The sequence below is a fragment of the Conger conger genome, chromosome 9, assembly GCF_963514075.1.
Source record: "Conger conger chromosome 9, fConCon1.1, whole genome shotgun sequence".
Lineage (NCBI taxonomy): Eukaryota > Metazoa > Chordata > Actinopteri > Anguilliformes > Congridae > Conger > Conger conger.
In genome coordinates, this window is record NC_083768.1 from 27243067 (window position 1) to 27315155 (window position 72089).

General features: G+C 39.8%; 1 protein-coding gene across 1 annotated transcript; it reads right to left on the minus strand.

Moving 5' to 3' along the window:
• Positions 1 to 646: 646 nt before the first annotated feature.
• Positions 647 to 42346, minus strand: st18 (ST18 C2H2C-type zinc finger transcription factor). Its single transcript, XM_061255956.1, has 21 exons — positions 42246 to 42346; positions 37794 to 37845; positions 36755 to 36785; positions 33899 to 34134; positions 28947 to 29672; positions 22353 to 22487; positions 20646 to 20736; positions 19400 to 19492; positions 17535 to 17743; positions 16676 to 16872; positions 13455 to 13682; positions 12401 to 12513; positions 11473 to 11535; positions 11086 to 11154; positions 8321 to 8383; positions 6034 to 6114; positions 3902 to 4123; positions 3375 to 3463; positions 3052 to 3155; positions 2521 to 2664; positions 647 to 980 (listed from the first exon to the last, which is right to left on the minus strand). Exons 2-21 carry the CDS (start codon positions 37843 to 37845, stop codon positions 840 to 842), a joined length of 3087 nt encoding a protein of 1028 aa, XP_061111940.1. The 5' UTR covers positions 42246 to 42346; the 3' UTR covers positions 647 to 839.
• Positions 42347 to 72089: the final 29743 nt, after the last annotated feature.

A 72089-nucleotide genomic window follows, 5' to 3' on the forward strand; every position in this document is an offset into this window, starting at 1 on the left:
TTCTGGTCAAGAGTACTAAACTGATGTTCATTGACATCAGTAACTTTGTGTAAAAAAAGAAAGGAAAAAATTAAATTAAGTTTTTTTTTTTTCCTCACTTGTACTCAGTTTGATGTGTCAATGTGCCATACATTTACATACAGTTTTGTTGTTGATATTAACTAAAACAACCATTAAAACAATTGACGATTTTAGATTATTTTGCATGTTCTTGTAGCTACAAGGAGTCTATTTTCATCCATTACTTGACATGTGCATTTGCACATTAATCGCCACAAGATGGCAGCACTGGCCAATGTTTCACGGTGAATTGGCATTACATAATGTTTTCTTTGTATTACAGTAATAAAGAGTTCTATTAAAATAATATTGACATGGAAGGTGCTAAAATGTTATATACAATGTGCAGAAAGCATTTTTTTTGCTGTCCAACATATTAAGCTGGCAATTGGGTTACTTTAGAAACTGTACATTACATCATTTTTACTGTTTAAATATGGTAGGAATAAATAAAAAAACTATAAATAAACAAATAAATTAAGACAATAAATAATTATATTATAGCATACATGAATATAACAAATACAGAATTAAATGACCATAAAACTACATAAAAACTAAGTGCAAAGGGGGAAATCCACAAAAAGAAATATATTATTTGTTTTTTAAATTCCACATCCTATCACGGCTGGTATTGGTATGATATTTTTTTTCTTCAGTGCAATGTGTACGCTGTGAAACGGAAAAGCGGTCTCAAAAGTCTTTTCTGGGACATACAACCGAATCAGACATTCCCATGAGGGTCTATCCCGTTCTCCTACCGCAGAGATAACGCACGCTCACACGTGAATGCCCTTCACTGCTTGTTTGATGCTTTCCAAAAGAGCCTTACATTCAGGAGAATAGTCGTGTTCTGAGTTGTTGTACATGTCCGTCAACGTGTTCACGTAAGCTTCGAAGTTGTGCTCACTTATCGGTCCCTGAAACAACATCAGAAAACAGTCCCTGTTAAAACGCTCCCTTCAAAGGCAGAATATAAATAAATAAATATACACACAGCTAATACACAAATATCTGCACTAATTATGCAGTGCTATTAACCAACAGGATAAATACGGTCCAGAGAAGCTGGCGGTAATTTGGTGTACAGTTCTTTGCTTTTGTGCAGCTAATGCAATGTCCATCTATGGAGCTGAATATGGCAGCTGTAATTGCCGTGACAGGCTTTTGTCAAATATTGAACCAAGAGAGTGTATTTCTGACACCAGTTGATTTGAAAAAAAAGAAATAGCAATCAAATTCAATAGGCTTAGTTGTTCCTCTGCCTTCTACTCCCATCACCTGTTATGGCTGCAGAGACCAAAGCCGTCTGTTACTCTGACAGTGGCCATTTCTCAGGTGATCTGAAAGGAATTTATCAATCCAGTTTGCTACACTTTCTCAATGCCTGTACGCCTCAAGTGTTTCTACTGACTATTACTTGTCTTTTGAATACACCTACTACATACATAAAGTCTGTTTTTTCGTGATGAACCACATATGCTAAATTATAATATTATTACAAGCAATGTACAAAATCTTAAGCTGGCCCAACTATTACCAGATATTTTTTTCAGTTATTTCCATATGAAAAGTGAGTGTGAATTCGCCATCTTCTTGTCAGCCAAGACACTACATGGCAGGTGTAAGCGCCTGGGTGAAGTATAGGGAAGATTATGCTCTTTTTTCCATGTGAAACTAAGTATTTACTCATTTTTATGAAGTTACAGTTATCTGAATCACTATACTGTATATCGTGGAGCAGGTTATTTAACCACACAATTGTGTTTTTTTACAATTAGAGATCACACTGTATTCAATGTCAGAATAAACAAAAGGATGTTTGATTGTATAAACCAATTTATACATCAGTCTTCAAAGGATCTCAGGTAAATTTATCAAATTCTGCTTTTTGATGATTCAAAACCTCATAAAACCTGATGATTTCTATATACTCTGTCTTTTTCATTGTTATATCAATACCTGGACACAAGCTTCGGTAAGCTAATTTTCCTGATATCAATCAAAAACATCACTGCAATTTCCTGTTTAATCCCTCAGGTTTTCAAAGGGACATGTTCAGTATGATTTACAGAGTACATATCACTGCAACAGGCATGGCAAATAAATACACATAAATAATAATAATATTAATATAATAATAATAATAATAATAATAACAATAATAGTACTGACGATAAAGGTAATAATAGTGATCTCTATTCCAGGCTCTGCTTTTTATACAGTGCTCTCAAAAATATCAGCGACAAAATATCGTCGGCAAGACACAGGGCAATTCTTGATTCTTTCGCTGCCCCAGCACTGTAAATGAATACTACTTTAATTGATGTTGTTTCAGGAGGACGGTACTTGTCTTAAAGTCCGTCTAAAGTAATGGCAGTCGGGTCTGAGAGAGGGGTGAGAGAGCTAGCCTTTGGGAAAGAGGTTCAGGCGTGAGTGTGAATTACGGGCTTGTGGTACCATTTGGGGGAGCTGGATGTCAGTGAGGCTGTTGATGAGAGCCTGACTCAAACGAGCCAGCTCCTTCAGAAGGCTGTCGTTGTGCTGCTCGATCATCTTGTTCTCTTCCTCGATCGTCTTCAGGTTGCACTCCATCGACGATATCTGCCGTTAACCACGAAACCAAAAGCCACTTTCGTCAAAAGTCCAAAACGACTACATTACCCACAATTACCCCCTCCTCTCAAATTTGACCACAGGCCTCACAGCCTTGGAGGAAGATGGATGTAGTCATAAAGTTAAAGTGTGGGCTGAGACAAGTCACTGAGACAAGGAATAATTACCGAGGGGTCACGCTCTTCCAAATTCGCTGGCGTATTACAATGAGCCGTGAGACGCTTCTACCTGACTATGCTGACACCTGCTGGTGTTCGTGAGCCTCACTCCCCCCAGACGAACAGGACAATGTGTCAAACTGTGTCAAGCGCATGTAACGTTTCACTGAAGACCTACACTGCGGAGGAACGCGCGTGCGATCCCGGGCCTGCTCACCTGCGTCTGCAGCTGCATCATGTCCGCCTCGATCTTCAGGTTGGACTCGTTCAGTTCCTTTATCTCGTTGTCCAAGTGCTGCATGTCCTCACTGCTTTCTATGCCTGTTCCAACGCACATCCTCTAGTTTAGCCCAAAATTATCAATATCATTAAAAAGAATATGGATATATCTACAGTGTATTATATATCTGAGGTTAATCATCCTGAAGTTGAATGTTTGAAAAATGTTGCAAAACTCCAGATTTTAACAGCTCGAGTGGATTCATGCTGACCTGCCATTTATTTATTTGCCAGTAGAGTAAGAGTTTTTACAGGGCTTACCGCTGCTTGCTTTCAGTTTAATGGTCATCATCTCATCTCCTGATAGCTTCTTCTTTATAGTTTGGGCATTCAGTGGGCACCCAGACAAACTGCTCAAAAGTTCAAAGGGGGATAACAATGAATTCACATTTAATCAGAAATGAATGATATTTACTATCACAAACTAGAAGGTATCAGCTCTTAAGAGACACCCTGTTGATATCCTTAATAATGACTCGACAGAAAACTGCCTGGCCTGAGAGAGCAAAGCAAAAATGAGAGGGCAGCCCTTGTGAAGATAGAGAGAGTGAGAGAGAATGAAGGAGAAATAGAAAATAGAGAGTGAGAGAAGAGAGCCAGAGAGAATGAAGGAGAAATAGAGAGAAGAGAGTGAGAGAGAGAGTGAAGGAGAGATAGAGAGAAGAGAGAGTGAGAGAGAGGGAGAGAGGGAAAGAGAGCCAGAGAGTGAAGGAGAGATAGAGAGGAGAGAGAGAGTGTGAGGGAGAGAGGGAAAGAGAGAGAGAGCCAGAGAGAGAGCGAGGAAGTACCTTCGGTGAGTGACAAACACGTTATTGGCGTGACCCAGTCCATTACAGCCGGGCAGTGGACAGTGGGGCAGCTCCTGTTTGCAGACTTTCCAGGAGAAGGTGGATCCATTAATAGAGCTTTCCTTCTGTCTCTTGGCAGCGATGGGGCAGCTCCCAGCACTGCGGTGCGAGGTGTATTTACCCGAAACGTGCCCCTGGCCGTCGCACCCAATCACCGGACACCTAGCGACAGGGGGGACGGGGGCCCGGGGGCCCGTTCAGCACAACCGTCTACTTTCTCATTCCTTGCACATTCTGAATTATTGATATTGCAGATAATGTACAAAGCGTTTGCGTTACATGTTACTCCGCAGCGTGAGAATAAAAGGGAGAGCGCTCGAAGTGAGCTGGTTCGCTTTGAAAGCACCCATTTGTTATTTATCAAAACATTTTCATAAAAAATGTGTTTTTGGAGGATTTCCCCAGTGGTTGCCCTCGTATAGGAGAATGGGGATACGCTCTCAATATCTGAGGACTACCGTTTGCGTTTTAACCACTGCGTTGTAATTAAACACTACGTGTTATCCGCCGTGAAGGTATACAAAAAATGAAAAATGTACTCTCACAGGACAGAGTGCGCTGCCATATTGTATGAGCTACGATGAGAGATGAATCTAATGGACCTGCAATTTCACATCATCTTCAGTCAGACAAGGCTTGGAGGCTGTATTCACCCTGAGGCATGGCAGTACAGTATTTCCTGAAGTTATGTTTAAATGAAACCCACACACGGTCTATTGGGTCAACCACCTTAATCTACTGTTTTGTATTTTTCTTACAAATGAACTAGAGCTACTGTAGAATTGTGTGAAGACTGAGCGAACTAAATACACTTAATAAATGTACAATCTGATATCAGCCCACTGCCTCCAATATCCCTTCATGTACCGGACTGGAAGAATTTTCAAGCCATTAACCAGATTAATCCAGTGAAATGCTGATTAAAAATGTAGTCAAGTTAAGTACAGACTAAATACGCAAACTGTGTATCTGCCAGCAAAAGAAAAAGTCATATTCAATTCAACATTTTGGGGTGTTTAGGGAAAATCTTGATAGCTGCCAAAAACAGTAGGACAGCTGCACTCCACAGAACAGCAACGTAATAGCAAACTGCATCAAAAGCCTTTCTGTATGTCCTGTAGCAACTCTAAAAGGGGTTAGTAGATTCGGATGACCTATTGGCTCTTAAATGTATCCTGTTCAATTTGGACGACCTATCGGCTCTTGAATGTCTCACGAGGCCTTGTGTTTCCAAAAGCCAACAGGGAGAGCCCTCACAACATACGGGATGGACTGAAAGCGAAAGGCTGTTCTCAACACCAGTTTTTTCTTTGTTTACTTACAATACGACAGCCTATCAGAGCTAAGAGGATTGCGCTCTATCATTAGTGAAGGCCCGCGACTTCGACACAGGTAGCTGCTCCGCATTAGTTGCTGCAGGACGACGCATGAACCATGCCATATGGCCACTGATATATAGTAATCTAGTACAGTGCCGATGTACTGTTGCTCTTCCTTTAATATGCATGAGATCTATTCCAGTCTAAGTCCTAAGCTTTGGACCCTGCATTAGTAATTAAAAAGAAAAAATAAATCTGCTACAGATGCAAAAGTAAGGAGAGATGCTCATATCTGACTTTGGATTTATGCAGCAATCAATTACATTATTTCTATAATAACATTACGTGGCGTGAACTTTTCTGAAACCATTAAACCTTGACTAAAGCTGTAGTGCCCGATTCTGACCTTTACTGAAGCCCTCCCACCTAATGTTTGGTGAACATTAACTATTTCTGAATTATGGAATAAACAGAACACTTATTGAAACAACTATGGGGAACAGAAGAGCTTCAACTATTCACAGCTGAAATGGGACCGAGTGTTAATTTGCTAATGTTTATAAGCAGCCATTACATTTTCCTTTTAATATCAGAATGGATTTCAGCCTGAAAACCATAATCTGCTCCATCTGCAGATTGCTGCATTAATTGGGACTCAAAAAAGTTGAGCAAAACAAATGGTATCACTGTAGCTGCAGCGGAAAGAGGTCTATGGCACAGGTAGTGAGACCACGAGAGAAAGGCCGGGCTTACTTAATGTCCTGCTCATCCTTCTCCTCCTTGTTTGGTGTGAGCTTCAAGCCTCCTTTCCTGGCACGTGGGCAACCTGACAAACTAAAAGCAGTTAAGGAAAGGTCAGCCATCTTGTCTTGGATTCATTCATAGAACAAAATCACTGATCGGACAAAAAATGCTTGTGCGAAATGCAAAATTCCTCCGTTTTGGTGACTAATGGGCAAGGTCCAAAAAACATTAGAGGAAAGATAAGTTGAATTGCTTATAGTGAAATAATGTTCTCATGAAATCTTTAAAATTAGTCAGTAAATAATATTATTTCAATTTATTTTGTTTTTTATTGAAATGTTATTTGGAAGTTACCTGCTATTCATTCACTAAGCCTACTATCTTATTCATTTCCACTTGTGTATGAATTATTTGCTTGCTTTGGCCAACAGACACACTTAAATATCATAAATAGAACTGCAAGCTATATAGTAGAATCGATCATACAGGCTTTGTCCAATTTGCAGCCAACACAGCTAAGTGCTGCCAGAGCAGTGTATGAGAGGGGTTTGTACAGTTGTTTGTTTGTTGTTTGTGTCACTTAACATCCCTACCTGGAGCTAATCTAGGCAAGAAGATATAGAGAATAGCTCTGTAATATTTGATGTATTTGTGACACAAGTTTACAGTTGATGCATTCTTTAGACTTTTCATGCAAATTAAATATTTTATTAGGGAGTTGGATTACTCAAAATAATGCACTTATTTATGCAGCAGTTAACTGTAGTTCTGGCAGAACAACTGTACTGACTGCTCGTGGAGTCACATCCATTCTGGGATTAATGTTTTGGTAAAAATCCAAAATGAGTTCCAGCAATGTACTATAGCATTCACAATATCAAGTTTTTGTCACGACAATCCTCAAATGTAAAAAACCCAAAGACCAACAGACGCCTGCATTCCATTATAAAATGATATACTTGTAATTATTTTATTTTATTTTTTTCCATTGCAACATTCCATCTCCATTTCCTCTTAATTACTCAGTTTGGATTGCCTTGTTGCAACTGTAAGCCTATCCCATTGCTGAAATATTCACCATCTACTTGGAAGGTTTCAGACTAGCCTGAGTGTCTTCCAAATGTGCAGTCAGTGGTTGCTGCCATTTCAGGGGCTAGTGGGATTTCCATTTTGAGTGTAAAGTACTCCCCTCTCTGGTTTTAATAACTCATAATATTGTGATGGTTTCCTCCACCTTATTTTCCCTTCTTGTATGCTCAGTCTCCTGTGATACTAAAATATGAAATAGCATAGTCTCAATTTCTACCTTCAGGTGTCATTAGGGGCAGATGTTCCATTTCAAATTGTTTTCCCTTAACAATACAATCATGCGATTGTTTTTGCCTTTTTAAGCGCTAACTTGTAAGTATGCTGGAAAATGTCCAGTGTTAATTCAACACTAACAGAGTACATGAGTCAAATACGGCCCATTAGAGTTGAGTTAACACTGAACAATTTACTATGTACAGTGATGCCCATTTATTATATTTTCCAAAATTGGAATTGCCAATTTGGTACACCTGTTCCATCACTTTTAGTTTTGGAGAATGCAGGACGGAATGTACATCCATGTCCTGCAGTCCTTACCCTGAGGCCACACTGCAAACTCAACACAGCTGCACAGCCACACTGCAAACTCAACACAGCTGCACAGCCACACTGCAAACTCAACACAGCTGCACAGCCACACTGCAAACTCAACACAGCTGCACAGCCACACTGCAAACTCAACACAGCTGCACAGCCACACTGCAAACTCAACACAGCTGCACAGCCACACTGCAAACTCAACGCAGCCCCTGCAGCTGCTGCAGGCTGACCGCAGGTGTCTAACTAACCAGAGAAGTCGCTATTGCACAATGAGGCAAGAAATCCCTGGCAACTAAAAGTCTCCCGCACTGGTAACGCTCTGACCAATTACGCATCGCCCCTCGGGACTCAGAGCAACAGCTGCCGCTGGCACAGTCAGTATCCCATTCCAGATTGTGGAGCACATCACTGCATCAATAACCAGTGCTTTAGCTGGACACATCACCTGAGAGCCCCAATAAACTAGTTACTTTGTAGGAGCCAACACATCTGGTTCTGGATCATCTCCAATCGTGCAAGGTGTGCATTTTGTACAAAAGGATTACAATAATTACACAAATTATTATTGCAAATGCAATGCCGTCACACGTGACACATCGTTTTTTCAGCAAACGCACATTTCAACCATTGCTGTTCTTTTTTTTTTCTTACTCGGCGTAGACCTTACCTCCTGTGAGAGGCATAGTTTCCAGTCACATGACCGGACCCGTCACAACCAGGTGTTGGGCACCTGTGGAGAAAGAAAAGGAACAGATGTACTGGCAGTTTCATAGCCGCAATCTAAAAGAAAGGATTATTTTGTCAGTTGGCCTTTCTAAATGTGTTTGCTCTATGGCAGTTATGTTTACGGCTACGATTTGCCTGTAACGATCGCAGATAGTGTGAAATAGACGTGCCAGAAACATGAGGAGCCACTGAAATTCCAAGCATATAACATAAGCAACAACAAAACAACGAAGTAAAAGTAAAAAATAAAGTAAATAAAGTAAAATTGCAAGTAAAAAATAAAGAAAATAAAATAATAAAAGTTTGAAGTTAATTGTAAGAGTGGAACTGGCATTTGGAGTCTGTTGCTGTTGTCCCGCAACATGAGGACCAAGTAAGTGTCAATGCCAGTAAAGCAGGACATCACAAAGATGAAATATCTGAATAAACTGATCAAAACATCGAGTGTGTCAAAATTAAGTGTGTGATACTTTGTTAGGAACACACTGGTGAGTTCAGCAATAGTAAACAACCTGGTAGACCATGGAAGACCACTGCAGTGGATGACCAAAGAATACTTTCATTTGTAAAGAACAGATTGAGAACACTCTCCAGGATGTGAACATACATGTGCCAAAAACTACAATAAAGACTACACCAGCATAACCTCAGTTGGTTCACTGCAAGATGCACACCACTGGTTAGCCTCAAGAACAGAATAGCCAGTTTACAGTTTGCTGAAAAGTGCATTAAAAACCTGTGAAGTTTTACGGACAAATGAATTGAGTATTGAGCCGTACCAAAGTGATGGAGAGAAGAAAAACAACAAAATGCCTGAAAACTCATTGGATGATGCAGCAGAACAATGACCCCAAATATACTGATAATGCAACCAAGGAATTTCTCAGGTGCAAAAATGTAATGTTCTTGACAGGCCAAGTCAATTATCTGTCCTGAATCCATCTGGACATGCATTTCACTTGTTGAAGACAAGACTAAAGAAAAATGCCCCAGAAACAAATATTCTTATTTGGCTGCAGTATAGGCAGAATATCAGGGAAGATACCCAGCATCTGGTAATGTCCATGGGTCACAGGCTACAAGCAGCCATCACATGCAAAAGATTTGCAACCATGACTTTATTTCAGATTATGTTAATTTGGTCAAGTACTTTTCCTCCACTAAAATGGGGGGTCTATGTATAAAAAGGGCTGTAACATCGACATGGATCACCTGATACGGATGGAAATACCCTCAAATTAAGGCTGACAGTCTGTACTTTAAGCTTTATTTGTTGTTTAATTTCAAATCCAATGTACTCTAGCTCCGAGCCAAAACAATACAAGTTGTATCACTGTGTAAATAATGTATACTGTAAATATGGAAAGTTAGCTATTTCAGTTAGTAGCTGATTGTGACATTACATGAATAATTAGCATGAACAAGCTAGCTACTAATTAAATGGTAGAGTGATATTAACTGTATTAGCTATAGTCTCTGTGCTAACATAATGTAACACACATTGGCTAATTAACCTTTGTGATTTGTGCCGGTGCTGTCATGCATTTGGTTGCTGGCCTAGGGCTTGGCATGCTTTAGTAATGAAATCCGTATAGTAGCATTATGATTTGCACTGTGACAGACATTTGAAATTCAAGTGTGCCATTATGTCAGCTATGCTACAAGACAGAATAACTAAATATCATGTAGAACAGGTATGTGGAATTAGGTCAATATGTGTGTTCCGGAGTCATTTACAGAGTACACTATGTTACACTGGAATCTTATTTTGTATATTATATGGCCAAACCAACCTAATCACTGGTAAAGCCAATGGAAGATTATGGAAATGTAATCTGTTATAAGCACTTGGCATCATTGTGATTAAAATGACCACTCTGAAATACGCCTTTTTTAATAATACATAAAATATTCAGTCTTGGGTGCAGATTTTACTTCTGCAAAGCACCATTTGTGTTAGAGACATGTTGGAGATGGATTTGGATTCAGCAGATTCATTAAAATGTGCAGTCTCTGTTTTATATATGCAGAACAAGCAGAGACAAACCGAGCCAAAATAAGTAGGCGTAATTTTCAGTACCATGAGGCTAATTTGCACAAACTGACATCTGTCCAAGTATGATCTAAACCAAGATCCTGGGCTCCAAGATAGGCCAACTTAGGTTTTCAGTGTGATTTATATTATTTGATACAGTGTCAAAAGCATCACACAAAAGGAAAAGATGGAATATTGCTCTGGTCAGAGCTCCCTTTATCAATTATTTATAACTTTGACAAGAGCAGTCTGGCTGAATGTCTTTATTGATCTTTTGCTCATTATGTAAAGAGTACAGATGTCAGGCTTACACTTTCATTAATTTATTTAAAATGTCTAGAACATGTCTTGAAATGTTTAAAGATCAGTGGATACAAATGCACTTGGTTTATTTAATCAGAATGTAAGAACAGAGACTTTGGAAAGTAATGTGTGGAATGTGCAGATAACATTCAGCAAAGGTCAACGCAGAAAAATATGCACATGCTTGCTGAAAAGGGATCCAATGAACAGGTCAAGTTTTACAGTGTCATCCATTTCATATGTTCAGAGAATTCTCAAATAATATGTGCTATATTAGCACGAGGAGGTACTCAAACCTATAAAGAACAATATATGATAACTAATAAACTAATAAAAATGAGTAAAAAAATATCTGTGACTATACATACTTGAGTTCCTGAGAATTGGCAGCCATCAATGACTTGAGAGTCTTGTCAGCCAATGGACAACCAGAAACACTGCAAAAATAAAAAAGTAAAAAATAAAATAAAAAAAATAAAGCAAAATAAAAAAAAATAATAATAATAATAAAAAAATAATAATAATAATAATAATTTCATAACCAGGTCCAACAATTGATACACTACTTCATATTATTATTATTATTATTATTTATTTATTTATTTTTAAACAATAAAATACTAATCCATCATAGAATGGTTAAAGTCATATTCATTACATCTAACAATAGATGTTTCACCTGTCATATGTGACAGATGCTGAAATTAGTCTCAGAGTAATTGGTCTATAGAGTTACAGTGCATGTCTCTCATTACCTTCGATGTGAAGCATAATTTCCTGTCACATGACCACTCCCATCGCAGCCTGGAGTCGGACAGCTACAAAGAAGCAAAAATCATTAAGCTTTAAAGCAGATAGATTTGCACAAAAACACAGTACACTATACTTTACTCACTTTTTAGCTGAACCAAGTAATAGCAAGTACACTGAAATATACACTGAAGGAGTAAATATTGTATATCACTGTAAAGTTAGTATAGCAGGAAGTTTAGTAGAAGAAATGAATTTCAAGAGACAGTGTCTGCCTTTTGAAAGTGTCGTTAAAAAGGCAGGTGGTGGTTTTACTTCTTAAGCTACAAGTGTGTGATCCCAGATTGTAAAAAGTGCATGGTTCTACTGAGCTTAACCAATGCAAAACATGCACAGTCTAACTACAAAGTTAAGAGACTTGTAAGCTCAAGTGAAGGTATACATACACATGAACTCACTTTCAAAAAGATACATTTCTCCTCCAAATGAACCTGCAGATACACCAGTCACAGTAATGGATAACGTAGTTGGTATTGTACATTTGTACAGTGTGGATGTTTCTTAATTCCTGTCAATATAACCTTTGCTATGAGTTGGACATCTATAAAAATGACTGTCCATTCATTGAGATAAGATAAACAGACAGGTCCACTCAGATTCAGTTTGAAATCACATTAATAAATGTGTTACAAGTATAAAAGTGTAGTCCCACAATGTTTAAAGAATTATGTGTCTGCATTGAACCCATATTTTGCTGTGTTTTGTCTTTAAATCAGACGAGTACATTTTAAACAAACGTCACATTGTTTTTAAATTTTTTCCAAGAGAAACTTCAGTATCGCTTCAAATTTTTACTGAAAGTTGGGACAAAACAGAGCAGCAGTGCAGGACAGATGTACTGAAATGGTAGACTTTGCAATCTCCGCTCTCTACCTCATCAGTTCTTTCTTCGGGTCTCTGGCAAGCATCTTGTTCTTGGGACTGGACATGGTGACATCTCCTGGGCACTTCCTGTCCTCAGAGACTGAATGCTCCATGTTGTCTTTCTAAGAAACACAAAGCATGTCTTTGTGTAGACATCCGTATAACGTTTGTTTCAGAGTAAGCCTCATAAAAATGACAGACAGTTGCTCAGAAAAAATAACTTTTGAGGACACAAAAAGTACCAGCCTTTTTAATATTCAAGCTAGAAAATAAAAAATAAACAAAATGCGGATGAGTATCAGTGCACTTAAGTATACTTACAGTAAACCATACATCCGTTCAAAGACACCCTTAATCCACCCGTATTTATGATAAACAGTCCTAATGCAAAACCTTTGGATTTACTTTTTTCAGAAGGAATCTGTCAAAAAGCACCAGATGCTGCAGTGAATTAGAAAGAGAACAACTGCCTGGTCTGTTTAGTCGGATTAAAATATGAAAAATAAAATCACCTACAATGTAAAATGGCATCCTAAGATGCAAGCTTATGATCTTTCAATTTGAAAGATCATTTCAGTAAACCAATTGTGGCAACATAGTCGCAGTTCACAAAAGGATACAAAATGTTTCACAGCGACTGAATTTTCTAGTGCCATATATTGGTTTATTGATAATTCTGTGCTATCGCAAATTTTCAAAAATGTCTCAATATAAATCATTGCAATATTAATTGTATTCAATTCATCTTTCATTAAAAAATTTGAACATGAATGATGAATGAGTTTATATTTCATTTGGAATTTAATTTGAAACTTAAACATAACCGTAAGTAGTATACAGCAAATAGTCTCTGAGACAACTTCTGGTTAATTCAATTCTGCTGATGGACAGAAAGGGCTTTAAACGGACTTTAGTTTGGCCATGCGGTGCATCTTTTACAAGTGGATCCATTTCAGACGCTGTCCATTTAAAGCCATAAGCTCATATGTCATATAAGCTCATATGTCTTAGCGCCAGCACTTTCTCGGTCATGTTCCCGGGGCGATGTGAGCGGGCCCTCTACCTCTTTGTCCTGCAGGGTGTGTGCTTTGCTGAAGTTGAGGGGCGTGTCCCAGCCGTCCTGCTCGCACAGAGCCTGGTAGAAGGAGGGCGTGATGCGTAAGCTGGCCGACTGGGAGGGCGGAGTCAGGGCTTCTCCGGAAGGCAGCGTCGGCCCAGCTTTGGCGTTCTCGCGGTTCTTCTTCATGCTCAGGTCCAGCGTGCCGTTCTCATCCACCTCTATCAGCACATCCTGCGTGCCACACCGCGCCTTTCAGTTTCACATGTTACACGCAGACGCGCGCTCACACAGAGAGAGGGAGGGAGGGAGAGAGGAGAGAGGAGAGAGAGAGGGAGAGAGGAGAGAGAGTGAGGAGAGAGAGGGGGAGAAGAGAGAGAGGAGAGAGAGGGAGAGAAGAGAGAGAGAGGTGAGAGGAGAGAGAAAGAGAAAAAGAGAAAGAGAAGTGTGTGAGAGAGAAAAGAGAGTGAGAGATAGTGAGAGTGAGAGAAAAAGAGCAAGAACAAGAGGGTGAGAAAGAGAGAGAGAGTGAGAGAGAGAGAAAGAGAGTGAGAAGAGAGAGAAAGAAAGAGAGAGAGAGATAATAGAATAGAATAGTATAGAATAGCCGGAAATTTCTATATAAATACTGCATAGATACAAACACATGTTTTCATATAAATGCTGGTATAATTGTAATATTTTTTGCAGTTTACTTGGAGGAACATGGAACATGACTGCTAAGTAATTGTATGTCAATATGAATTTCTTGTCGTAATTGGGGGGGTATGGGCTATTCAGAGGTTTAAGATTACCAGACGCATATTACACATACTATCTCCCATCACTAAATGTTATTCCACAGAGGCAATGCATACAATACATTTGAATATTGCCTGAGAACAGCAAATGGCCTGAAGTTAGTGAATGCAGACTTTGATTATAAAAGATAAGCATGTGCATAATTCTGTGGCACAGATTGCTGCTGTATTGTTCTCCGGTGACAGCTGTGTCATCTGTTTTCTAGGACACACTACCAAGATGGCATCTGGGAGTGCTGGTTTTAGGTCATTGCCATCAAATACAAATTAAAAAGCTTAATGTAACATAAGTTTTATCACCAACAGATGTGTATTGAACTAGGTGTTAAAATTGTTCGGGGTGGTTGATGCCGGGGTTGCTATTTACACTGTTAGATGGTTCAAAAATGCGGGGAGAACAAAAGAATGATGCAGATTATTCCGCACAATACGACCTGCTGCACCTCTGATCCAGTATTTGTCATAAAAAGGAGTCTTTCTAATTCAAAATGACATCTTTTATCCGTTCGAATTCCACACTGTGCAAGGTGCTCAGAAGGAATAAACGTTTTTCCCTAGATTTGAAATAGGACATGCTCTTATTCACTATCTCAGACGATGAAGCTACCTCAGAATGCAGCACACCGAGCTAGGGTCAATGGGCATTTAAATCAGAATAATCAGTATATATTCAGTGACATTATTTAAACATCAATACAATCCATATATATTCAGCGATTCTGAGAAATCTTTTGTAGCTGTCACAGTTCTCTCTCATTGTCGCTGTGTATTAATCCCTAAGCACATCCGCAATCTGTTGCAATGGTTCCACAGTGCTGAATGCTTTATGAAAACTCAATTATACATTTGCACTCATGAAAACCGTTTTCAAAATCAGTTTTTGGACCGTTTAAATGTTTACATTTTTTGTTATTTTGTCTTTTTAAAGGACATATTCATTGAACAGACAGGAAAAGGCCAAAGTTAATCAACATTTTTTTTTTTTTTTTTTCATTGAATGGAAATGGAATGCGCTTTCCAGGAAATGCTTGCTTCATCGTTATGCATCAGGGGAGTACACGTCTCCATTGGATTGGACGGATGAGATTTCATTCCTGTTTAACACACGGATAATCCACGCGTCTGTGTTCCAAGTTTTAGCTCCCTTCACCCCATATGCTCCGCCTCCTCGTGTATCACAAATACAGGATATTCCTTAAGCCATTTTGAGTTGGAGCAGCGCACGATAAATACGTAAACACTGTTTAATTAATGCGGCAGGCCCTGGGTAGGGGGCCATATGCCTTACAGTCTGGGCTTTCAACAGGGGGTCCGTGAAGGTACTGTAGGGGGTCCCTGGCCACACTTAATATGCAATAATTATATTTAGAATTGGGAGTAATGTCTAAATATGAGCCTTTAAAACTGGTGATGGGGTTCCCTCGGGGTACCGTTGAGCCTGAGAGGGGGTTCCTGGTAAGGAAAGGGTTAAAACCCTGCCTTACCTACTCACTGTAAGCCTTAAAAGGCAAGTTTAAATGAACCACGTTCAACTTTTTGGGCATCTGTGTTTAGGTTTTTTTTTGCCTTTTTTTTGCCGATACTGTGAGGTTTCACCATTAGACCAATTCAGAACATGAATTGTGACAAGAGGCCATTTTTGTTGGTAAGAACCGTCAGGGCCTGGAAGCGGTGCCAAAGCAGGTGCACAGAGAGAAGGGTCTGCCCAGGCCTGGGATCTATTGAGGGGAGCACACAATCTGTGCTCTTATGAATGGAGGGGGGAGGAAACCAACAACAAAAACAGCAAAGGACTCAGAGCAATCAAAAGGAAATTTAAAAAAGGGTCAACTTCTGAAAGGACGCATATTCGACGGGGCGCAGGGAGATTTTCAATTTGTGTGTGTACCGGGGAGTTTCAGAAAGGGTTAACTTCTAAAGGGGTGCGCATTTGATGGAGAGTGGTGAGATTTTCAATTTGTGTGAATAAAAGATTTCAGTTAATGAATGCTTCTGCTGATTGGTTTAATCCACTGAAATAGTTTTATGGGCCATCTGATGGAGATGTGCAGCAAAGGCCGATCTGAAAAGGCTTATCCAGGATAATATCTTACTGACCAAAATATCTTTACCATCTGCAGCACGCCAGACTTTCATACCAATATTTAAAGTGAGTTTTTTTTACATGTAGCATTAAACCACAAACCATATATAATAAAAACACAACATAAAATTTAATAAAGTGTTAGTAAAGCCCATTGTGTTAGTTCTTCTTTTGATGTAAGTACTAGTGTACATTAAAGCTTTATAGGTAAACCTCTTGTTTTTCTTTCACCAGAGGCATAGTTCTCTTTGCCAAAATCGGTCCTTTTGATCTTCCTGCGCGAATCAGCGATGCTTTAAAATGGCCGCACTCAAATACCTTTCCAAGTGGACTAATTTGATTACCTTTGTGGAGGGGCCCAGGGGCCTGGCAGCCATGGCGTCCGCGTTGCCGCGGTAGCGCGTGGACAGGTTGAGGATGGCTGCCGTGGCGACGGAGGCTTGGAGCTCCTCGTTCGTCGGGTTGTAGTGACCAGGGCTGTGCCCACGGGGCATGGTCAGCTGACCACCCGGGGTCATGAGGCAGGGGTACTGCAGAGTTTCTGAGAATGCACACGTACGCATGCACAAGCACGGACACACGAACGCATGCACACGCACGAGCACACAAACACACATACGTAGCCATGTTGAGCGATTCCAGTGAAACTTACAGAAGTCACTGTACAAATCCATTGTGGGGGAACTGAGAGGAACATGGTGCTACAGACTGTTTAACACCATTTTATTGAGTCTGCTTTGGTTCCTATAAAAGATACAGTAAACTGAACCACCCTCCTAGCTACTTCAGTGTGCTAACTCAGACTCACTCACATGTGTTGGGCTTAGTACAGTTTGTACACCTATTTTCCACGGCCTGTGTTAGATACTACACTGATTCACACTGCTGCAGTGCTGGGTGAATCCACCCTTTGGCATTGGTTTGGGGTCAGGTCCAACTACAACAGATGCACGTAAGGTTTGTACCTGTGAAGACTAACAGATTGCAGTGTTTTACAGTGTTTAATTCAGAGCTGAGGATTCAGTGCAGGAATCGCTAAATGCATCCATTACGTATTTACAGCAGCGTGATCGTGCCATAGAGCATGGCGGACTCGGCACGGCTAATTGAAGGAAACGCGGTTGCACTCGTATGTGAAACACGTTGAACACAAAACATTTAAAAAAAAATGCAAGGTATGTGAAATCCAGGTTGGAAACTCACGGTCAGAGAAGCGGGAGATGTCTTGGTCCTGGCAGGCAGGCACGGAGGGCTGTTTGCCGAAGACCTGTGCGTCGAAGCTGGCGTAGTCGAAGCGGATCTTGCCGTACTTGTCCAGGTCCTTGGCAAGGTTTGCCTGCAGAGCGCTAACAGGGTGGCCAAACCTGTAGTTATACTGGTTGAACTCAAACTTCTTCATCAGGGTTGGCGGTCTGCAAAATGCAAATTTAATCAATTGGTAAATGTATTTGTTTTGGAGTCAACGAAAATTCAACATCAGCTACCTTTTTTTCTCTATTTGTCTGATCATCTGCCTGATTAGAGGGCATGCACTCTTTATTTACAGTAATTGATATTGAATTAGTGTTGGTAGGATTTGATCTCTCCCCAAATCCATATCAGATTTATTTTGCAAACCCAAGGTTATTGGGTTAGAGTATATGAGTAATACTCTGCACAGGGTTAATATCAACAGCATAGATTCTTAATGGGCTCTAACCTTCAGGATGAGGGGATCTCTTTTGTTTGTTGTTTGGTGAGTCATTACGCAAAACTGTGTTTGTCTTCTGCAATCGTACGATGTAGCAACAACCAAGGCCACGCATCTAACAAAGACTACATACTTTTGAATGGAAAACATTGCATTCATTACATCATTTGAATTTGATGAATATTTGACACACACATTTTCACATGGATGGAAATAAAGGCAGAAAAAATATTTTAATCTGGGGGTTCAATTAAAGATAATTGTTGTCTCACAAAGACGACAAAAGGCAGAGGAAGGTCAGAAGTGACCATTTTAAAAATGTTCTCATTTACTAAACAGTAATCGTAATATGCTTGATCCTCTTACACTACATATCATATCAAAGTCACTTTAAAGACCTTTGAAGTATCATCACAAATATGCCTTGAATTAATTAAAAATAAATGACAAAACAGGAAGAAAAACAAAGATTCGGGCTTGCAAGGAAAGCTACACACTTAAGACAGGCCTTGAACGATGTTCAGTGTTCTGCAGTCACTGCACAGTAGCACGAGAACATAGCTGTGTGTTCGTAATCTCTGCTGCGGCCATGGTCAAAATGGCTAATCATTTTCATCACCATTGTTTGCTGCGGCCTGATCATGAAATATTCAAGCCAATGAAATACATCAATGTCTGTCCATAAATTCTAGTGCCTGATACCTAGCGGGGCTCATCGCCGGCATAGTGCCCATCTAATTAATTTAGTAAGGGTGGGCAGTGTGCCCGCACAACCCACTGGGATCATGGTGCCCTAATGTTTTCTCTTTTCTTTTTTTTTTTAACAGAGGAATACCCATAATACTTTAGAACTACTGGGATTTTCAATAGTGCTTTTTGTATCATGCAGAAAACATTTCTGGTTGAAGGGCTTTGATATACAATGCCTCTTATGCTGTTATGAAACCACTGTTTTTCTTTCTTTTTTTTCTTTTTTACTTTATCTCGTTTTCTTCATTAGCAGTGGCCAAAAAACACCAACATTTCACATTCGGGTTATAACAAAACGGCATTTGTAAAATGTAGGCAGTAAAATAAAAATAATAATTTTGACCTTGATGTAAAGCTCAAATCCTTCTTATTGAGTCACATCAAAGGAAAATTCCCCATCTAAAAATACCGCTGTCTTCCAGCAACATTTAACTCCTGTTTCCACGCTGGAAGTCAAACACACAAACGCTTCTTAGCAGCGGATTTGAATTTTAAAGGCAAACACTACGGACCTAACGTTCTTTACTTTGTGTGAGGGGTGGTAATACACTCCACAGGCAATACTTATCACATTACAGGAACATTAAGAGCTGGCGTTATTTCATCCTGTCAGAAAACAGCCACCCACCTGGAGAGGCGGTCAGAAACCTGTCCACACAGTGACACCTCCTCTGGAGGTTTTGTGATCTTCCCCGCAGCAGCGATAGGGCATCCCGACAGGCTAGACAAGCACAGAGGAAACATTATCACACCCGCCGATACAGGAGCCTTTAATTCAGACACAGAAATACTGCAGCGCAAACAGTGAATTAAATGAAAACGGTGATATCAGATCGCTTCTGAAACGTTACGGTGCGGCTCTGACCCCACGCTTTAAGGTCTTTCACCACTGTTTCCTCAGCACTCTGCAAGGAGAAATATCGCTTTGCAAGGATTTGCTCTAAAATATGATAGTGTAGGATTCAAACCTAATGACTTTATGAAGTTGGGTATTCCTGTCATTACAGTGGCTTGGCCCCAGTCCCATTCACACCTTAAACGCCTGTCTCTGAGCTGTGCTGTCCAAGCAGCCATCCTGAAGGGAGATGAGGAGCATCACCAATGTCCTGGCGCTGAATGGGTTTGTCTTAGTGGTGAAACAATTGTCAAATTTCAAACTCCATTGTATGACTGTCCCTGTGTCTATCCATATGTCATGTGCACAGAGAGTGAAACTACACCTACACATAGCTCACATACGTATTAGTTCCATACATCTGCTTGTGAACGAGATTTATATCGAGGTCAGTGGTGTAGGAGAGGGTGGGGTCAGGAGTGTATTAGAGGGTGGGGTCAGGGGTGTAGTAGAGGGTGAGGTCAGGGGTGTAGGATAGGGTGGGGTCAGGGGTGTAGGGGAGGGTGGGGTCAGGGGTGTAGGGGAGCGTGGGGTCAGGGGTGTAGGAGAGGGTGGGGTCAAGGGTGTAGGAGAGGGTGGGGTCAGGAGTGTATTAGAGGGTGGGGTCAGGGGTGTAGGAGAGGGTGGGGTCAGGGGTTTAGGGGAGGGCGGGGTCAGGGGTTTAGGGGAGGGTGGGGTCAGGGGTGTAGGATTGGGTGGGGTCAGGGGTGTAGGTGAGGGTGGGGTCAGGGGTGCAGGGGAGCGTGGGGTCAGGGGTGTAGGAGAGGGTGGGGTCAGGAGTGTATTAGAGGGTGGGGTCAGGAGTGTAGGGGAGGGTGTGGTCAGGGGTGTAGGGGAGGGTGGGGTCAGGGGTGTAGGGGAGGGTGAGGTCAGGGGTGTAGGGGAGGGTGGGGTCAGGGGTGTAGGGGAGGATAGGGTCAGGGCTGCAAGAGAGCGTGCGGTCAGAGTGCGGTCAGTATGAAGAGACCGCGCGCGGTACCTTCTGTGTGTGCTGCGGTTGCTGTTGACATGGCCCCTTCCTGTGCAGCCTGGCGTGGGGCACTTCAGCACGTTCTCATGCATGGCCAGAACTGCGGAGAGGAGAGGGTGCGTCAGAGCCCAGGCCCAGAGCACAATACTCTGCAGTCTCACATGTGGATCACAATCATCATTCAGAATATCCATTAGAAAAATTACACTGGCACCTCAGGAATAAAATGACTCCCCTATTAAAATAACATTAGAATGCAGTCCCCTTCTGTATATCGCACTTCTGACATGTATGTAAGTCTTGTAATAGAAGTTCTGGTCCTTTTTTCTTGCACTCACTCAATGTGAAGGATGTATGTTTGTACAAAAATGTTAAATTGTATGGTATTATATGCATAATAATGGCAAAACTCGAAAATAATTGAAAGCATTGTTAGGAGAAATTTAGAACGGTATCACAGAAATCCATTAATTAGATCCTTTACTGTATCCCTGAAACCTGCACAATTAATGTCTTTTTTTTTACAAAATTTTTAAATATATATATTTTTAAAAAAGGAGAGTAGACAGTCCACCTTCTTTGTGTATTATACACTTTATTTAGATGGAGAAAGCAGAGAGGGTAACAGATAGAGATGGGCACACAGTACAGAACGTGCAATTGTGGGGAATCCACAATGACCGGGGGGGGGGTTGAATATGGGTTGGACCGTACCAACTCGGTTTCCCCTCGTTTCTGGTTCATTAACGTTGATACTACAAACTTATTTTATCTTTGATACTCATTTTACTAACAAATGGCACTCGCTGTATGTAACAAAATCAATTACAAACATATGAGCTACTCATATGTAGTTTTACTCTGTATATTTTTAAAAGGGAAAAGCTTTGCAGAGGTCTCACTTAGTATCCTCAGTAACTTTTTATTTCTATAGAGTACATAATTTCCAATTAGTTTTCAGGATGCGCCTATTTATTTTTCAATACTAGATTGGTAATCCCTTTGATTCGCAAATACTGCTTCTGGTTTTAGAACACACATGCTTTCAAATAGAAAAAAAGTTAATTACATTTTTTTGTTCCTTTTGTTACGTTGCTGCTTGAATGTTGAATGTTTGTTATATTACATTGAAATGACTAAAAAAAGCAACCAACAACCAGTAATATTTTCTACTTAAATAGAGGCATAATTGGAAATGCATTCAGCTAGAGGAAATCAAAGTTTTACAGGTTTAATTCTCAAAAAGTGCCTATACTTTAGTGTAAATTAAATTGTAAAACAAGGCTGTTTTTACTTGTCGGTGTTGATACTGAGGCAGCATAAGCGGATTTAACGCGTGCTTTATGCTTTGCAGTTTTAATGAGGTATCCATACCATTCAGATCTACATATATTATCAGTTTTGCATAATAAAGGCACTTTCATGATGCGATATTTGAAAAAGAAGAAAGAGAAATTCACCACAACCCAACATGACAGAACTCTTTGGGTGTCACATTATCTTGCAAGGCTGCATGTCAGCGAGTAACACTCCTAAATCTATACTTTAACCAGGCTACGGTGCATCCGTGTCAATTATTTACATTAGTTTGGAACAGACTACAAAGAGAATATTCAGCGGTTTTTATTTAGATTCTCAATACTTTACAGAACACAGAGGGCTAAATTATTGGTAAATACACAAGTACTGGTTGAGTTGCGCTGACGACACACTCACTCTCAGGGGGAACGCGCACTTTGTGCGGACATCCGGACAGACTTCTGTGGTGCGGGTACAGTCCAGTCACGTGCCCCGTTCCGTCGCAGCCAGGCGTGGGACATTTGATGTCCTTCTTGTCAGACCGTGGAGAGTCTGGAAGGATGAGGAACAGCCATGAGAAAATGCACATTTCTAAAACGATTGTCTTTACTTTGCGCTAACAAAAAAAATCTATCTGACTATAAACATAAACATGCTTCTTTACATTGTAATACACATTTTACACATCTTTACTTTGTGGAGAAGGACTTACCTACAAGATTTTATACAGTACAAAGATGTAACAAAGCAGATACAGATGGAGAGAATATTTATTTATCTGTCCAACTGCAGTAGAATGGATTAAATCATATTAGGTGTTCACTTAATTTTAACACAATTTTTGTTTGCATTCAGTCAAGGACAAACACTGTCATGCAATATTCATTTACACGATTCAGCCTTTTTTCAGACTAAATTCTCTGTCAGCACTCCTTAGTATTACATGCTTTGTTAATCAGCACAGTATTCATGAAGACAGATGGGCACTGCAAAGTAGTAAATATTCTTCATAACTGATTTTCAATATAATAGTAGTGCAAATATGACATATAAAGTATACTGTATATATGGCATGTATATATAATATGCATGGGAAATCACAGTGAGGTCACACTTTTTGCAAGATGCTTACATTAATCCATTACTTTAGTTAAGGCTACAGTTTAAACTGAGGCTAGTCATTTCTTAATGCCTGTCCATTGAAGAGATTACAACAAGGATTATACATTTAGCAGTCATTTAAAGAATAAGTACGAAACACGAGAAGTACTTTAGAAGGATTTAAGACTTATGGTCATAGTTAAGTATCTGGTTGAGTCAGGCAAAATCCAATATTCTGACCCACTGAGAAAGATATTTTTTGAGATTTTGTACTTTTTTAGTTATTAGTCCTTAATGCCGAAATGCATTAAATGTTTAACAGTACCACCCGCTTCCACTTCAGTGTGGATTTTTTTCACAGACATACAGTACACTGTGTGGCCACATGAATACTGGATGAATAAATCTCTTCGTTCCTCTCTGTACCCATAAAAGTGATCTACGCGCTGTGTGAAACTACACCATGACCTTCTCTTTGTAATTACAAAGCCATTCATTTTGAAGTAGAAATTATATTTTCTGGAGTCAATATGTACATTTGAATTATAAGCTCAACAAGACTGATAATAAAGCAGTCAGGAATGCTGTTACCCACATAACGGCAATCTGAAAACGATGGCACGGTTTGGGAACAACGCCAATGCTTTAGGCAGAATTTGTTTATTCCACATGACAACTCTGATGTTTATTTTATTACTTCTGCAAAGGATATACATCCCAATATTTGTTCACAATTCCTGAGGACTGTAAAAAAATGTTAGAATGGTTAATCTCTTAATGTGTCATTGAAATTCAACAACGTCTTCTTACAGCAGATACTGTACATCTGAGTGGTTTTAAAAGGGTTCCGGTAGAAGGACTTTGAATGAAAACCCACTCCTGTTTAACCTGGTTATGAGGTCCAACCAAAGCTGTCAAGTATGTTACATATACATCAAAAGGCCCTGCAACCTTACAGTCTGAAGAGGGAAGGCTCTTGGCCAAGATCTTATTTAACTCTGTGTACAGCCAACTGGTCTGGACTGAATAGGCCTCTTAAGATTCATTATGAAACAGAACCCTAATGTTGCCGGGCTGTCAGAACTGTATTTTTTTTGACGGTGACACAAATTTTTCATAAGCATTTTCCCACTTGTGTCAAATAAATGATTCACACTACAATGAAATGCAGGCAGGAAACAGGGATGAGCTTTAACAGACAATGGACCTGGATCGACTGCTGGCCCTGGGGGAACAGCATCCCCGGTGAGTCGGATTTCTCCTGACGTTTCAGGCACTCTATGGCATTTCCAATTGTGAGTGTGAAATACTCCTATCTCTGGTGTTATTAACTGATAATGTTGCAATTGTTTACATCTATTATACCTCATTTTCTCTTTTGGTAAGCTTAGTTCACAGAGTACTGAAACGTAGGTGGACATACCCTTTATGTTTAGCATTGGCTGTCACTGGGTCATACTCGTGGCATTTTTCCCTGAACAAAACAATCGTTTGTAATAACGATAGGCTTATGGATTTTTAAGAAAATAAGAAATAAGAAAAAATGTATAATATCAGATTGAGTAAATTCTGTATTTTTTAAATGTTTGCTAATTCATCTGATCTGTGCTTGAGGGCTACACATTTTGTGCCATTAGTGCAGGAAAATAGCAGGGCCCTGATCAACCAGAAGAGTCAGCAGACCAGAGAACAGTGAGGCAGGGCACACCCTACTGACTGATACCCTCTCAGCCCTGTGAGACCAGATTCAGCCAGGCACCATCAAACAGGGCTGCTGGACACAGTCACAGTGGCACAGTCAGGAGATGGTTCCAGACCATGGACTGCATCACTGTTTTAGCTGGATATGCCTAAAATAAAGTGACATTGATTTTTGCTGACATTGCAGTAGGAATCTTTCACACAATACCTCTTACACAAGAGAAATGCCCTGTTTAAATTCAATTCCTGGCCCCATGTTTCAAAACATGCTGTCTTGTCTTTAGTTAAATGAATACTCCAGTGCAGTAGGTGGAGCTGTTTCTCATAGGATAAGTAAGTGAGGTTTAGCAATCTGTAGTTATGATATTAGCTCTGAGGAAAGTTTATACTAAAGTGAGTCAAATAATTTGCCTAAACAAAACCAGTACTGACACCATATTTTTGGTAAGAATCCCAGAAATTAGTTCCACTGGACAACTGAGCTACTGACAATGATGAAGAAATAAGTAATAAAATATTACACCATTCACTTTTTTAAATTTACATTACAATCCTCGAAAAGTGCCTAATAATTATATAATTAAATAATTATCATTAAATTGTGATTTCCTTTAATGTATTTTAATCAGTTGTTTTCCAAGGACCATACAAACTACTATGACGGTTACGGTGGACCAATTGAAAGCTGACATTTAAGAAAATGAAATGACTAATACAGGAAATAACATAAAACCATTAGTTTGTCAGAACTGCCTGATCAAAGCCTTGCAGTAATAAAATAAGATGTTAATAAAATACTGTTTGTGTTACTAATGCAATTTTGCTGAAAATATAACTCTTCCAATGGACCACCATTTTGGTTCTCCTCATAGACCATGACCGGTAGACCAAGGATTTACTTGTTTAGAGTTTTCATTAAGCTTAAACTAAAACCAGAGCTCAGATTACTGCATATAATTTTGATTGATACCACAGCACAAGTAACAATTCCTGTGATACAACATACTTTTTTTTTGCTTCCAGCAATCTTCCAATAAACAACACTGCGGCACAGGAACAAGAAGGGAGGGTGAACGTTCCACAAAAAGACCTCTCCTCCCTTGGTCTACAACTTCCGAAAAAACGACCACCTAACCCTCCACTGGCTACCTGTACCCGCTCACATCAGATCTAAAATGTTGGTGCTAGCCAGTCGGGCTACCAAGTAGACTCCCCCTGATCATGAGACCTTACATCGCTGTCAGACCTGTCTCTTCAGCAACCTTGGGATGTCAGGCTCCTTCACTCTCTGAGCTTGCTTCCTGGTCACATTTGCTGCCTGTTCTGCCCTCTCGATGGTGGAATGAGCTCCCACAGCAGTCAGAACAGCACAGATATTGGCTATCCTTGGAACCAGACTGAGGACAGACTGGACCTCAGCCCCTTCACCTGCCCCTACCTATGATTTTACCCAGCCTTAGCACTTTTAACCCAGCCCCAGTGCCTAGTGCCTGATTCGTTGTCACTTTTTACCATTCATTTAATATTAGTAATATAATAAGTTTAATTCAGTGAGCATCCCAGGTTAATGAGTTGTTGTGGGGCCAGTTCTTACTGGCTCAAGCAAATGCAAACCCACACAATGACAGCCTGTCAACCAAAATCCATGATATTTTCCCATGAGAATATTTTTCAATTATACTTTTTGGAAAATAGGGAAATACATTTCCTAAAACCCGTGGCACAGCTATAACTATGCAACAAATGTGATCTACTTGAATAAATGTGGAAGAGTTCTGCTTGAATTTGAATGTCATTTGAATTAAATACTGAAATTTGCGTATGAAGAGACATGGCTGATTTTGCCGAGTTACCTCAGCATGTCTCTACTTATACGATGCAAACATTTGGTGGTGAAATGATGGTTCAAGATACGTTACAGGTCAAATGTGCCACCAGGTCATGCCCTTAAAGTGTCCGCTGTGTGTTTCTTGGTTCCTAGGAAGGTATCTGACTGCATTATTTCACCACTGTTATATTAACAGAATTGCCATGGTTCCGAGTGACAAGAAACTGGGAGAAACTGGTTTATATTTAAGGGTAGCTATTCATGATCAAGTATGGAATAACATTGTCCAGAAAACAACATGTATTAGATCCAGCAAATTGAACATCATTACTTTTACTAGGGGTCTCGTGTACTGAAATACATAAAATACCAGGCCATCTCACTATCATGTGCTTTATCTCCTGAACCTCAGGTATTTTAGAAAATAAGTGCGATTAGCTTCCTCCTGATCTTAATCGTAGTCACAGGATGTTACTGAAAGGATCACAAACATAATATGAAAAATATATCAGCATTAAGAAAAACTTGATTGGGAAGAAATGAGTCGGTAAATCACTTTAACTGGAGATCATGAAAGCTCAAAATGTACCTTGCACAATAGCGCAGTGCAAATTGGTTAGCTTGATGTTGATTCCCACAAATCAAAAAAACACCATGCAGAGGTTTGCAGCCCCCCACAACAAAGTAAATGAAAAATAGCATGTCATATATCAGTGTCAGGAAAAACATCTACTACTCAACATCAGGGTCAGTCCTGTGAAGAAGGGAAAACTGTCATCCTCTCTTGAACAAAACCCAGTGTTCTTACAAAATGGCGTTTCTTCCAAGTGTAACCTACTTTTTAAATGAAAAACATATGCAATATTATACTAAGAATACTCGAGGAACATTTTGTATTTATATTTTGTAAAAATACAATAATTCTGGAGCTTGTCTCATTGTTGTTTAATGTTTTCTTTTACTGATCATGTTCATACCAGGAGTGTGGCACCAAGAGAACACAGCGACTAATATATTCATTTGAACCTGCCTTTGATAAACCTGGATAACTTGAATACTGATCACCTTGCTAACTACAAAAGTTGCACAACATATAATTTATTTGAATGATTATGCAATAATTATGCAATATACCATACAAATCCCTAGTGTAATCCCATAAATAATAATTATTGTTTAATTTGTTTGTTTTTTATTGATCATTTTTATTGCATACCAATAAAAGACATTCTGAAGATGCAACAATCTTAAAGATATATTTTTTTAGGCCTTTTTCAGCTTTATGGGACAGTATATAGTATAGAGAGACAGGAAGAATGGGAGCGAGAGAGAGGGGAAGACATGTGACAAACGTCGGACGGTCGGATTCGAACCGCCGACGTCACGGCTCGCAATGAGCATGCGGTCAGTGCTCTACAGGCTGCGCCACCGAGACACTCCAGATGCAACAATCTTTTTCCAAGGTGTAGAATGCTGTTCTATAAAGAAGTTGAGAAACTACAGTGAATATTTAATTGATTTTACCATACTAGAAATGTATTCTTAGCACAAAAAGGCCCACATGACCCACACAATGTGGTTATTGCTTAGTTGTTTTCGTGATATAATTATATTTGCAATGATTAATTAAATAATCATTACGGCATCACTGTCACTTTACTAAAATAGAAACAGCCAGTTTTACTGGCATAAGCATTTATAGTATGTATGCTTAAACTAAGTAGTTGAAGTCAGTGTGCTTCTAAATTAGTAGTATCATGTAGCTGTTGGGGTAAAACAAATTTAGCACATATTAGTATGTCCCTACACTATGCACCATAGTGCCACCTTTTTGGCACATAACAGTATTGGGGAAATTAATGAAACAGTAAATGCATCTATGGAAATGCTGTTTAGGAAATTCTAAAGCCTAGAATGAGGGAATTGGTTGCTTGAACTCGAAATGCTATGGATAGCACGGATACAGATACTGCAACATAATGGATGATTTAAGGCATTGTTTAATATTTAAGAAATTGTATTACTTCATTCTGCTTGCTGTTCTGCAAGTATATTACATAACATGATCAAAACATGGAAGTATTGGAAGTATATACAGTATATATTTCAACCATAAACCATAAATCTGTACCAGAATTTGCTTTGATAAATGTTTTAATGTAGCAGCTGTACATATTCAATTGAACGATGTACAGTTCTCTGTAATGTTCTGCTTATTTAACCTCCTTCACTTTTTAAAGTCTTCCCACACCATCTACGCTGAATGCAGAACATAAACCTGCTGTTACCATGTCTAGACTAGTCAGCTCCAATTATGTAATTATGTGTGAGCCTTGTTCGGTTGCCTCTGTACCGCGGTAGAAGAGTGCGGGGTGAAGTACCTTTGCATCCGTTATAGCCGCTCCGGACCTCCATGTCCTGCAGCCTCTGGTGCTGCCTCCTCTCGTTGCTCATCTGCTCCAGGAGGAAGCGGTCCATCTCCTTGTAGGCGTGATGGAGGACCTGCCTCTGCTCCGACTGCAGCACCATGGCCTGCTCCAGGAGGCTGAGGTTCATCCGGGCCTTGTCCATGTCGGGCTGCCGGTCGCAGAGCGCCCCGGCCCAGGCCTCGCGCCCCAGGGCCTCCCCCTCCTCCTCGCTGTGGCCGGAGTCCCTCCTGTAGCGCAGCTCCTCAGCCTGGAAGGCGCGAGCCCGGCTCAGGAAGCCCTCGGGGCCCGTGTCCGGCTCGTCCCCGTCGCAGGGGCCCCCGGCCGGCCTCCACCCGCACACCTCCACGCCGGCGCCGGGGGGGCTGACGCAGACGCCGTTAGCGAGGGCCGTGTCGTCCCAGGGGCCCTTCCTGCCCTCGCTGCCGGGCTCCCTGTGCCGGGGCGAGCGGTAAGACACGCCCGGCAGCCGCACCGCCGCCTGGCCGTCGTCCCCCTGCTCCCTGGCACCCTCCCCCCCCTCCCCCCCCCGCCCGTCTGCCGGGGCGCTGCAAACGTCTGCCTCGTCAGCAGGGTGCTCCTCACCCACGTCCCTGTGCCATTCTAGGACATCGTGGCTCTCCGATAGCGCCTCGTGGTAGTCACTGGAGATGGCCTCACCCGGCTTATTCAAGCTTCCTTCTAAAATCCGAGAGCAAGAGACAAGAATACACAGGAAGATGTGGTTATCATAAAAATAAAGCTGGCAAAAAAATGTGAGTCTATTCATTGTTCTGGTATTGGCTGTTTAAATTGGAATATAAATATGTGCATTTTATAACCGTTATTTTCTAATTGTTCTACTTAATATAATATATGGCAATATAGTTTTTATTTTGTATGATTAATTATAGCAGAAGCACATTTTTAGCTTTCATTTCACAGACTGCAACTCTGCTAAAAGTGACATCACTGAGACTGGTCTTCCTGGTTATTCGACGTTTGCATGTTAGAAACCATAATGCAACTTGATTTTCCAATACCATCTAATAGTACACGAAACCTAGAAATGAAATACCAGATTGTTGTGTTCTTCTGTGACTTCAATCAGTCTTTACAAGTTGATAGGGATTTGGATTCTCCAGATTATTATGGGATAAGCACTGCTTATGACTGCGAACATGAGTTTTAAAGTAGTTCCTCAGCATTGGCTCAGCTGTTGAAGGAATGAAACAGCTATTATGCTGTACTTACTTTTGAGAAACTCATTTAAGAAACACTATTCAGACTAGAATATTGAATGCAAGAACAACAGATTTTCTAGGAAGACATGGAAAATCTTGGAAGTAATAGATAAAGGTTCCAGGAAAGCATGTTGACATTTGCTTTACAGAGGCTTTAGATAAGGATCTTCTTGTAAAGAATGCTGAAATGCACAGTGTTTCCCTCCATTGTTTGATTAAGTGAAAGCTATTTTTAGAAAAGCAATGCAGTATTTCACACGGATTACACAATAAAAAATATTTTGTTTTCATTAAAATAGAAGTTATTTTATTTATAATTTGTGTGAAATCCTGCCGAAATAATCGCCTTTCTAAAAATAGCTTTCATTTTACAATAGAAATCTAAATACAATAAAATGATGTGCATTTTTTTCAAATACGTACATAGGGTGTTCTTTGAAATATTTTCACATCAAAGAGAAGGCCCAGAATGCAGTTTGGCCAAAGATCCATAAGCAAATATTCTAATACGTGATTGGTCTGTCTTATGTCAGCTGATGTCCATCACTAAGGGCCCAAATAACAGAACCATCTCAAATCTGGCATCAATTAGAAATATACAGTATGCACATGCCATGCAAAAATCCATGTTTCCACCATGAAACCAATGCTCACAGAATATCCAAGGCTTGATTTCAAAAGTCACAAAGTAAACAATTAATATTTTTTAAATAATTTTCAGAGAGGAGTGAAGAAAAATTGACCATAGATAACTGTAAGCACACATAGCTAATTTGCTGAAACATAATTCTGTATGACTCATAATAATAATAATAATAATCATAATTTAGAAATATTTCAGTCCTGTGTTCTTACAATGGAATCCCTAGTTTTGTTAAGTAATTTAAACAGATTGCATTTTGACTTAATAAATTATGTGCCCTGAAGCCCTTCTTGCATAATGATGCTATTCTTTTTTAAATGGGAATGTTAGACGGGTAACCACAATAACCTACTCAGACCTACCTTTTGAATGATGCTATAATTATATGGGTTAAAAAGTTGAACATATCATACAATTAGGCATAACAAGCAGACTGGCGTTTGCCGTAACCTTTGCAGTGCTTATTTTAGATTAATAATAAATCAGTATAAAAGATAGTCATTCGGGATTCATCCTCACAAAACCAGTTTAAACATCTATTTAAAATGTGACATAGCCTTGATTATGTCGAGTCATGTGCAATAACCAAGACTGGTAATCTATCATCTGGTTTGATTCAAGAAAACCCCTTTTCACCCCTCATTAACTTGCAGGTAAAACCATTAGGGGTTTTTAGTCAAATATTTAATAAGTGTGCGATAGATCTGTGCTCTTAAGTGCCTTTGACTCACACAGGGAGTCAAACATAACCCAAAATAAGACCATTAGTGTAGAGATATGATATATTGATTATCTATTTAGGAATCACTGGGGACTGAGCTTTCAGTAGAGAGGTGGCCTGTAGAGGCTGCCATCGAGGGGCATTAGCAGGCAGACGCTGGTCTCTGGAGCACATGGGACTAAACTTAATCCTAAAACAGCAGTGCTAAGTGCTGAGTGGACGGCCCTGCCGACTTATATTTCAGAACATCGAGCAACACATGACAGCATTCTGCATTATATAAACAACGCACTAATATGTAATTGATGCCTACTGTACAGTACACATATCAACAAAGTGGAACCAAAAGGCAGATTAAATAATCTGTCTAATAATTCTGAAAAAGATAGTGTCGTCACAAACAAGTTTCCTAATGGGGGACGACAGCAGACCAAACGTTATTTTCTGAAAGGAAAAAAGAGAGCTTGTCCCTTTAAGTTAGACGGAGCATTGTTGGTGTTTGATTTGATGTCATTTGTTAGCTCAGTTCATTTTGGAGTGTGTGTCTTCTTCTGGAAAAAAATAGAAATACTGTCTCTAATTACAATGAAGGCCCTGCACCATCCAGACCAAACTGGATTTGCGAGGTGTGCACCGGACTGATAATCTCTCTGAGGCTGGAGACATTTAAATCTAAATAGATGCCGTAAAAAATTCTGCACGTCCATCCAACAAATAGATTAAAAGTTAGTCAGTTATGCTTAGTTACAATTAGCAGAACAGGCAATGAGTGCTTGTTTTTCATCCAGATGGATGCGCAGCCCTTACAAAAGAGAGAGAGAGAGAGAGAGGGGGAGAGAGAGAGAGAGGAGTGAGGAGGGAGAGAGAGAGAGAGAGAGAGAGAGAGGGAAAGGCAGAGAAAAAAACTTGGATCCTACTGTGGTTTCTGTATTGGAACAGGTGATGGGTTTGTACTCCAGAATAGCCATTACCGGAGCTCTGCAGCAGAGCAGAAGCTTGGCTCCAACCAACTGCAGTACAGCATGACCAAATGGGAGCCCCCACCTCCCCTTCGCTGTTATGAAATGCAGATATTCACAGCATCCCACAGGCACCGATTCTTATGGCTTTTTCTCTGCCGTGGCTGTCATTTCATTTCCATACACAGACGTCCCTTTTAAAGCGCGCCGTGATGTCGACAAGACCCTTTGTCGGTTAGTTAATGCCGGTCCAAAAGGAGTCTCTTTACATATTAGCAGGGGCTCGGGGAGGGAAGTGTAGTACAAATGAAGTTTTCAGAATAACGCAGATGAGGGAGTGCAAAAAGGGTTATGATAATTGTAATGTAATATGAACTCAGGAAACAAATAAATTCCATTTCCAATGAATCTGCTCAATTCATTGCGCTATTCTCTTGGTCCATTTAACTACCCACATGTGTACAATAATGAGCTGTAGACATTATGCCTAATTATGCATATTTGGACTGTGTTAGAGGGCCTAACAAAAGCTTTCGAAAGCAACAATTACGTCTGTTGCTTAGTTACATAGTTAAAAATATACCAAATAAGTGCAGATTATAGGGGAGGAAAATGCACATGTAAACCATGTGTATTGTTGCCAAAATGTTCGTAATTCTGTTCATTAGAAGATCGCACTGTTTTGTCTCTAGAAAGGACAGTGCTTTTAAATAAAATATTAATTGGCCTTCATCAAGGCATTTTTCGCTACTGCTGCCAAAATGTTTTTGGTGGATGGGTTCGCAAACACTTTCCTTTGACAAAAGACCATAGTTAAGATACAATATTTACGTATCAGTCATCCCGCGGGGAACAGCATTTACAGCGTTGAGTGAAAATGCTCCATTGTTTAGGGGGAAAAACAGACGAGTGCTTTACGCCGCGCGTTGGACTTGCGCTTTGATCAACGCCACTCGCACGGCCAAATTTCAGCTTTTTCGAGTGCGCCGCAAAAACGTTCGCGAGCGCCCAGTTTTCAAGGTAGCAAAAGTACGCGACCAAAACTTGTCACTTTGCAGAGGATAAAATCAAACCGAAACCCATTCAGCCGATTGAGGAAAAAGCACAAAAGAGCCCCATTGTAATTAGTGTTGTGGCCGATAAGCTGTCAAAACTCCAACACGCGGACGTGAGGTACAACCAAAGAGGCCCAGGCAGCGTAGTGTTTCACTTTCAGTAAACAATCACAGTAGAATTAACGGAAAGGGGGGGTGGGGGGTAGGGGGGGGTGGGGTGGGTTTGGTGAACGCAACAGATGGTATTTTAAAATTCAGCGTCAATTGTTCATCAAAACAGACAAAAACAACGGGACATCTGTCTACCTGCTGGAGTGTGTGCGCTCCTGGGCTCCTCTTTGTCCTGCGCCGGTGCCAGGTCCTCGCTCCACTCACGCGCCTCCTCGCGCTCCTCCTCGCGCTCCTCCTCGCTGGGGCTGTAGTGCCGTGGCTTCATCAGCAGGGACTTCCTCTTGTTGACGGGGGCCCCGTTCGGTCCGTCCCCCGCGCTCCTCTTCCTCCCCGTCGCCACGGCCACCACCGCCGTCGCTGACCCGTAAGCGCTTTGGGACCAAGAAGGGGGGGGGGGGCATAGACAAAGAACGCGGGGGTCAGAGGGCCACCGGGCCCGCGTGTTCGACTGGGGCCTGTCCAACTGCATCCGCTGTGTGCCCACAGGTTCCTGGGCTTTTATTTTCCTTTTCCTCTTTTAAATATTATTTAACTAATTAGGCAAAAAATTATGGCAGAAGTCAAAAAGGCCACAAATGAAATGCACCGTGGAATTCACTAGTCAGCCACTCCTGCTATTTGGGCTGACTATATACAATAAATTGATTCATGACTAGCCGCAATTTGTCCAGTTTAATCCCACGTATTTATTCATTTATGATTTATGTGTGTGTGTGTGTTTTTTTCACACATCATTTGATTTGTCATTACTACTTTCATTACTACTACAGAAGTTTATTACTCTTGAATTAATCAAATTAAGCCCAAAAATGTAAACTTCCATCAGGCTAACATTGAACGATGTATAGAGAACATGTATTGTAAAAAAAAAATAAAAAAAATAAAAACAACATACTTATTCGGAGGGAACGGTTTCGCTGCACACAAACAAACAAAGCACAACACAACATCATCCGTGGGAACTCATCAAAGGATGTTGGGAATTGTCGGAAATTCAATCACTTCCCACTGCAGGTTCTCAAGGTTTTATGAACGGGAGATATCAGACAGTTTGTCTTTCCGAGAAGGAAATGTAGCTAATTTCTTGACAGGTGTCTGGTCGTCAGGCACGGCCTGCAGAGACTCCGCCAGGCTCCCATCTGCCCCAGAGCTGCATGAGTTTTACCAGCATGCGTGTCACTTCTGATGGCCGCTTTACATTACCCATCCTTTTTCCTTTTAGCCAGGGTCAAAACACTGAAGCGCTTGTCTACTGTAAGTGGTACACAGAAATGTAAATCAGTCAACCGCACTGATGTGTAATTGTTTCTGTGGAAGTTTGTTTTTCGAGTATTTAAATAATCAGATTGTGTGTCTCTCTCATTATCATTTCATATCATAACAGATGCCCCAGCCCATTACCGGGGTTATAGAGCTTGCCCCACCCTCCTCTTTTTTTGGGGGTGACGGTGCCAGAGCTCTAATGCGAAACTACCTTTTTATTTTAATGGGATATGACCACTTTTTTTTCTTCTGTAATTCCCTTTATAACTTCCCTTTTACAAAACACAACTTTTCCAGACGAGGTTTGCAGGTCTTTAACTGCAGAGCTCAAATCAGCGGCACGCATCAAAGAGCAAGAATGTGCTTGTGTTTCAAGATCCCTGGATGTACATTCTAATCAGACTCAAAGTAAACATCATTCCTCTTGTCTCCATACAGCACATCGGTCTTTTATGTCTGTGTTTCACTCTCGACTTGCTCATTACCAAAAACCTGTATATTGTGTGTATATGCATAGACACATGTACACTAAAACAGTATCTGTATCTTTCGACAGTATCCAGGATAGGATGAACCTCCCCGCCCCCACGCAACACTAAGTGGAGGGGTACTTTGAAAGTGCACTTCAGGGAGATGCTCTAAATGAGCACAATTGCTGAAATAATGAAAATATCCTCATCGCAGCCTGTACACATATCAATTTAGAACCAACTGCTCCACAAAGCAAAGAAGTCGGAGCGTCTCTGCCCAAAGAACTATTTACCTGGCTGTAATCCTACAAAAAACAGCAAAGCAGGTTATGTTGGCCAATCGAATCAACCTTTTTGTTTTCAATTATTCTGTGCCGAGGCAGCCATTGTTGTTTAATGGCACATGCAACTCTATCCGAGCATCTAATTACGTAGATGACGCAAGTGGTGACACAGGACAATATCACTGATAGGAAATGTGTCATGTCTGTGACATCAGACAGTAAGTTACATTGACAGTAAGCTACACTTTTTGAATATAACACATCAGTGTGATTTCATTGAAGGGCACCTTTGCATTCTCTAAGATATCACTATCAAGCAAACACAAACATACACACACATAACACTTTTTTACAATTCTGAATAGCATACTTTTCTCAAACATAGTCAATGCATATTGCATATGCCAATCCAGGTTTGCTTGTAGAATGAAACGAGTTATGCTATTTGATGAGCTACTTATTCTGAGTTTCATGATTTCATCAGTAACAGCAGGCATCATTGTTACCACAATACACAGTAGTAAAATTTACACTGGCATGGATAATATTTTGGACATACAAATGTATGTAGTGTGACATGAACAGAAAATATATTTCACATTTACTTTCTAATGGGTTTACTGTATAAAGACATGGTACAGACTGAGCCTGTCTGAGCTGTCAGTGGGGCAATAAAAGGCTAGTTCAACATTATTTCTGCGTTTTTCTTCTGAATGTATCTGTCCAAATGAGGGGAGAGGCCACTACTGTGCTGCAGTTCACAGATATTATATGGTTTTATAGAGAGGCGGAATATCCAGGTTCAGAAAGTAAACGCTCTCTCCAGCATTTTGTTCCATTACCTGGGTTGCCTAATTACAACTAATGGGTTCATGAGTGAAAGAAATGCAAGGCAGGACTTTTACTTTCTGACCAATGGACTTTCCACCTCTGGTCTAATGGCACTGGAGGAGAGGTCAGGGGCTCTCCCTTACCTGAGAGACTCTGCTATACAGTCAACTGGAACTGTCGAGAGAGAGAGAGCGAGAGAGAGAGCGAGAGAGAGAGAGAGAGAGAGAGAGAGAGAGAGACAGAGAGAGCGAGACAGAGAGAGAGAGAGAGGTGAGCTCCAAACATGTTATTAACAATATTAACCGCTTAGAAACTGTTATTCAATTATAAAAACACATACACACGCACACACACATATTAATAAACAAATATTCTGAAGCTCAAAAATGTATGCATATATGCGTTGAATGTAGCAAACAATATTAAGTACATTATCGGGCAATGTATCAATTAAACATGGGATATATGATGTTCCTTTCCAGACCAGCGCAGAAACACATTGAGGAAACCTGTTGTTTTTATCCGAGACGACAACGGCAACAGCGCCTTCTGCTCCCGCTCCTGCTCCGTCTCTGTGAGACGGCAGAATAATAAGCGGAACAGTTTGGGGTGTGGGGCTGGAACAGTTGTTGCCACTTCAGCCCGCCTCTTGGGTAGGTCTTTGTTCTTCTTAAACACTAGCTTAACTGGCTTGATCTGTTCCCTGCTCGGCGTAACGCGCTGCTCCGACAGCACGCTTTCCAAATGCTATTCAAATTTATTTCACTGGGGGAGCACGCCGAGATGTAAAAATCTCATTCACAACTTCATCCTGTTTTCATGCAGTGAACCCGCCTTGGCTGCCGTGAATTTTCGGCGATAGAGTAATGGCCACGCTGGTCAATATGAGAGGAGCTAAGAGCCTCCGAAACGCTTGCATAATGACGGCCACCGGCTGGCTATTTCAATCAAACCCCACAATATAAATGCACTTCTTGACTAATTTGAGCTAATACTCCAGTTTAACAAATTCCCCTGAGCTTAATGCATTGCCTGAGCCCTTCAACTTTGTAAGATAATAAATAAAAAAGAACACGCCGGTTCTCCAGTTGAATTGGTACTCCAGGTTCTGAGTGCCGTGTGGTGAGCACCAGGGTTCATCTGCAGTGTGTTTCTACTGTAATGCACGTTCCTGATACTCACCCTTACTGGTCTTGCATGCTTGGACCCTGCTCTCCTCACCTTCTGATTCCATCTGCAAAGGCAGCACACACGAGATCACACATAAATCAGTCCTGAAAAACACAATCCCATGATGCATGCAGAAATATGCATCACCGAGGACACTGCATTTATTCTAATCTATTGAAAGCTGATGTCAATAATCCTCTGCAGCGTAGCCCTCTGTCCATCACATGTAACGATAATGACAATTAGGTGTGTTTATGTTTAATGTTTGACCCCGCAGTGACCTTATTATTGTTCTCATTCCTATTTTGGTTTTTTAGAATGCAGACAGTGATTATAAATAAAATAATTTTGTATTCCGAAATCATTTTAAATATGAGGCTATCACAAAAGCGAGAGTGTAACTCAGACTGATTTAAAACAAGCAAGTTAGCAGTTGGCGCCCAAATCTAATTAGTGCATGGTAACTGTAGAGGCATTTGAATTTATTTCACATTATAGTTTTGAAAAAAGATAAATTGCTACTCAGTTCAAGTGCATAAAGACTCGATTGCATTTATAACCTAATAATATAATGATAGAAATCAGGAGCTCATTAAAACATAAAACATATTATGCTAATATGCATACAGGGCTAATATTTCCTGGTTCTTTCTGGAGAAACAAGGGGTGGTGCAGCCACACAAAGCTATTAGGATCAGAATGACAACCTCTGCAGAGGTTTTTTCAGTGCACATGATGAAGTCCTGCACCCATGCTCAAATACACACAGAACGCCAACAACGACCCCCTTCCCCCACCTGTCTGACTGCAAAACCCGTGGACCCAACGACTAGCAGGAGTAAACTTTCACTTTTTGGGGTGGAGTAAATGTAATAATGCAAAATGATGCCATTAAAGTGGTTGAAGGTACACAGTATATGTTTAGACAAAAATAGTTGTTAAAACCCATCCACTCTCCCCACTGCACTGCTTGTGGGTCCCAAATAAAACCTATTAAATATAATTATTGTGGGCTGATGGCTGCACATAGTGGTCACGGGGCTACAGAACCCGGTGAGTCACAGAATACGCTGTTACTTCCCTGGTAATGGGAAACATGACTCCTCTCTCTGGTTTGCTGTTGTGATTGAAGGCACTGACCTGTCATACATTTATAATGGGGGAGCAGGTGTGGCAGTGATGGACCTTAATTTCCCTTAATAAACCTTTTATGTGCCACACTCTTACTGCCACGCCGGGCTCTCGCAGGTCCTGCTCATAATAGGTTCATTACTTTTGATTACCAGAGCCTATTGAGACAAACAACTCCCAAACACTATAGATTACATTCTGTAAAACTAATGCACCCGATTAGTTCATTACACTCTTCCACATCGCACAACAACCAGCATATTTAACAATAGCCCTTGAACGATAAAACTATTAAAAGTGTTGGGCTTGGTTTTTTTTGGGTTTTTTTTCACATAATAATTCAGTTCCATTTAATTTATCTACACAGAAATGAGTATGTACATTGTCTTAGTCTGCAGGCAAGGATAGAAAAAACAATGTGTGTGCACAGAGAAACATGCAACACGCACACATACACCCATGTACAATAATTAAACGATTTTATTCCCTGTAAATAAAGATCCTCTAAATGAAATCGATTAATTAAATGTAATTTCATTAATTCATACAACATGACATTTACATATATTACACATACAACTGCTTGGTGTGGAAATGTATGACAGGCAAGCTGTCTGTTACATAATTCTATAATTTAACTATTTTTTAACCCATTTGAGAATTTGGTTACTTCACTGTGAGCATTAACATTTGTAATGATTGAATTCTGTGCCCTGCATTGTCCATCTCTGGAAGGATGGAAATGATACGTATCTAAAAACAGATACGTTCATACTCTTCACATGATAGGCCCAGGGGGATTTGTGTAAGTAATTAGGTAGGCCTGTGTCCATCATTTCTGGACAGTGAAATATTTGTTTATGCAGTTTGATGAACACAGGGAGACAACTATGGAAATAGAAAGATATGACTAGAACAAAATACACCAAACTGGGGAACAGCCTTCATTTATGACTCAAGTGGCAACTGATTTAAGATGAAGATGTATTCCTGCATATCTCACTACTGTAGAGTATACTGGTCTGAAGAGCTAGAGAAAAACAATGGAAGAAATGGATGATGTTAGATTGGTGTAGTGTGAATGCTGTCGTTTTCACAAGCTTCAGAAAAATAGTTGAGCTCACATAGCATTTTGAAAAGGCCAGGTAATGAAATGAACATGGTTAGCTATTTTCCTATGATGCACATACAAAAACAGAAACTGGTCATGTATCTGTATTTTATTCTGTGTTATGATTTAGTCAGTGTTTAGTTGTGTCTGAAATATTTCTTCTTAAAAAAAAGAAGAAATTTTAGCAACAGTAGATACATAAATAATGCAAATGCTAGTGCAGCTACACTATGTGCAAATTACTGTTCGTAGAGAAAGCAGCCAATCAACATTGACTTAAAAAAGATTTAGATATCCGACTACAGTAGAAATACAGTCAAAATGTACACAGTACACTAACTACCACAAGACAATCTGTTGTGATATTGTGGCATATAAAGATGAATTAACCCAGTAGTTTCTGACATTAAGCTGATGAGAATATGTTTTGTCCATAAAAGGCCCAAATAGATTCAGACCAACAATAAAATTGGTGAACAACTTCCATTAAAGGTGATAGATAATTTAGTGTTTATTTATCATTGGAAGACATGGCTCTTTCTTATGTATCCCTGGGATAGAAACGTAATGCTACCTTAAGCTATAGTACCCAGCTGAGCTCTCATGCACTTTCAATGACAACAAATATAAAGCCAATCACAGGCCTTTGACACACAAACAAAATAATCTTCCAGTTGGTTGAAGTTAGTCAATGAGCAGCTCAGCAGTTCCTTTCAGTCAGTCCCCTGACTGCCAAGCAGCAGTAAAGCACAGTTGCTGGAAGTTAGTGGAAAAGCTATAATCGTGTTGTTGCCTTAGACATCAAAAGAGTGTATGTATCAAAGTTTGTATGAATCTAAATGTTTGGTATAGACCAAAGATATGGAAAGGAGAGATTTTGCGTGGTCTGGGCTCCTGTTGGAAAGCCGAATCGCTCGTAAGAGAGAGGAATGTCTCCTTGGTGACAGAGGAAAGTTTCTGGTTCTTGTAGTTCTTTTGGGTATTTGAGGCCCCATTCACTTAATGAATAATTTATAACTGGACTTTTAACTAAATTGATACAATCAACTTTTTCACTAATGAGATCTGGTTTCCAATCTGTAAGTAGTACAAGAAGAAATCTTCAAATAAATCCTATTCACGTTTTACTATGTGGTTTACTATGTGTGGATGAATTGATAAGAACAGCATTGTAAGTGCTGTTGCTAGGAAGGTCTTATGACTATGGCTGTTATGAAATACATATTGGAAAAACATACACCCATCTGCTCAACCATAACACTTGAGCTGACCTTTCAGGTGACCCATTTTCTAGTTATTAACAGCTAAAGGTTTGGAGAGATGGTACCCACAAATCTACCACTCAGTAAGACCAGGCTCATTGCAGAGGAACATTTAGCCAGTGCTAATGGGCTCATGTAGTGGTTGAAACAACTGACAATTTGATTTGTACACAGGAGCATGTACAGTGTTAAATTAACTTCTGTGGTGTACATATGGTTCCTACTGGACTCTATATAAACTCTGTTTGAGTTGAATTAACACAGGATACCTAACTGTGTACACAACATACTGTAGTATATGCAATGCACATGTTCTGGCAAACGATGAATAGTTGACCTTTGTAATTGTATAATTATATATCACATCATCACATTTCACATTTCAGAGTAGGACACATTACAGAGTTGCACATTAATATATAATGTAATATTTTATAATTAGTTTTTAAAGGATTAGCACTCAACATAATAGAATATTGGTCTGTAGTGGGAGTAACTGGGACTGCAGGCTTTAAGTTTAACATTTGACCATATAACTAGAAAAATCTGCACACTTACAGCTCAGCTGTGATATGTGACTGGATGCAATATACAATCAGGACAATGAAATAATTCAACATTATACTTTTACAGTATATCAATATAAGGACATACAGGGTGCTGATGTCAAAAAGTTACAACACTGACAACTGAATTCACCTAAGGATAACCTAAGAATTTAAGGCATTAGCCTTAAATTCTTCAAAAAAAACATTTGTTGCCTATAGTAGCAATAGCAGAACTCACCAAACATATGGTTGTATTAGTGAGTCAATGTTAAGACAAACACTGTTTAACTGGAAGTGTGTGTGGAAACACATTATTGCTTCAATACTGTACACTAAATCCGTTCATGTCTAATACCAAAGCCACAACCATGACCAAGTTCTAAAAACACAACAAACTAAAGAAAAAAGTTACCTTCTCTTGATGTACACACGGTAATACACAAGATGCTTCACACAGGCCGCACTGGTCGATGTACGCGCAACTCTTTACTCGCTTCAGAAGGTGAGTGTGAATTTCATTCTCTGGAGAAAGAAAAGATGAAAAAAACCTTTCAAAATAACAGAATACATCACATATGAATGTACACAGATTCCGTTCACAGCTGCTCGGGCCTGTGAATTGATGAAGCCTGCATGCGGTCAGGTGAAACGGAGCCCTGCCTGTTTCATATGGATGCGCGCGTCGTTTCCGGAAACGTGATCGTCCCCTGACAGCTGCGTAAACGGGGGCTTACGATGGCGCACTGTAACCGCGCGTGCGGGCGCGGCCCCTCCCCCGCCCCCCGAGCTCTTGCACAATCGGGCTTTGATGTGCTGCTCCTGGTGAACAGGCTCCCTATACTAATGGCACAGGGCCGCTGATGTTATTACTTCACCAAAGGTGACCCAACGGTATCAAAGGGCCCAGGCCTTCAAAGGCCTTCAGAGCTCTGTGCTGACCGTGCACTGTCTCTCTGTTTAAGTGGGCAACGTACAGGTGCAAAAAGTTACACCTGAATGTAGCCCGCTCCCTACTGCACTAGAGAGTCTATCCACCCTGACATCCTAAAGGACAAACCCAATGTCCCCTGAAAAGCCAACATCGGCCCATATTAAGAATCAAATTTTAAGTGTCACTGACAATGCTAATAATAGCAATACTACTACTACTAAAAATAACAATAATAATAAAAATCATCATCAGCAACAGCAACAGCATCATCATCATAGTAATAATGATACATTTATTCATGATGTACCCTCAATACAATTGTTGTTGGCTATAATGCCAACAAAAGCAGCCTTCCCTTATATCAGCGGGCTTCCATAATACATTTGGTAGTGTAGTTATTACTGCACACTTTTTAACTTTAGTGCAGTAGTACCTCGGCACGGCCGGCAGTGTGACACAGTCGGCGAGCTCGAGGCCCGGGGACCTCGCAGCACGTGTCGCTGGGTTGCCATGGCGCTGGCAGGGGAGTGACCTCACGCTTCGCCGGTGGTTCCTGGATCACAGGGCACGCTGCCCTACGTGGGCTTAGGAAAACAGCGAAGTCCTACGCCGAACGGACAGGTCAGATCAGGAGACAGACACAACGGGCGCACACATCCTCATGACTGTGTTGGTTGGTTTGGTACTGTCTTTAGTCATACTATTTTTTTCAATTTATATTTAGACCGTGGATTGCACCATAGAAAGGCAGTGGTCGATAAGGTGGTATCAAGTAGAGGTTGTGATAACTGCATCAAACTGACCATTATTTTGCCTTGCGGTCATTACCTCTAGCCAGTATTTTCTTTTGAAATCTGGGCGACACGTCTACAGCCATGCTTGTTTGAAGCTGAATAGCATCTAGCTGCATGGTCTTGGAGCAACGGCGTTTGTTATGAGAGCTAATTAATTTCAATGTTATGCACAGTTAGAAAGGGACTGCAGGAAATGGAAAGTGCAAATGTGCTTTGGTTACGTTTAAAGTACAGAGGAATTATGAACACGGAGAGCGACAAGCACGCCATTGTGTTCGAGGGCAAAGATGTGGCTAAATCTTTAGCAACTTATTAGTGTGACAGAAATCACCTCGCATGCGTGTAATTAATACAAACCATCTGAGAGGGATAACAGGGAGGAACACAATAGCCAAGAGTAGCACAGCGTCCGAACAAATCAGAGATCTTATTACACAAGTATTTATTTCTTTTAGCTCTTACAGAGGGCATTAAAAAACAGGATCTTAATTATAGCACTGAGAAAATTCCCCACACAGAGCCAAAGGGACCCATTTAAGTCATTAGCATAAGAAAAAGACACACTAATAACTGAACCAGTACGTCATCTGCTGAATCATAATTTAAGTTCTTTGCCCCCCCCCCCCATCCCCCCTGCCCCCCCCCCCCCCCCCCCACCACACACTCACAAATAGCATTTCTCACAGGACCATTTGCCTGTGTTGCAGGGTGGATTTCTCAGGGGAAAATCAGCTTCCTGATGCTCTGGGTCTCTATGCGCTAACCAGGCCGCTTGCTGTCAGAGGCCAGTGCCCTCTGTGCTAACCCCATCTGCTACCTTTCCCACTGCAGAAGGACTGAAGGGGGTTACTGTTGGAACACTCCCATCCCTGGTCCCAGCTTGCTGGAATCAATCAGCCTTCAATGGGCCATGTGTAACTTTAACAAAAATCTACATACGATAAAAAGAGGGAATGCTGAATCTAGCTACTTGGCGTACATTGGTGTCAGTCATTATGTTATATGATTTAATCTGTAAACTCTTGATAGTTGTCATGATATCACTCCCATAAAATACATAGCATGGTACATAATTTAAATGAACATCAGATCATAATCAATTATCAATGCCATAAGGATGTCATTTTAGCCTTTTCATTATGAAATTAGTAGTATTAAAAGTACTATTAACTACTAATAAATATTTGACTTAAGTTTTAAGAATGTACACATCATGAAAGTTTTGAAATGTTTTATGCAGTTGTCCTTTATCCAATGGATGGTCATCACTACTTGAGGTAAGACTTCTAGACACTGAAACAGGGACATTAACTAAGTGTAAGAGCCCTAACAGGATAACACCATCAGAGGATATGAAAAAGAACACGATGAAAGCTTTATGGGGGAGATTTGTGATAAGACTACACCCAATCTTTAGAACTTTTCACTTCAGTCATTGAGAGATCACAGTGAATGCCACACTGTAGTTTCAACAACTACTTAACTACAACTGTCCAATAGACATTAACAATACACCATTAAAAAAAGAAACTTTTAGAACAATGTTCAATTCAATGTTACACGTTTGGAAAGTCTGTTAAGGAAAGGATGGGGTGATATACTGGGGCTAGTATTACGGGTATTTTGTAAATACTGTTGAAAATGATTTGTACTGTATTGTCTCGAGTCCTTCTCTGAACTTGAGCATGATATGCCTATGCTGATGGAAGCACTCAACACATACAGTACACACAGAATCACTGCATAATGTGCATTTTGTTTCCTAAGCCAGCAGTTATGGTAGCTTAATATTGAGTAAATGCACAATAAAGCATCAAAAGTAAAGTAAAAGCAATTAATACTGGAGGTGAGGACAGGGCATGCATGATTTAAAAGACCTTTTCAAAAAGTGAAACCATAAGTGTATGGTTTGCATATTCTTTATGAGAAGGGGGTGAGGGATATTGATGGAGTAAAATTAAATTACACAAACTAAAATGTAAAAACGTCAGCACGCCGCATACAACCGACTGTCACGATTAGATAACACTTTCAATATAATTACTGTATAAACCTGTACGTAGAAACAATGAATAAATAAAGACCTTGCGCTCTATCTGCACTGATACACATCCCTTTTTTTTTTGCAAAGCCTGCCCTTTTTTTCTCTTAACCTTTCTTAAGCAGCGTTACTTGCGTGAATTATGAGGATGGGTGGATGCAGGGAGCAAGGTCAGTGTCTCTATTTATTTTTTAATTTTGTTTCCTTTTCTAGAAGCAGATTGAAGGAAGGGTTAAAATTGGAATGGATTTAATTATGGAATGAATGGAATTATAATGTGCCTGCAGCAAGTTTTCCTCCTTATTTATTAAAGCAGCTGATGGGCCAGGTTTGATGAGGCACTTCTAGCATAATTGAGTCATCACACAAAGAGGGTTCCTCGCATTCAGAGTGGTTTTATCAGCAGCAAACAGACCTGATTACTGGCAATTACACTCTGATCTGGGGAAAGGAGAAAAAAGGGTGAATGCGCGGGGTAACTTCCGTGTTTATAGTTTACCCGGGAATAATTTCCACATTAATTTCGCATGCTAAGTGTTTTCTATTTCTGCATAATAAAGCGCAAACAGGGCGAGATGGTACAATTTACTTTAATATTTCCTTGTAATGAATGTCTAAGTGCAGAGCGAAGCGCTAATAATTGGAGATGAAACATATAAGCAGTTCTCCTTTTTGAGAGCCCCGCGCCCTTCCTTTGGGGCCTCGCATTATAAATATATCAAGTAAATTGTTTAAAACAAAAAAAAAAGTGTACAAGCTTATTATCATTTTGTAATTGTGTGGTAATACAAACCTTGTGAATTCAGCAGAGCTGGATGGAGGCTAGCGCGATAAGTAATATAAAATGGATTTTTGCCTCCTTTAATTGAAATTCAAATGCATTTGCGGGGAATAAATCAAACCATACTCTGAGAGACAATTTTAATAAACAAGTTTTTAAAAAAGGATTTTCTATTTCCAGTGCAGTTTCAGTCACCAGATGCCCTCTCCCTAAAAAGCCAGCAGCTGGACATTAGAATAATAGCTAAGAGACAGTTCAGATGTAGGAGGGGGAGGGGTGGGGGAGCTCTGATTTCCTATTCATAGCAGCCTCAGCCATGATACGCCATGCATGTTTCTTACAACCTACCTCAAAGATCACAGATTGCATTCTATACCATGCAGAAAATGATAGCCCAGATAATTGATTATATTAAAAATCCACTCTGCATAAAACCTGATTCACTTCTTTTTTTTCTTTTTTCTTTTTTTTTAAAGGAGAGGATTTTAGACACCGTCCCTCGATTCTCCGCAACAATAAAGTTTTTATTTAAAAGCTTACGCCTTTCAGAGACGTCAGGCGTTAAGGTTTGGGGAAGGGTTCAATCGAAGCGCAACGCGTTTCCCACCGCAACTCCCCGCAATTAATGTGCAGCCACGTAGCTTTTGTTTCTCAGGACTGTTCACAATTTGTTGTACGTATCGGCTTGGCAGTGCATCAGTAACTGAAATTTGTCATTCGCTCGGCCCTGTGGTGTGTCGGTTTACCAAACTCCAGCTCAACGCGGCGCGTGTGCGCTTATGAAAGTTGGAAATAAGGCAGTTTGGCCAGGTCCCCATAAGGGTGCTTAAACAACATCTCCCCATGAATGTGAATGGAGGAGAGCCCATGGAAACACAAAGAGGGCAGATGTCTTAGACACGTCTGTTGCAGACGGAGACAAGTGGAACAACAGGCCCAGCCACACACTGCGAAAGGAACCCCTCATTTAAGATAACTCATCTTTAAAAGGGGCATGCATTCAGCCCGTCTCAAATTTTCTCACCGCCAATTTTCTGCTCAAAATCCAAAGCACTTTCTGAAGACTAAAGATGATTTACTTATTTTGAGTTTGAGGAAAAAATAGGCCGCAAAGGTTTTTATTGATGATAACAAATCTTTTATCAACTACACTGATATGGATGGCTCATTTATTGTTTAAAATGTATGCACTCAAATTACTACATTTCAAGTTTGCTGTTCCAATAACAAAAACCCTTCTTACTTTTTCCCAGTCCCAGTATTCTCATCTATATGCAGTATATTGAATTCATCAGCAAACAAATTGACAGTTGTTTAACATATTTAAGAGTGAAAGGTTGAAAACTCTGAGAGGCCCTGAAATATTGCTGGAAGGAAAACGCTAAAGCAATTACGGGATTAAAGCATTGTAGGTCCACTTTTCATTAGCAGATCAAATTAACAGGGGAATAAAACTACCAAACAAAAAGCCAAGGACCTTTCAGAAATCACCGTTAACTAGCAAGTCCCTCTCCGTGGGGAGCTGCGGCCTGATGCACACTAAGCGCAAATCTTGAAGACAACTGTGATTTCAGATATACCAGTCCAGCAGCCAGAGTGCCCGCCAAGTAAAGTGTTTGCAGTTTCTGCCAAATTGGGACTTTTACAAGGGAGGGGGGGGGGGGGGGAGGGGAGGGGGGGTGCTGCTTTTTATCACTTCCCCAAGACGGAGACGCTTCATTAAAGAAAAGGCTCTCAGAATCCCTAACACACAATAAGAAGCCTGGCTCGCCACAATCACTCCAGTAATTTGGTGCGATGGCATAACTACAGGGGAAAGTTGTCATTGGAAATGCAGAGCAGAGGACGAAGGAGAGGATCAGATGCCCACTCTTCCACTGAAGCCGGTTGCTAATCCTGTGTTCTTCCTCCAAAACAATTCGCGAGGTTTCCCAGTAAATTTCCACACCGTGGACGGGGACCAGCCCGGGCTGCGGGGCCGAGGGGAGCGCAGGCCGAACCTTCCACAGGCCGGCCGTCCCCGCGTATCTCCGAGTGGGGTCAGGTCTTTAAAAGGTGGTCCTCTTTCAACACAGTACACCGCCTTTGATAATACATTTCCGTTCACTTTGCCTTGGCTCTCTTTTGCAATTATACGGAAGTCCTGTCAGGACAGCATTTCAAACAGTTATTATGGCTAAATTATCCTTAAGATGCAAGACCACAAGATGCAATAAACGTAAATGAATAGAATGAGGGAGTATCTAAGCTGCAGTTGTAAATTCTTAACATGAAGCACCACTGCGCACACATTTGTTACTTTACATACAGTAAGACCACGAGTTCTCTCTCTCTCTCATTCTCTCTCTTCATTTAAACTTTGTTGTCAAATATGAATCCTTATGTGCCTCTCGTTTGTGTCGCTTGAATTTCAATTAATACTGATTAAATGGATCAATTCCATTGCTTCCAAGCCTATGCGCTCAAAATGAGGCGGACATTGCCAGTTCTGTTTACCAGGAAGGAAATGGCCAGGCGAACCTGCTGTACATTAAATATAAAGCCTGACGTAGCCCCACCAGAGCGCTGACTTTATTTTGCAACACATAACAAGAACCTTAGCGTGAGTGCACAAGCACTCTTTGTGGCTGACTAGCATAATGAGAGTATAAATGGAGGTTATCATAAATCAGCTCTGCAGCTAACAAAAACTGTGAGAAAAAAACCACACAGAACAAACACTCCACTTTACAATATGCTGCGGCTACAATGGCCCCCACAAACAATGCGAGCAAAGATGACAAATTCGAGGACAGGTGTTACTGGAGGAGAACTTCCATCCATAATTTTCTGTTATCACTACTGCATAATCCTAACTCCAACCTCTTCCATCGCACCATTGTCCCCGCCTCAGAAAAGGCTTTCATCATGGAGTACGCATGAATGCTACCAGGTGGTCCTGCAATTGGGAGGAACGTAGTTACCGCCTGAGCTAATCCTCTGCTACAAAAGGTAGTGCTCCTGTGCTTTGGGGCTTTGGGGGGGGGGGGGGGGTGGCAGAGGAGGAGGGGGGGGGGGAGAGAAAAAAAAAAGGAAAAAGTTTATCGTGGAAAGCAGTTTGAAAAGAATCAGTGTTTTAACACGATTCCTAATCAGATTGCGCTGAAATGAACAGCTCGAATGGCAGCTGTACTTTTCCCAGGGTTAATTACCTTTCACTGCTCTCCCCTAATGAGTCAGCTGTTCCTGTCATTAAACTACTCCACTCTGTCCCAGTGTCTTCATCCTCCACAAACAACGCCCTTATATGTTTGCTTACGGATGCGAGACCGTCTTTGACGTGTTCGGTGTGATGTGGTCCTTGGGCGTGCTCGTTTAGTGCGAACCTCTAACGTGTCTTTGCTTAACAGATGCAATGGGCTGACGGGGTTGGTGAAATATGGGTCAAATTTGACTTGCGCTGCTTTATTTTCAGCTGTAACCGCTGATTTATGTTTTGCGCAGATGGAAAATTGAGTCGCTCTCTTCCAAGTAGACAGTACCCCAGTCAAAGGAGAATAAGACCAATCTGGCAAGATCCTGGGACCAGAGAGCTGCGGGCTTATCTCGTCCGGCCAATATCTTGCAAATCCTGATAATGAGGCCCAAGCAGCCCCTCTTACGGGTTTCATTCAGGGGCTGGTGAGCAGCGAACGAGGCGAGGCTCGCAAACCTGACTAAAATCTTGAAGGAATCTCGTATTCGACAGTCGAACGAAGAGATTAAACAGAGCGAAATTCTACACACAAACATGGGAGTTAAACTCTGTCACACACGGGCGCAAATACACACAGTTTAGTGGCGATAAATCTGAAAAGTGCCATCGTCGGTTCTGAACACCGGTCTGGCTTACTGGATACCGTGGCTCAGAATGTTCAGGGGAGTTTTAAGTGATTTCAGCCACTGTGTGGCAAAATCCCCTGGCTACCTGGATTACAAACTCTAGTCCTTTAACTCATGCCAGTGTAAATCCGTGTTAACTCGGATTTACCTCTGGCATATGAATTCCCAGTCCGAGGAAGCTTTGTCTGGAATGAGTAGAGCATAAGTATTTTATGCGTTAAGGAGCAGGCTAATGGTAAATTTAAATATCCAAAATAGACAAAAAACGTTTATTGCAGCAGGAAACACCAAGAACACAATTATTTTATTTAAAATAAAATAAAGAATAAAAAAAAATGCGTCAACTGTCTAAAATTTACCAATTTGATTATTATGCAATATTCCACAAATATTTTGAATCCTCCTTGAATTAAAAATAACCTCATTAAAAAAACCTGGGACCTGGGACCTGCGGATGATATATATAGTTTTTCATAGTTCCACCAAGGTTGAACATCATATTCAGATGGTCATATTTCTCTCTTGCATTGGTTTTTCTCGCATTCAAACATTCACTATCCTGCTGTCTGTAAAATCATTCCGCAAATGACACTGGACATTGTCTGAACTGTAAACACTAGTTTTAGGAAATTGTTATATTATAAAATAAATGCATTGTTCTTCTTAGTATGTCGTCCAGAAAATACTTTATTGGGAAATAATATATCTAGGAACCTTAGAGAAAACAAGAACACATTAATACATCATCTCCTGATACTGTAACACAGAGGCAGAAGCACTTGAGCTGTTTTAAACATATGCCTGCTAGGCAGCTTTTGAACTGATAGCATGCACATCTGAGGGTCAGATAATGCATCAGCCACTGTCTAGGTAATGTAAGTCAACTACACTCCTATTTTCACTCCCCCTTCCAGGATAAGACTGAGTTAAGCCCTGACTATTTTGTACTTAAAAGGTTAGCAGGGCTATATGGAGAGTTTCTATCAAGCTTGCTATGTCAGCAGATGGTCCATGATGATGATTATGTGCATCAATAAAATGAATAATCTTTAACGAAATGTAAATTTGACTTAACTCCAGGATTTAATAAAAAAAGATGGCACTATAATGCACGATATAACCCATTACCTCTCTCTGACATATAACGTGCTATACATGCTAATACAAAAAAAAAGTATAAAAGTATACAACAGGAAGATTTTAAAGTGCTATTTTTCTTCTATTTCTGAATCCTTTCTTTGAGAAGGTTCCAGAAATAAACATCCTTCTGGTGTTGTCTTTATTACACACATGTACAGAACAGAACAACCGAAAACAGTTCATTCACTTCGCCTCAGTGCACTCTGTTCCTTTCAGAGGACTTCAATTGGGGTCACTTTTTTGCCTGAATAGTTAAAGTTCACTGAATGTATGTCACTTTAAAATCTTAAAGCACCCCCCTCCCCCTCCACTGTCTATGTGCACAGCAGGTCCAGACATTTTCCTTCAGGACATTTTCAACTTCCTAAATGCAGGACAGAGTTCAAACAATGAGTCAGACAACAGTAAGCAAAGGGCTTGTTTGTCAGAATCTATTATTTTGTTGTCAAGAAAGGTCAGATATATTCATTTAATCGATTTTGCTCTAGTAATAATGATGATATTTTTAATTGTATGTTAGGTCTGCCCCCTTCTGTCAGTCACTTATTTATGCACAGAACACTGAAATAAATGTAACGTTTAATAATATAAAATAGTATATTTTGCTCAATTTATAAAATACAACGTCTCTATGCTGGTAATTGTGGTGACAGGGTTATCTGGATCAATAATCTTCTAAACTAGCCGGTAAATATACTGTGAACTTCTGCCATGCACATGGGAGACAAAATATTTCACAAGAGAAGCAGCCACTTTACGAAAATATTCAGCAAACACCAACATCTCCAAACACCGCAAAAACAAAGACATCTGCCTAACTTCCTGCCACTACTCTTCACAAGCAAATCCTGAGGGCTTTTATTGATTTCAGTCTGAGCACAGCTTTTAAACATTTTAGGGTGCTTGAAAAATGTTATGGTGCTGTTAGTTTGTGAAGCTATCACTCACTATCCACCTTTGAACAGTGAAACAGCAAAAAATAAATAATAACCTACAGAACAGCAAATATTAAAGAGTTTCAAGCTCAGGCTAACCAAAGTAACATTTAATAATTACGCTATATTTAAATGACATTTAATATTTAATATCGATACAGTATATACAGTGTTGTTCATTAAGTTACAGAAACAACAACAACAACAACCAGCCATCAGAACTCGATATTCAGAGCAATAGCAGGGAAAGCTGAAGTTAAGAAACGCAGTGTAAACTTTATCTGTTTTTGTCCTTTTAATACTCTGTCACACTACCCACAACCTGTTCTTTGGGAGGTAATAGCATCTTTAGGTAGCACAATAACCCATCATTAATCAGCTTATATGCTGGAGCACAACTCTGACTCTGTAAAGATGCTCCCTCACACACACAAACACAGACACAAACACATTTTCCGATTTCCACAGGGCAAAAATTGTTAGCCTGACTTACCGTGTTCCTTTTAGCCTTTGTTCTGCCTTTCATAGTAACATCAAGGAGGCAGTGATGTAGAAGAGAAAGAGAGGTGGAGTAGGTTAGTCCAGCGTGTCGCTGTCGCGTGGTGTGCGGGGACACTGTGATATTCTACGGAGCTGCTAAGCTTTTTTTGTAGCCTTTGTGTCATTCACTTAACGACCAATCTCATTAGCTGCCGGGGCACAATGGGCTGATACATTTTCTGTGTAAATACACCACATGGTGACCCTCAAGGTTAGACCTCTGAAGGTCTTTTTAATCACATAAAAGATGGATATTTTTTAAAAATCAATCGGAAAAAAAAGAACAGATTGCCAGAAAATAAGGACCGAGTTTATTTGATATGCAGTTTTCCATAAGAAGCAAAGTATTCTTCATACAGTTGTTTATTTCAAATAAAAATGATATGTGTTGTGAAAGGTTGATCCTATAATGATTATCATTTAGAACTATTATGCCAATAGCATTTTAAGTTTCATTTGAGTAACTACATCTCTATATATTTAAAGAAACCAAAATAATAATATAAAACAGGGAGTGCTACAAACAGTAAATCATAAATAAACATAAAAAAACATATTTTTGATGGAAATATATGGGTTCAAAAAATTACTTTTGTGCTGCGTCTTCTCACAACAAAACATTAGGCATCTCAATTTAATAAACCAACAGAACGTTACTAATGAACAATTATTTTAAAATGTCACTGGCTTCAGAGCTGGTATGGAAATAGCAGTATTGACTATAGAAATAATGATTATAATCTTTCACGGCACAAACATTGCGAATACGAAACAGCATTAAGGCAAAACATAAGGACAACAAGTAATGCGCAAATATAATGGCCGGACATTTTGTGATAATGTTGGACACATTTTTGTGTTTCTCTTCCCTTTCCCCCGATGCTGTGTTTATGGTAGAGTCCTTTAATTCCGTGCAAAATGAATTATTGTAAGTACTTGCAGCTATGACAGCTGTCCGTAAGCATCAGGGACATGTCTATTGGCCAACTTGACCCTTGTTAGAAAACAAAACAAAACACAAAAAAGAATACAGCAGTCTGGGACTACTGTGCGAGGTCACTGGAGATTTTCCAGACAAACGCAAAACAGGGGGAAAGGGAGAATAGAAAAGGACAGGCTCAGAATCTCATTTTAACAGACCGCACACAATCTGGGCTCCCACTGAACTATCTCTGCCTGACCGCTTTCTATTTATCCCTTATCAGTGTTTACCAACCGCTAGTTTTCTTTCATTCATACTGTGAGGCAGTTCTCTTACTATCAGTCAACAGCTGACACGGTGGAACAGCCTCAAAGGCAAGTGGAAGGGATCAAAACTAAACCAAAGCTGTTTAAACAATACAACAGAGGAAATAAATTCATAAATCCTAATTCTTCCCCAACCCACAAGGGTACAAGCCGATCCTTTATAGTTAGTCCAACAAACAAAACCTCCGCCAATGAGGTAACATTACAATTAAGGTAAATGCTAGAATATATTCTGAAAAAAGACAGAAAAAAAGGAAAACCTCATGTCATTTTAATTAGAAACAAAGCTTACAGCTCCTGGATGTCAGGGGTATAAAACTTGAACAGAGTGTTGCTGTGATATTTCTAAAAGATTACTGCTTTTTAAAGCGTTGGGCTCAGATGTAAGTAATAGTGAAACTGTAGTGATTTAAATGCATTCATGCACATGTTCTGGGCACCACAAAAAGAAATAGTGAATATTACATACATTTTATTTCTGATTTATAGAAAGGATGATACAGTACATGAAGCACCTTGGAAAGACAGTGTTGCATTCACATGTTGCCCTTGGCATTAAAGCTAATATAAAGTTAATGTGTCCTACTTTGTGCCAGAACAGAAGTTCAGAACACTAACCTCTATGTATTTTGTACACTGTGAAAATGTAAAGCCCCCTCCCGAACAAAAAAGAAATAGAAAATTGACAGCAACCCATGCAGTGATATGGTTTTCCGTATTATAAAAGCACAGTAACTGTTATGAAGGGTGAAAGGGGCACTTGGAGAGTGTTTGGCATCTCTTTTGTGTTTAAGAAGGACTGATGCAGGAGAACGTTACATAAGATGGTGATAACTGAATAATCAATACACACTGTTTTTTTCTTCTCTTGTTCATCAACACTTAAGCCTCAGGAAGCTAGGGTGCCAAGTAATGCTACATGAGAACCAGGAAGTGCTGCCATTTCCCGCTCTGTATAATATAATAATAATATAATTGCTTCATTCAGAAACGACCACACCGCCACACCACCAACTGACCAAATGATGACCACAACTGCTTTTATACAGTACCTATGTATCAGTGATGTAGCACTGTCATTGTTATATGTAAGTTTAGCTTTATGTGTGAGTTAGCCCAAGTGGTTACATGGTAAGGGCACAACAACCCTTTCACAGTATTTTTGTACTTGGGAGCTCAGACTTTCTCCTAAACCCTCCATCATAGCATCGAATGCAGCTCTATTCCTGCTCAGTACATTAAAATCCGTAATAATCACAATCAAACAGTCTATAGCAAAAAAACAGTCTAATTGCAGCATTGTTCCAGGCACTGCTTACACGTGCTGTAGAATTAGGATTTAAAATTGATTTTCAGAGCCCATATTAACAGCTATTTTATTTTTCGCTGGAATACTTTTTCAGAAATTAAGTAATTAATTACTTTGATCCTTTCACCAGCTGCTCTGCAGCAGATGGAAGCGTTTCTGAAACCTTGTTGAATTGGGTCCATAGAACTCATTTCCCTGGATTAGCTGAGTGAAGTTTGTGGCACAGCTCAGGTAACAGGACGAGGGGTGCAGGCGAGCCTCAGATTAGTCACGTTTCCGACACACTTCCGCAGACGTTTGAAGCCCCGGTGCTGCTGCTGGAAGCGTCAGGAGAAAACTGCAGAGGTGCTTGTATTTCAATGGGTCTTTTAAAGCTTGATGTGATTATGATGTAAATCATGTGTGTCTTTTGTCTTTGCTCAGTGTTACAGTGGCCGTGTCTTTGGGTTCCGCGCTCAATATTACCCGAGCAGCACTCAGGCGTAGGCCGTGGCAGGTGCGAACGCGGACCGCCGCGGCTCCTCGCGAAACGGGCCGTGGAGTCGGGACTGGAAAGGGAAACAGCCCCGCCGTCAGTCGTGACGGTCATTTTAACAGCTGCCATTCCGGCTGCGTCATTCGCAGGTGAGACCGAGCGCAGGTGTCGCGGCTGAAACGTCGCCGGATAAACGTTTGCCTTCGCGAAAACGCGGCTGATTCACCGAAGTAACCCCGCTGCATTGTGGGAGACTGCGCACTACAGCTGCCCCTGGACGCCTTGTACTTTCCAAACTGGGGAGGAAGTGAAGAGAGGTGGCACTGCCGTGTTGTGTGGCGCATTAGCATTTCTATGTCTGGGGGTTTAAAGAACAGAATAAAAGGGAGGCGGAAGACAGAGGAGAATGAGAGAAGGGGAGAGGTGTCTATTTGCTCATCACTGCAACAGCAGATAATTCAGTCAGCTTTCTGATCCTGCTGCAGTGCAGCGAGAGCATCAAAAGAATGGATAATTCCCCCGCTTCATTACAGCGTTTCATTACTGCTAACTGTGTGCCTACATCTCTTACAGCTAGCATTTACATTTGACTAATTACTGAGTATACCTACTATGGCAAATTTACTCAGAAAGCCATTTGCTTGGTGTGAGTTCATTGCTTCTGTGTCTTCCGATCTACATTTGTAACAGTCACCATAGTTCCCAGCATTCCGCTTGTCATGCTCAGTAGGGAACGTGTTCCCTAGTGCAGTAGGCCACAACACAGAAATACAGAAAACGCTCATACAAGCTCAATGAATGGCGAGCAACGATATCCTTGACTGGAAACATTCAGTGTTATGGGGCAGAATTTTTTTCATTTCACAACCAAGTAAGAAAATAAAGCATCAACTAGCAGCCATTCTACTCTGCGAGTTCACAGATTCAAGTGTAAATTCAAAGGACTCCAATTTGAAAAACAGCAATCAATGCATCACAGAGTAGCCTTTTCATGAGCACATTCAGGGAAGAAAAGATCCTCTCTCAGAGAAGCTATAGCTGTGTAGAAGTGTAGCTGTGTAGCTACAGAAAGGTGGGTCTCCTCCTTCAAACGTCTATAAATGAAAATTATCTGATTAATAACATTTTGCACCAGAATATTTGAGGAAGGAAATCCCATTGGCATACAGTATATGACTACAGTATGTCAAATATGACTTGCATTTGACCTCCAATATGTGTTACGCTTGTAAAGGCTTACTCTAAAGGGGAGTAAAAATGCGCTTGAAGCTCCACTGTCTTTAGAAGACTGCATATAATGTTTATTTAGGCTTTCCCAAGTAAATCCTTAGAGGGTATTAGATAGGATTGTAAGGCTGCTTTCTGAATTAATGAATTAATTAATCTGATAACTTTCCCATGCAACTTGAACTTGTCTTAAATTTGGAAAGGCCAAAAAGTTGGATATTTGAAAACAAATGGGTTGGTAGACAAGCACTAATAAGTCTGCCATAGATTTAGTCTGACTAAACTCTTGCCCCGGATTTCATAATCACACAGACCAAGATTGTATTGCTATTACTTACAATACAGTGGAACCAGTTTTTATGACCAGAATTACAATATTCTGAGCATAGGAAGAATAGTATTATGCTGCTATAGTGGAAAATGTGTCCAAATAGCAAGATATTTCTAATGGGGGAAGGGTTGGGTGGGGGGAGTAAAATAAGGATTTATAAAACCCACATCACAGTCATACAGCATGCTAATAACTATGATGCTAATGACATCTCTCAGAAGGAACCCTAAAGAAAACTAACTTCAGGCTGTTATTACTAAAATCCAATTATAACATTGTTTGTCAAACAACATTTCTGAATGTAAACCGGGATGGTTTTAAAGAGGAGGAATGAGAATGTGCGTGTAAGCCATTTGTTTTATTGTTTTATGCACTGCCTTTCACCTTTTGATATCCAGCAGTCCCTTCTGTTTGATAATAAGACTCTCAAACAACTCAACTCACTTTTCTACTAAAATTACACAATGACTGTTTAACTTAATATTGGATTCCCGCTGAAAATCAAAAGTGCCCAGACTGAGAAACAAAACAACTTTGATAAAAAAGGCTGCTGTTCAAGAGCAATATTCATGTGTTTAACGGACATTTTACATTTTATATGTTACTCAAAAATCAATTTGATCTTGGAAGCAGTGCCATGTTGCTTAGCAGTATTCAAGAGTTAGGTTTATTTATCTGACAAAGTGTGCGGCTTCCCTGTACCGGCCACTTTTAATGTATAACTTCAGCCGAATAAGAACGCAATTTATCTGCCATCACTTAGGATGCAAACAATATCATATAATAAAAAGCAAGCAATAGTCGAAAGGTAAGTCCAAAAACGGCATCCATAAAATAAGAAAACATGACAGAGCAAGAAGTACAATCAGTAAACTGCTAGGCCTGGTCCACAGTCTGTCTATGAAAGCACAGTCGATTTAAATCAAAACAACCCACAATGCGATTGAATAATGCAATAAAAATACAAACGGTGGAAGTGAAGAGAAAGTTTGAAAGTGTTAGTTCTATGAGGTCTCTCGTGTTTACAGCTGTCGCAATAAGAGCACTACACAATTTACCACGGCTTTGTCTCCGTACACAGTACTAACATGTGTTCTTTTAAGACTAGCTTACACACTTCATAAGTGCTGTGACTTTAATTTAGGTAGACAGCATCAAATGCTATCTGGATGATCAAAAATAGGTCATGCTTCTTTAAAGCCAGTTTGAGCCACGTAATCTCCTCACTAACTGTCTGAAACCCAAATGGAAGCTCCCAATAATTTCCACCAAAGACAGAGGCAACATTACTGCATTAAAAGCTCACAAAATTATAATGTATTAATGATTTAAAGGTAACATTATGAAGGTTATGAAGGCCCATTTTTACATTTTACAACACCAAGACCAGTTATGATAATAATATGTTTATCAGCGAGGTGCAGCAATAGTTATTCAGAAAATTCTTAAATTAAAATGAGCATTGAAAAAAAAACTACTTTTGACAGCTGAGCAATATACAAGATTAATATAAGCCAAAATCATTATTTTGGGAGCTTTAATGATCTAAAAAAAATATGCATAATGACAAGCCATTTCAAACAGCGATGCATTTAAGGCCTAGTAAATTTCCGAAGCTTTGATCTGAACAACAGAAATTACACAAGCTGGAGTTGGAATTAAAAGAATAAAGGAAAAAAGAAGCGGACAGTAAAATTGCATTATCTCTGGGCTAAATCTCGACGCGGTCGCGGAAATGAAAAAAAAAAAAAGGACTTGAACACAAACCTACTTCTCTGATCCTGAAAGTTTGATTTCCCTGCAGTGTCTCACCGCCTGCTCCGGAGCTGTGGCTTTGAAAGGTAGTCCCCAGGAATATGACATACTGTGCCTTTGACAGTCTGGAGATAAGCACCTGCGGTCGGGGCCCTTTTACGTCACACCTCCCCATTCAGAGCTGTTCAATATGATGCACATTTGCACATCAACAGTGCCCCCCCCCCCCCCCCCCCCCCCCCTCCCCTCCATCCACCCCCCTACCCTCCCCGCCCTCCTCACCCTCCTGTTCCTCTCCACTCCCACATCCGCAAAACATACAAACAGGCACACACTGAGACAGATGTACACGCTCACGTCCTCTCACGCAGGGATTTCTAAGTCTCTTTTTTTTTTTTTTTTTGGGGTCCGTATTTTTGCGCCTGCATTGTGCTTGCGCTAAACTTTCGCTCGCATTGTCATAACGTGATTGCTTGGGCATATGCCCTTCCCAGCCTCCCGTATATCAGTCATCATGCAAATGAGATGGAATATCAGTCTTCACCAGCAGATGGTCAGGGATGATAACAATGGCCCAACAGACGAGTTTCAATGTCCGCGACTTTATCGCTACGGCAACAACAACCAAAATATACGTAATGAAAGCCCTGTCTGTTCATTTTTTTTTTCTTGCCCTCCTGTTCCTGCTTGTCTTTTATACCTATTATTATTATTATTATAACTATTTTGTGAATGAAAATCTCTCATTCGAGGACTTTCTATGCTAATGTCTGGAGAAGACTATCTATAAAAGCCAGGGACCTGGAAATGATTTTTGGTGACTAAGGAAGGCAGCAGCCTAGCAATTATTTGAGTAATTAGGTGTAATTCCTCCCTTTAGGCCATGCTACCCTTCTGAGCTAGCTCATGCATTAGACAGGCCTGGAGAGGAGAGGGAAAAAAAAAAGAAAGGGCCTCAAGACACTACAAACGCAGCTTACAAAAGCCCAGCCGTGGTGATGTCACCCAGCGCCCTGCTGACTTCTGTAAATACAAGCCCCCTAGCAAAAAGTAAACAGTGCAAGCGTTTAGCAAACAGGGGCAGATTACAATGACAAAGGCAGCCACACTTCTGGGTGGAGCCTGGGGGCCCCGCTGGCCCGGACTTCAGAATAACTGATACACATAAGGGGCCTCTTAGAGACGCAAGCACTTCCATTACCGGCTGACATCGGGGGCCACTCAAACAAGCTTGTCTCCAGGTTGCGTTCACGTCCCCCGAGACCGATGTGTGAACACAATGTGCAATAATGCATTTTGGGGAGCTTCTCTTTGACACATATAGGCTTTGAGGGGGGGTGGTGGCTGGTGGCGTGGAGGAGGGGGATAGCATTGTTAAAGGTTTGGCAGTTGATCGTCACCTTGTTTAATACCTTATTTAAAAGTATAATTTGGAAATGTCTAGATGAGCAAGTTGTCATGTGTATGTAGATGAAGGAGTGAGGCAAGCAGCATCTCTCACCTGCTTTCAGTTCTTTTCCAATTTCTGCCTGACAATAACTGGAACACACATGCAGCGTAAGCGTCTTACAAAATGGTAAAAACATGCTATACCATACATTCAGACAATAATGGAATATTACATAACAAGCATCTGTTCTGATTACTGCATGTAAGGAAGTCTTCAACAAACAACGAATGAACTATAATAAAAATAATCATAAAAAAGGTCAAATATAAGAATAGTTCAAACCCTAAAACATGAAAGATGAGCAGGAAGAAATGAGAAAAATCGTATTTCATCAAGAAAGGAGGGGGGGAAAAGCACAGCTTAACATCATATCGAATGTGACAAAGAATGAATACCCTCTCTCTCACTTATTCTATTAATTTCTGCACATTTTCAGGATTTGTTCATAACAGTTTTCCACTTATACTGTGCATTTTCAGAAGATATTAAGATATTTAATCTGTGTTGTTTCACTACAAGCACATTTCAGCAACTTACATATACAGTCAATAGCCGTGGGCTGGTGGAAAAAGCTAAACAGAAGAGGGTCAGTAAAACATTGCACATGTCAGACTAGGGTTCAAATTTAAAAGGTACAGTTCATAATTGTGGAAAAGTTTTGATTACATTTATCAAACTATTACAACGGGTCACTCCATGCTAAGTTTAAAAGCTTTTATGGATTTTGTGGCTTTTTGCTGTAAGTAAACTAAAAAGAGAGGCTTCTATTGTTTAGGAAATGTGGAATGTACTATGAGTTTCATAGAACCGCTGGAAATGAGAGCATTACCCTCATATGCCTGTAGGCATATACTGTGTGATAGTAATAGTGAACAATAAAAGCTCAAACTATAAAAATGTAAAATAATAATGTGAAGATAATCATAAACATGTTACAAACCATATTAATTAATAATGTTAATCATGAAAGTTGATCTCTAACATAAAAATAATGTCACATAGCAAATCACTTCCTGGGTAAAATGCACTGAGAATATACTTCTCAGCTGTACAGGAAATAGATTTCATCATAAGGAAAAAGGGATCAAAATATTTTGAATATGTCATTATGAGACAACTTCCCCAATGCTCACTAGCACAGGGTAAAAGACTGAGAGCATCGATATAAGATGCATTCATGTCTGCAATAATAACATTGATCACATTTCTGGCAGTGATATCAGAAATATTCACCTTTATATTCACTCTCACAATTTTAAGAGCGTACAGTAACTTAGATTTACCACTACTCTCCTGTCATTATGTCCAAAAGTGGATATTAATACTAATACTCACAATTCAAGCTGTCATAGCTAACATGCACATGATCAAATTAATCCAAATATGATGCAAGTTCTAGCAATTTCCTTTTCTTGGCAATGTTGATAGTTGGCAAAAACAAAACTGCAAATGCTTGTTACCTAAATTCAGCGATAATACAATGAGAGGCACAGTCATGTGTGTTTTAAATATGAAGTGATTTCATTAAAAACTAAAGCATGCACATGTGATTTTAAATATATAGTGATTTCTGTGAAAACAAATCTAATTGTTAAACTATACATCAAGGACCAAAGAGAACAGATAATATAATCTTAATAAAGTAAGCCATTTAATTCAGTTGAGGTTTAATTTTTTTTTCCTGAAAGGTCTCGTACTGTAACTGCAGTATTTTCGATATGCCATTTTGTGACCTTTTCGCTTGCATATTAGACATTGCATTTATATTTTAACAAATGAGTGGTGCATCTGTTTAGTGGCCTGCCAAACAGAAGTGAACTTGAAGTGAAAACACATAACAAATAGACACACCATGCCAGACCTCTGAGTCTAGTGTTTAGAAATGGCATACTTAACAGAAAATGTTATTACTTTCCTGTTTATAAATTTGAATAAAGTAAGTATACATCTTCATCAAGTGACATAAAGAGCACTTTAAATGCAAGAAAAAAGTGATTACACTTTATGACCTCAGATGAAAATAATCAGTCAATAATCAGTGTAAAAAGTGTAAAATGATCAATCATGCAATGTGGTGGATTATCTAAATTCAGGTTTCATCAGATTATTTTAGGTTTCATGATAAATTCCTACTTCGCTAGTTATCTTTGTCCATGGGTACAAGTTCATAGCCAGCAATATGCAGTTCCACTGATTTTTATATCATCTGTGTGGACTGATATTTCACACTAGTACTTACAATGACTCCATTAAATTCATGAAAAATAGTTTTACAAAACAGGATTTGTATGTTGGCTGCTAAAAAGGTTAAGTTAAGTAATAAGTACCATAGCTTTTTATAGCTTTGCTAGCTAGCTATTCAAATGCAGTAGATATGCAATTCCATTTTACAAAGAAACAAAGAAAATATTAGAATATCGTCCAACATTTATTAAGGATTTAAATGTTCAATCTTTAGGATAAAAAAACTGAGGATTTATTACTCTAATGAATCTCAAGACAACTGTGAGCTGGTGCAGACTGGGGAAAAGGCATTGCAAGACATGGGAGTGTTGCAGTCAGAAGCAATACAGCAGACCGTTTTGAGACATATACTACAAATATTACCAATTTCAATAAGAAATGGGTTAAGAAAATGCTGAAAAACTAATGTGCTGGAGTGACCACTCTTGGTGTCAGGAATAATACCAAATATTCATATCTCCCTCAAAATAGGCTACTGCTTAGTTTCTCATCCAATTGGCAGATGTAGCAGGCATGTAGCATGTGCTCCTTTCATGTTTCATTACTGTGCAATGGTCCAGAAACCCTGCTGCAGACCACTTAGCTCACTCACTTCTTACTTTTTCCACAATTTAACAATGGCCAGTGCTGTGTGACACCGACAAAGCAAAATTGCTGGTGTTAAAATTCTGGTGTTGAGGGTTTTAGAGTGAAAGTGTTGTGGTTCTGGTGTTAAATCGTATATGATAAACACCACCCGGTGTAAATAGCCTACAAAGTAACTTAAAGTGTAAAATTAAAGTGTTGACCATATCTAACCACCTGAACTGCTGTTTTCTCAATCCGAGATATTTACATGCTGAACATGAGCTGATCTGGAATATCTTTTGATCGACGCCATCTTTCCTTCTGGCACTGGAGTGGAAAGCAGCATGTGTCGATCACACACGGTAATGTTAAATTTCACTGACGTTTACATTATATTGACTTATTTGTGTTCTTTCATTATTTTATATGACCCCTTTCATTGAAAATACATGTTTTATGGCATCAAACTTAATTTGCAAGTTTAATTTACTGAGAATAGCCTCAGGCTGGTTTATAAACAAATAGCCGAAGGCTATTCTCCGAACATTACATTTTCTCAAATTCAGTTTGACACCACACAACAGTTTATATAAAACCCCTTATACTAAACACTATATAAGACACTCCATGTTTGTACACATGCTCGAGACAACATAGATAGCTTGTTACATATGTTAGTCATGACTTCATTTTCCGTAATGTTAATTTACACATTCTGCATTCATAGACTGATGTTACACAAAATTTTATCTTATATATCGCTAACTAGCTATGAATACCTAACTTTAACCAATTTAATTTTGTTCAACACCATTTCATTTCTTCTAGTAAGTTGTATCAGCGCCACCGATGAAGCATTCAGCAGCCAGCAGTCTTTTAGTCATAAAATCTGAGGCACTGTGGTGCCATAAGCCTTTGGATGTACAAATGTTCTACAGCAATGACACCTTCTATTATGTTGTTTTGGACAGCTATGTTGTGTAACGCACAGGCTAAGAGAGAACATGTTTTTCCTGAGGAGCAATTTCATATGATTTTCAGTGCGATAGTACTGCAATTCTGTGGCTCTACTTTTGACTTGAATAGAAAACACATTTGAAATGGAATGGCTTATTGAAATATTCCCAATTGAAATATTTAACACCAGTTGTACCATTGTACATGGAAGCTGCCCACCCAATCAGAGAATGAACATCAAGAACAGCGGGCACTACCAATACATTAGTATGATCCTGCACGGATTCTCCACAGCCAAACACATGTGGAGCAAGAAATGCAAATAACACTGTTAAAAACCATCAGTTCAACAAACATATCAGCTTCATGGTTTCTCACTTTTTAAACTTTACAATAGCCTCCGAGCATGTCAAACTTATGTAGAGGTGCATTTCATTATTTGTGGTATTTTCTTTGGTACTAATATTGGCTTCTTTTCTGATATGCAAAGTACTGTATGTATGTGTTTGTCAACTGTCTATTTTTATTGTGGCAATGTACAAAGACATACATGACTGCTCGTTTTGGCAGTGAAATTAAGCTTGGCTAGTTACTAGGTAGTGAGGATGAGAGCAACGATGAGTCCCGGGTACAAAGAAGAAAGTTAAAATGCCTTAGAAACACAGAATTACAGAAAAGAGAAAGCGGTATAAAAAACAGTTGCCAACTCAATCCCAAGAAAACTAAACACAGTGAGTCTATGTTATATGCTGTATGTTCAGTTACAGTGATATCTCCAGGGATGAAAGGATACACTGTCAGACTGTCATTGGCTAACTAAAGTGGCTAGTGAGCTCCTAGCCCGATCAAGTCGGGAAATCTGTAAATGAATTACATACTGTAAGTTAGCATATTGTCTTCATAGCCTGCTAGCATACTACTGCTGCTATGTGAGCTGTAGCCATGCAAAACCTTTTTGGTCAGATGTGTTGTATGCGCTGGCTATAGGCTTCACTAGTTGGGATGTTTTTGTGTCAGTGACTATTTGTTCGCATCCCTTTACCTTGACATGCAGTATGTTCCCAACGGTTGTACAATCCAACAGTGTCTACTGTAAGTAATGGTCCCCTCTCCACCGCTCTGTGATCTATACCCCCCCGCCCGCAACCCATCCCATGTTTTATTTCTTAGCTATTCTAAGGACTACAATTATAAGACTATAGACAAGACTATTAGGATTATTGAAGACATTTGCATAAACTGAAAATGTATTCAAGTTCAATATTTAGGCTGATGTATCACCATGTTAAAATTACTACCTCCTATAATGGTCAGGTTCTTTGGCTTGTTTCGTTGTACGCTCACAACAATGCTGAAATCAAAATTGATGCGTGAAGTGTGGCCATTACATTTGGAAAGGAAACCCACCTGATATTTAAAAATGTCCACCCTGTCAATGCACTACTGTAGAACCACCCCTGGTGACACCCTTATTGTGGAGTCTAATGAAAAGCCCAACACCAATGTGCACTCAAATTGGTATCACTCCAAATTGTTATCTCCCCGAGGGTTGAGGCCAATGGAAAACCCAATACCACTGCATGCTATGGTGAAATTTTAGCATTTCAACACATGCTCAAATATAACATATCCTTTTCTTCTACAGGTTTGTTGATTGTTGATTCTTACACTAAAGTATACACTTGTTCATTAGCATTTCATAAATAAGGGTCTTTTTTATGAAATTATATGATATTATCTACTGTATAGCACGGTAAATAGTAAAGCAGCTGGGTGGGTCATTTCTAATTTAGGAAATACAGTAGCAAAGGTACATACAGATTTAAATGCATCTGGTTTGGATGCTGGTTTCAGTAATGCATTGAGAATAGCTCAGCTCATCCTTCTTTGGCTGAAATGACACTAGTGAAGGCTGAGAACTTTAAGCTTTTTAACCCTGTCAGCGATCCGAGACCATGAGGCTCATTCATGCTCTGGTATCTTCCCTTGAAAATGCATCTGTATTATAAGGCTCCTCAATCTGGTAATTAATATAATTTGATCAACAAGCTGAAAAAACTAAACTGTAAAAACACTGTAACTTTACCCCACACCCATCCCCACCGATTCTCACTTGACGATCTCATCCTTTCCCAAGTCATTTTGAAGGCCCCCCAAACAACTGGACAAAACAATACATTTTCCTTCCAAACATCAATAAGAATCATTACAACCAATAAGACAATAACAACACTGTATTCCTCATTTTCAACAGAAGATTCACAAATCATCAATGGGTCATTTCTTTGAATAAATTAGTGCAAGTAACATGGGTGGGTGGGTGGCTTGGCTAAAATATTTAAATTACAGAAACCACAAACTCCATAAATAAATCTATCTCTAAGAAATGGGTGTGGTCATTACTTACGAGTAAAACAAACATTTTTAATAAAGAATTTATTAAGTGAAGACAATGTTTTGTAAGTGTAAATGGATGTTCATCATGTGTTCAAGGTATGGCTTACTGTTCCAGTAAGTTCTCCAATAATTTAGGAGTGCAGTACAAGCACATAAGCCCATAATTAGTCAAAAAGAAAAGTGTCCCGTTTGTGCTTACTTGGAAGTCAAATTTAAGGACAAATGTTGATTGAATACAGGCCACGTTCTCTGAAGTGTGTGCTACCAGCTGCCACTTTTTTCACTGCAGTCCACCAGCTGAGCTGCACAGTCATAACACAGGAACACACTTTATGTGCACTTGGCACAGGCAGACTGCTGGCAGCCACAGCACTGACCAGAGGGGTCTATGCTCTATGCTATGAGTTCTTCCTGACTTGTTCAGGCCTACACCACTGACAAGCCAATAAAGGACTTTTTGAAAATATATGCAAAGCAATCAGCACATTGCGGAATGTTCAATTAGGGCAGGGGTGTCCAGTTTTTGGGCTGGATTGGGTAAATGCTTTTCCTCAAGCTGAACACAATACCAAATTATTCAACTAATTAAATAATCTTGGTCTTCAATCAAGACCTTGATTAGTGGTTTTAGTGCTGGGCTATAACAAAAACCTGTAACCACACTGGCTCTGTTCAGATAAGATTTGACACCCGTGGTTTAGAGTCACACCAAATGTAGTCGTTGCGTGTATTTGTGCCTGGGTGTGTGCGTATGTGAGAAAGAGAGCGTGTGTGCGCCTGTGTGTGGCATTTGAAAGGCCCATGGGAGGGCAACATTTAATTTGTGGCGCCAGTAAGCTCAGACCACAGCCACTTAGACCCCGTATGGCCTGAGACCATTACACCTACTTCTCTGTGTGGAGACCATCACCACATCCCCTCCCTGCCATCACCATTCTAACCGCAACTAACCTGCCACATGCAATGAGACTTCTCAGGTACCCCAGCGTGGCTGTGAAACCAATGTAAATATGCAAGGTATAAGTGTGATGCAGTGGCTAAAAAGCTCAGCATGTAAAGGTTTCCCAGGTGGGTAATGAAGTTGTACACTTGTTGGACAAGGTAATTAACCTGATTGGCTTCAGTAAATAGCCAGCTGTTTATGCTGGTTGGTAAAGCTGAATAGTATCTTAGAACAGTGGACTTTCTGTAAAGGTTGGTGAATTACATAATTTTCAGAAGTGTTTGTGCGCAATCAACCAAGCGAAGGTGCTACCTTAGAAAAGATAATTCAGCTAGATTAAAGTACAACACTCCCTCATATGAACATTTATGTTTTGTTTATTATTACAGTTCAACCGGCTTCCATTTGACAGCAAATGAAACATCACATTTAACAGTAAACATGTTTTCTTATGGGCAATTTTTGTGCCTTTCATTCGTTCTAAAGCTACTGACATAAATCAGGCGTGATATTTCAGTGTATATGCTAAAGCCAAGTCTACACAAGAGGCAGCCTCCTTTAACAACAGAGAATCATGAGCACCTTTAATCACAGTACAAGCCCAATGTGAAACACATGACATGACACATAGTAGATTAGTCACGAAACCTGAAACCACCAAAGTATTGCATTAAGCGGAAAGGTTGAGCATTGACAAGACCTCAGTCAGCACTGGGTAAATGAGGTTATGTGAGCATACTTTATACACAGACAATGGTGGAATAGCATTAAGGCCTTGTTCATTAGCTCTAAACTGAGTAAGTAAATTTAATATAGGATGGTCATATATTAATAATCCAAGGAACAGATGTACAAATGTTAATTATTGTTAGTCAAATAACTGGAATACAAAATTAAATGAGTTGGTGAAGTAAGTTACTGACATTTCCATACAATTACTACATTACTGTATATAAGGTATATGAATGTACTGCACATTTATTAGGTAGACCAGCTTGTTAATGCAAATATTTAATCAGCCAATCATGTGGCATGATTGTTGGTGGTTTGAGTATCAGAAACTGCTGATCCCCTGTGATCTTCACACACAACAGGCTATAGAGTTTGCAGAGAATGGTGCGAAAAACTAAAAACATCCAGAGACCAGCAGTTCTGCGGGCAGAAAAGCGTTAATGAGAGACGCCAGAGGAAAAGCTGACAGGAAGGTGACAGTAACGCAAATAAACACGCATTACAACAGTGGTATGCAGAACAGCATTTCTGAATACACAAAACGTGCAGAACCTCTAAATGGATAGGCTATTGCAACAGAAGAATATTTTTTTTAATAAAAAGTGCTATATATATATATAAAGGCATAGGCATGTAGAGTGCTATGAGAAGAATTTGCCCTCTTCCTGATTTCATTTATTATTCCATATTTGTCACACTGAATGGTTTTAGACATTAAGACAAAATGCACTATTTGACAAAGGGAAACTGAATAAACACAAAACAATGTTTTTTGTAATAATTTTATTTAATTAGAAATTATCAGACACCCATTATACCCATCTGGAAAATAAAATCCTCCCTAATAACTATTTGCACCACCTTCAGCGGCAATAATTGCAACCAAACATATATTTTGATATCAGTTTTTCACATCACTGAGGAGGAAGTTCAGCCCACTCTTCATTGCAGAACTGCTTTCATTCAGACGAACTGCTCATTTCCGTTCCTACCAGAGTATTTCTACTGGGTTAAAGTCACGACATTAACTAGGCCACTCCAAAAATAATAATAGTAATTTCTCTTCTTTTCAGTCGCTCAGATGTGCACTTGCTTTCCTATTTTGCATCATTGTCTTATTGCATAACCCAACTACGCTTCAGCTTCAGCTCACGGACAGATGACTGGACATTGTCCTTCATAGCCTTCAGAGATTGTAGCCTAACCGTACAACTCATTTCTTATAAGTGCGACAAAATAAATATGCAACAATAGAGGTAATGAGGATGGGGTCAAATACATTTTCAGGCACTAAAATGCATAGAAAGCATAAGCTTTACCTGGTTTTTGCCAAGATTTTAAAGCAATAATTATATTCAGCTTAGCGTACTAGATAACTCATAACATACAGCAATTACAATAGTCCATGTAAATGTCTGTGTTGATACGCTGGATGATAAAGGTTTTGTAAGTCCCTTTCAGAACAAGGATGTTCAATGTGAAATAATACTTAAGGAACATAAGGACATTCATCTTGATGCATGTTAACGATATGCAAAGCTAGTCATACTGTTTACAATTATGCACAGAAGGTTTAAAAGTTTCTAGAGCTTATAGAAAGGTCCATAGGACAGATTATTTGCAGACTGTGAGTGAAAGAAATGCCCATCAAAAAGTGCAGAATAAAATGTTTTTATGCATGATTCAGTGGCCTTCTTGAGAATATACAAGAACCTCTTATTAATGTAATTTACAATGTTTTGATTGCACCCAATACAGAAAGCATACTGCTGTGAATCAGCATGCAAATGTCCTTTCAACTAAACAAAGAAATTGATTATGAAGTAAGTTTCTCTAGAACAAGTAACTGGGTTCGGTATGATTAATGGGGTTGGCCATTGATTTTCCTTTGTTTATGTCTTTGTTAACTTTTTTCCGACACAATTATAATTTGTTTTCAAACAATAAGTCCAATTTAGGGAGTGCAAATTAAATATGTCAGTTGGAAAATGACTCATTTTCATTTAAAGTCATATTGTTAAAAAAAAAAAAAAAAAACTGAAAGTGAACCCTGTACACACTTTTGATTTTTTATAGGTCAAATCACTGCCTTCATTTCAGTTCTATTTTTCATGTTGCACTAGTTAAAAATGCCTAGTTTCACGGCTCTGAAAAATTACATTCCGGAAAACTTTCTCTGGGCTAAATGAGAGGGCGAGTGCCTCTCTAGTTTTGTTTGTGATTCGTTAGGGGTACTTTTTTCTGGATGGATTTAGGTCAAAAAAGCTAAGTTAAATTATGTGCAGATAGGCATACATATCACTTGCAGCACATTTTCCTGAGGTGTGTGCCAAATACAGAAATAGGCAGAAGTGTATTGCTAATCAGAATCAAGGAGCAAGTATTGTGATTTTCTCTCTTCATTTATTTGAGGGCAACCATTGTCCCATGTTTAAATAACCTTACAAAAGGTGTTTGACACATTCCAACTGCTCTCAATACAGTGCACTATTGGCATTTGCAAGTCAAATGCTACTTTTCCGTCTGAGTACTCAATCAAAAGGCATTTTGTGGTATGCTGCAGATTTTCCTGAGCAATTTAAAAACTTCTACATATCCAGACGTTTACACTCACATCATCTCTCCAAGATAGTGATAATACGATTTCTGTGTTTCTCGCTGTTGAGAAACAAACTGGATTATGAACAGATCACTACATAAACAGCTTTCTAAAAGGAGGCAGCTATTTTAAAAGAGGCTGAAGAAATGCAAAGAGGGATTTAAATTTTAATTTGAATTTATTCCAGCAAGTGAAAGGTTCTTTTGAGAGGGGATTTCAGCAGAGATGATGGTATTTAAAAGTGATAAACAAGCATCTAAACCTCCAGTAAAATGCAGTATTTGCTTCTTTCTAGTATAGAAGAGGAATTGGGCTTGACTCCTGTGGTCACATCCAAACAAAATGAAAAAAGAGTAATAATACTAATAAAAATGTTAATAAATTGGATAGATATACATTTTTGCTATTCACCTAAGCAAATTAGATCATTAGAATATACACACCTGAATGCTGTGCATTTAAATAATTTATGTAGTACATCTTAACAAAAGGCTTTAAAAATGACACTTTCCACATTTGTTGTTTGTGAATATGAATAAGTAGCGTTTCTGTTAATGATTCTCCGTGCTTGATATGTGTGTGTAGATGACAGCATGTGAAAGGGGAGAAGGAAAAGGAAACAGAGAGAAAGACAGAGGAAGTGTACCTGCTCCCTACAGTAAGCCTGTCTTTGATAAGATACTGTAAATGACAGTTAGACTGGTGACACGTAGCAGCCATGTCAGGACCTGGAGGGCCCAAAGGGTCAGTGTGTGTCCTCACATGCATGTTGGATAGTGACAGAAGGATGCCAGCCAATCACAGACAGGCTACCCAAGAACAACACAGCTGCCTAATACGAGTAAATAGGTCAAATATTTCAGCTAGGGACAGAAGTTACACATTCCACACATTCCAGGAGCAGACAGCAGAAATTAATTGTATAAATATGGTAGTGAGAGGAAGTTGTTCTCACTTTAATTTCTGATATCACAGTCTAGTAAGACATGACTTGGTTGC

Excerpts from the sequence above, each read along its gene's own strand:
- st18 (XM_061255956.1), bottom strand. The coding sequence starts at position 37,845 with ATGGAATCAGAAGGTGAGGAGAGCAGGGTCCAAGCATGCAAGACCAGT. Across the intron at positions 11,155-11,472 it reads AATTATGCTTCACATCGAAG|TGTTTCTGGTTGTCCATTGG; the intron begins GTAATGAGAGAC and ends TTATTTTTGCAG. Across the intron at positions 6,115-8,320 it reads AACTATGCCTCTCACAGGAG|TTTGTCAGGTTGCCCACGTG; the intron begins GTAAGGTCTACG and ends AACTGCTTTTAG.